The sequence below is a fragment of the Lampetra planeri genome, chromosome 4, assembly GCF_965212315.1.
Source record: "Lampetra planeri chromosome 4, kcLamPlan1.2.h2, whole genome shotgun sequence".
NCBI classification, from domain to species: domain Eukaryota; kingdom Metazoa; phylum Chordata; class Hyperoartia; order Petromyzontiformes; family Petromyzontidae; genus Lampetra; species Lampetra planeri.
Window position 1 is genome coordinate 19,169,989 of NC_136110.1, and position 55,971 is coordinate 19,225,959.

Sequence of the window (55,971 nt, forward strand, 5' to 3'; positions counted from 1 at the left end):
GAAACAAGAGTCTAGTTCGTGCATGACCCCGTGCAGAGTCTTCGAGATTGGAATGGTAAGTGCGGTGTAGTAAATGCAGTGACTTTTTACAGTAGGATATTTCTTTTTGTCTATTTTTATGTTTATTTATGACAATTTCGCATAGTAAACACATTTAAAACACAAAACAAACATATCACAACACCTAAAACGTAATGTTACGCAAGAATGTGCAAAAAATATATTTTAAGTCATAATTTCGTGATTATCATGATCGACTGCAGTGGTCCTTAACCTGGAGTGCACGCACCCACTGGGGTGCGTGATGCCCTTTCTGGGGGTGGCGAGACATGGGCAGATTTTTTTTTAAAGGTAAATCATCGAAACACAAATTACTTTGTTTCATCAAACCTACGTATTTATTCACTTTTTTTACGATGGAGAACCAGAGGGGTGCAAGGCTGCAGTAAAGGTGAAGAACCACTCCTCTACTGTATTGTACATCTTGCTGTCACTGCCGTCTGCTGCCCGCACCTTAACCCCGCACCATGCCAATAAATAAATCAATAAATATCCCACATTGTCATTCTGACATGTCAAAGAATGGGCCCTAAATATATATAAAGTTATAGAACCACTTCTAAATTCCCGTTACTCGCACCCCTTTGTTGGGTGTGCCCAGCAAAGAGTGTTTGTCGCATGGTACTGTATTTTAAACGAAATGCTTAAATCCTCAGGGTTGGAATCTTGGCAAAAGAATAAGTGAAAAACCAAATTTAATATTTAATAAGTTAGTTTTGTGCAGGCACCATGGTGGCCGGGCCGAGCACTGCAGAACCCGGTTTAACCACGGGCGGTTGAAGCCTGGATTCAAACCCCAAGTTGTTAACGGTACCAGCTCAATGCCGTGACGCACTCACCGTCCAGGTTTTGAAGGAATCCCTCGTTTCTCTCCGCCGGACGAAGACCGCTTGTGTTGCGATCGAAATGTCGTGGGTTTTTGCTTTGATTATTTTCAATTAATTCTTTTTATTAAAAAAATTAATTTAATTGTCTTTTTTTTTCTATCTACGTTACTTTACCGAAAGAACCAAGAATATGAAACCCATTGGGTTTCTAGATTTGAAGTTTTCGTGACTGTTATTTTTTGTAAAGTCACGTAGGTAATAAAATGAATTAAATCACGACGTTTCGGGCACAACACAAGCGTCCTTCTTCAGATGGGGACACTTGTGTTGCGCCCGAAACGTCGTGATTTAATTTATTTAATTTTTTTACCTACGTGACTTTACCGAAAAAACCAAAGAGTATGAACCCATTGGGTTTGGATAGCTGCCAGCTCCGCCAATTTGACGAAGCATTCTCCGCTGTTTTTCTTTCAAAACCCCACAATGGAGTAAAGTGACCAGAATTCATTGTAACGCAGCATCATCATTAAGCGTCTTTGTGGAGAACATAAGCAACAAAATAGATCGACAGACAATACTCCTCCACATGACCGTCTCTACTTACCAAAAAAAAAGATGTACTGTGTTTTTATTACACAACCCAGTGGGCCCACAGTCTCATGGGAGTGCATAATTTCAGTAGCATTAACCCAATACAAGCAGAGTCTGAACCAGTTTCAACATACGGTGTTTCATCAGCACAGTCAGGCTTTCTTGAATCGATGTTGGTGAACGGCCAAATGTAATAGACAAGGACCCTCTCTTTACGACGCAATGCAAAATAAAAAACACGTGGCTTAATATTATCATTAGCATTATTGTGTAATATAAAAACAATATCAATAAGCAGAAAATATATCTCTCCTTAATATCTGTCTCTGCACATGAAAATAATGTATAAACACAACCTATCGATTGTGTAGTGGGTTCCAGGGAGACCTGAGACCAAGTGCTTGAGGCACACGTTTATTCAATACAACTGCGGAATACGCAGATCCCTAACACAGAGGGGTAGCGGTCCCTCTACCGGATACCCAAGGAAGTGTAGCCTCCGGGCTAGCGTGTCCTAACCACTTGGACTACACCCACGTTCCTCTGGCTAAGGGGACCTAGGTCCTCTGGTCCCGACCACTGGCCACTCAGTCCCGGCCCTTAGAAAGACGGCGGGTCTGGGGGTTCCCAGGGTCCTAGGCTAGCTGGTCTTCTTTCTTCAGCTTGACGAAGACTGCCGGACTCGTCCAAAGGTCCGGCTTTTATACCCGTGGCCGGGTCTCTTCGCCCCTGGCCACGCCCCCCTTCTGGAACTCTCTAGGGGGCTCTGGAATATCTCCCCCAACCCCTCTCTTAGGGTTGGGAGAGGCTAGTGTCCCAACGTCCCGACTCATCCTGTCTATCCCGGGTTACCACCCCTATGGACACGTGTGCTACTACAGGTAAGTGTGCATAACAATGCTATATACAATGCCTGACACCGACGCTACATCACCCCCCCCCCCCCCCCCCCCCCATGTAGCATCCAGCCGTTCCGGCTGTCAAATCAACAATAAAGACCGTGAATAAACCAGAACAGAGTACGTGTGCCTCATTACACGAGAACGGTAACAATATTTACATATATACATAAAACCGCACGCACATCCGCACCCCTGCAAAGCAGCCGACGCGAACCAAATCGATGATGGGCAAGACGCGGCCAGGACAAGCACCGGTCGATGACCAACTGGCAGAAGGTAAGTGAGCGGTGCGGAGGCCGAGTGAATGTTGGTTGGATTTAAGGGAAAGGTTTTTATATGGAGCGAGTTCTCGTGGCTGGCCCGTCCGGAGCGGCGGGGGGAAGTCGTGGCCGCGGGTCAGCAGGGACAGAAGTGTCTTGGCCACTCTGTGGTTGGGCAGACGGGTGAACGTCATCAGGAGCAGCCGGCGGGGTCCGCCGTAGCGACGTTATTCCAGCAGTGTCTGAGGGCATAACAACATGTCTGGGCTAAGGGTTAGGCTCCGTAATTGGACGACTCGGTTTGTCGGACACGTCACGCTCTCGGCCCCCGTGCAGCGTAGGAGGAGTGTGAGGGAAGAAGGGTTTGAGACACAACGGGTGCACATACCAGCACAGCTTGCCATGCTGGAATTTCACACACTGAGGCCGGACGACCCGGACAATGTCCACCGGACCCCTCCAGGGTTTCAGCAATTTGGGCGATGTTGCTAAGTGCACCTGGGGGCAATGGAGCCAAGCCCATTCATGGCTGGACACGCAGAGGCCTCGCAGTCGCTTGTTAGCCAACTGGCGAGCTTCAGAGTTGTGTTTAGCAGCCTCTCGCGCCTCGACCAACCTCCGAACATTAGATCGAATATGTTCGGCGATCTTGGACTTAGGGGAGGGCTACTTAGTGTGCAATTGAATGGCCATGAGGGGGTTGACCTCCTGCCATAGATCAGGTAGAATGGATAAAACCCCATGGCTGCATGGGGTGCCATTCTGTAGGCGGCCAATACACCGGGAATATAGAGGTCCCAATCGACCTGCGACTCGCACACTTGGTGGCTCAAAATAGAGGTAAGTGTTCTGTGGAGCCGCTCGACCATACCATCAGTCTGTGGGTGGTATCGTGATGTCCGAATTTTATACGTGCCTAGCAGGTTGCACACATCCCGTAGCAAAGTGGATGAAAAAAATGTCCCTTGATCGGTCAGCAGCCGTTCCGGAACACTCTTATCCAGGACATAGCCCTGGAAAAAAGCCTCCGTGATGGCTGCTGCCAATTGGTTGTGGAGCGGCCAGGCCATAGGCCAATGGGTGAAATATTCAACCCCAACCAACAGGTACTTATTACCCCGGAGAGTGGCAGGGAAGGGCCCCAAGATGTCAAGCGCAAAAAGTGCATTCACGCGAGACACGTGAATGGATTGTAGGGGCGGACACGACGGTTTAGAGGGAGGTTTCCGTCGAGCGCACTGGGTACAACCTTTGAGCAATTCGGCGACGTCCCTTGCCATGCCCGACCAGAAGAAATCAAGCTGGAGCATGGCAAGAGTCTTTTGTGTCCCCAGATGCAGGAGGCGCACATGAACAGCCCACACAGCCTTCCCCCAAAGGGGAGTGGGTACCACCAGCTTGTACCTCAATGCACAGCTGTCCCATTTCATGAGGAGGCCGTCCCACATGACAAAGGAAATCGGGCTCCCGTGGTCTGTACCCTCGTGTGCCTCATTGGCACGATAAGTAGGGAAGAGTCTTCCACCTGGAGACGTCCCCAATCGTCCAGGTAGAGGCGCAACAGTGCATCCCGTGCAGTGGGCACATCTGACGCTTTAGGTGAATCCACCCCGGAATTGGCTGCCGCAGTGAAGGAAGGGGACGGGCTGTCAGCGGGTTGCTTGCAGTGGCCCAATCCCATGAAGCACGCACATCTATTAGAGTTAGGCAGTCATTACAATGCGTCAGCGTTGCTATGTCGGACACCCTTACAATAGATGACTGTGAAAGAATAGTCCTGGAAGACCTCGAGCCAGCAGGACAATTGGCCTGATGGTTGGTCAACTCTCAGGGCAAATTGGAGTGCTGCATTGTCGGAACGTATGGTAAAGTGTCTACCGTACAGGTAGGGCCTGTACTGCTGAACAAAGAAGACAATGGCCAGCAGTTCGTGACGGGTAACACAATAGAGTTGCTCCGAGGGGGACAACACCTGACTGCTATATGCGACCACGTGTTCCACACCGTCAACAACCTGTGACAATACTCTCCCTATGCCGGTGTTGCTGGCATCTGTACCCAAGAGGAATGGCACGGAGAAATTTGAGCCGTGCCGCCCGCATTTTACCATAAACGGCCCTTAATCAATTGAGGTTCTCATAGAAAGTCTGGCTAAAGATGATAATATCGTTTAGAAAGATCAGGCAAGCATCCCACTGGAGCCCAGCGAGGACCAGCTCCATCAGGCGCTGGAACATCGCTGGGGCCGAGTGAAGACCCATAGGCAGCCAGTTAAATTCGAAGAGACCCTGCGGTATGCGGAAGGTCGTCTTAGGCTTGGACGCTTTGTCAAGAGGAAATTGTCAGAATCCTGACAAAAGGTCCAGCATTGAAACATAACACGCACGTGCCAGGGCATCGAGCAACTCGTCCATCGTGGGGAGCAGATATGCGTCAGCGACGGAGATTTTATTTAGCCGCCGAAAATCCACGCAAAATCGGAGGCTGCCATCGTGTTCATTAACGAGGACAATCGGTGCTCCCCATGGGCTGGTGGATGGAGAAATGATATCCGCCGCCAGCATGTTATTAATGCCAATTCTGACATGCTCTTTTTCAGCAGGGCTGAGGCGAATGGGTTTTGTCGAATAGGGGTGACGTCACCTGTATTGATGTGGTGACTTAGCAAATCGGTACAACCGATGTCAAATTATCTTTTACTTAAAACATCTGAAAATTCGCTGGGACTCAGTCAGTTCAGCACTGTCCGAACAAACAGAGTCGATCCAACGTTCGTCGAGGACTGAATGCAGTTGGGGTGTGGGAGCGTCCCCTACGTGGCCCACCACCAAGTTCCCCAGGGGTGCTGGTGTCACATGAGCAAGCACAGTACCCTGGGGGATGACGGTGATACGCAACCCTGCATTCAGGACCTGGATGAACAGATCTTTGTAACCAGGAACGAGCATCTGTGCAGCAACCAGATCCAACCCGCGTACCACCGTGTTCGAGAATCCTAACAAAACTCGTGCAGCTATCACGTCAGAGTCAAGGGGTTTCTGAAGGCGAAGGGAAACCAACACTTGAGACCCGGGCAGAATACGAACAGTGCGTGACGCCAACGCCTGGACTGTACAGCAGGCCATACGCAACCGAGAGGGTGAGGACAAGATGGACATGCGTCAGCTAGAGGGGAGCTCGATGCAACCCTGATTGATTACAATTTTGATGGACATCTTCCCCAAGAAGTCCGTGCCAAGCAGACAAGAAACGGCTAGGGTTGAAGAAACCAGAATGGGACCATTCAATTTGACATCGTCAATACGGATCAGGGCGTCGATCCGGCCAATTATGCCCAACAAACCGCCGTTAGCGGCGAAACACTATACATCAACTGGCCTCAATGAACGACAGTTTCTGGGTAGAATGTAAAAAATGAGGTCCGAGATTATGGTTGCCGATGCGCCGGTGTCGACCAGCATCCGAATCTCGACCCCTTCTATGAATCCCATGATTGCGGAAGAACCTGCAGCCGCGTGGGCCAACTCGGACCACTGATCCGGCAGTCACTGACAGACGGGCGGTGAGCGTCCCCCGGGCAGCCTCGTAGTTTTGATATTGGTTGGAACGGTAGCAGGGAAGATGTCCTCTTCCTGGGTCCGTCGCGCTGGCGATGATGTTGCGCCCTCTGGTTGGCTCCCGCTGTGGCGGGAAGTCCAAAAATGCTGGCGGGAGTTGAAGGTGTGATGGCGGTGGAGTCCGTTGCTCGCTGCGCCGCATACTCCACCCCCGCTGCAACCTCCTCGCGGTGAATTTTGCCGAGTTTGGAGGCAGCGGCGTGGAGCAGCTCAGCGAGGCGGCAATGTGCCTCCAGCAGTGAGCTGCGCATCGGCGGAGAGACAACGGGCGGCGGGGCAGGCAGCTGCCCGGCCGGCAACACTTCCCCGTCCGCAGCCTGGGTTGCCGGTCCCACGGGTGCCTGGCCATCTTTGTTCCAGTCCGGGCTCTGGGTACGTGGTTTTCGGCGTGTTTCCATGGCCACTTCTGGCACCAAATGTAGTGAGTTCCAGGGAGACCTGAGACGAAGCGCTTGTGGCACATGTTTATTCAATACAACTGCAGAATACACGGGTCCCTAACACAGAGGAGTAGCGGCCTCTCTACCTGATACCCAAGGAGGTATAGCCTCCGGGCTAGCGTGTCCTAACCACTCGGACTACACTCACGTTCCTTTGGCTAAGGGGACCTAGGGGGAGGTTATCTGACCCAACCCAGCCAAGTTCCTCGGGTCCCGACCACTGGCCTACTCAGTCCCAGCCCTTAGAAAGACGTCGGGTCCCGGGGGTTCCCAGGGTCGACCACTGACCCACTACAGCCCAGGCGCTTACAAGGACGGCGGGTCTGGGGGTTCCCAGGGTCCTAGCCTAGTTGGTCTTCATTTTTTAGCTTGATGAAGACTTCCGGACTCGTCCAGAGGTCCAGCTTTTATACCCGTGGCCTGGTCTCTCCGCCCCTGGCCACGCCCCCCTTCTGTAACTCTCTAGGGGGCTCTGGAATATCTCCCCTAACCCCTCTCTTGGGGTTGGGAGAGCCTGGTGTCCCAACTGCTCGGCTCATCCTGTCTATCCCGGGTTACCACCCCCTATGGACAGATGTGTGCTATTACAGGTAAGTGTGCATAACAATGCTATATACAATGCCTGACACAGACGCTACACTTACACAGCCTGCTGAGAGTGCTTAATTTTAGCAGCATTGAACCATTACAGTATCGTGTTTTTTTCTGAGACACACACTTGTTCTTGGAGGCAATACGTTCATTTCACAACCACAACAGGGCTAACTAGTTACCATACAACGTAGCTAACTCTGTACTCTGGTCCACTACCTAACCCTACAACTGGATACTATCTGGTGGCAACCACGGGTAACTATATAACCGGACCAGGTCCGTTAACATGCTGCTTGGGTTCACGACTAACAAGCTCCGAAGCCCGGAGACCGAAGAGACGTAGACGGCGAGTTTATTCCCAGAAGACAGCCCCCCTCGACTCTCCGGATCCCCTTTATATCCCTTGAGCGGGGCCTTCCTTCCTCCTCGGCCCCGCCCCCTTCGATATCTTCTGAGAAAGCTCTGAGACCTCACTCCACCTGTCCTTCTCGTCACGTCCTCCATACTGTCACATCCTAGACTGTCTCTCCCTGACAGCCACCTGGGACCCTGCCCCCCAGAGTCCCCTTCCATGCCATAAAATACACTCGTGTCTGAGAGAGGCTCTCACACACACAATTCCACTCTCTGTCAGTGACTCGCGCTAGACGCTCTTGTGACCAAATACACGTCACTACACAAGCAAGCTGTGTGATTACATAATCCCACCTCATATCAATGTCCAGCATGAATGGTTAAAGTGTCAGCCTACCCAAAGAAGCATTGGGCAGGTGAGCATTTCCACTGACATTCCAGATTCAATCGTGGAAATTCCAAATTGCTATGCTGGGAGGCCAGTATATAATTATAACAGCTTCTTCAGTTCGCCACAACGCGGTGCTCATTTGATCATCCCTGAACGATTTGGTGTGATGAGTCGTCAACCGATATAATTGTACTCGAAACCTCCCAACTCTCCACTGAGCCCTCTCTTACCAAAGAGTCTCAAGCGTCCTATTGGGGAAGTTTGGGTTATTTACTTTCGTGAGCTTTTGTTTTCATTTGGAAGGAAATCAGAGGGCGTGGACAAATCCCGCGCAAACAAGGTGATAACAGCGGCGGCACCTTTTTCACGATTAAAATAAAAATTTCAAGCTCGATGTAGATCCCAAGCCAAGTGTTGGGACGATCGGCCCTGCAGTCTCAGGGTATCGCTCTTGTCATGACAATCGCCCATTGGCATCTCAATTTAATACGATTCGAGCGCTTCCACCAGTGACGTGGACTCACACCTAATGAAGATGAACAATTGTGAGGATATGACCTTAATGCCTGTGCTATATCCCTCCTCCCCACAAAATACCTCGTGCTAAAGTGAGGCGAATTAGTAGGCTTTGCGTGGGCCAAAAACAGAAGCATGACTTTTCAAAGTTGCCACCTGCGAATGTAAATATGAAAGCGCAAACGCTAAACTTACGATATTTTTGTTTTTGCACCATTTAATAAAAAAAAAACATCCGTGTTCACACAGACCAATCGGTCATTTGGAACAGAGACAATGAAAGTCTCCACAGATGCAACCTATCTCTGTAAAAGTTAGGAGTCGCACGTCGAAGACGCATCGGGTTATTACACTTGCAAACGCCTCTGGGATATGGCAGAGGCGTTTGCATTGAAAATTCACAGTGCAAGACATTCCCAGAATGGCCTCACGCCCTGACAGACTGTAAATGCGGCTTAGTGAAAGAGACCCTTTAGTGGCGTTACAGCAAGAGAGGGTGAGTATGTGTGCTTCAGTGTCTGTGTGTGTGTGTGCGTTTGAATGTATGTGTATGTCAGCGTATTTATGTGTAGGGAGTGGTGGCGCGGTGGTTAGCATGCTGCGCTACGCACACGCCGACCTAGGTTTGATTCCCGCTCACGACCAACACCGGTGATAATTTTATCTGAACCGGCTCTGGGCCTCCCCTAGGTCGACTCGGCATCAAATGTTACACATCAGCAGGAGGAAGACAATGGCGGCCGGGTGTGTTGCCGGCCACCTAATCGCCTCGTGTGCCGTGCCGCCCTTCACAGGTGCTGCTCGCTGACAGCACTTGCCCCATCAGCCTGTTAAGGGTACACGGGGGATCTTTGGCTTGCGTGCGGGTGTGAGAAGAGTCTCCACATGGCGACTGCTGAGGAATCTCGCGTGGATGTGATGGCTCCTGGGTGTGACGCGTCACACTCACAACCCTCTCGCAACGCGCACAGCCACACATGGCTCCACAAGCCCGTGCCCAGGACAAGTAAACGCACGGTGACGTGGCCTTGCGGTTGCAGAGGTTTCGCGGTTCGAATCCAAGGGGCCTCCCTGGTTATTTCCGCCGGTGCAAATAACCCTAAAATAATTACGAGTCCACTCAGAGTGGGACGTTAACGATCCCCGTGGCGTCATTCGCAAGAGAGTGGACCATTCTCTGCCGGCATCAGGCTCTACATTTTGCCAAAAAGTAGAAAATTACCACCCCTCCGCAAGTTATTCTATTAGGATGCATAATCACAGACGCGGGGAGGGGGTCTCTCATGAGACTTATCCCTGGTCTCTGGAGTTTAAATAAAATTTAAGAAAACACGAGACGACGCCGTGGGTTGTGCTGAACGCAAGCCCCACAAGCCAGTCCGGCGCACGGTGCCTTCTCTCAATTGTTGGGACGTGGCGGCACGGCGGTTCCATGCGACCACGGTAGCCCGGCTCGAGTCAACGGCAGGGAAATATCATAACAAAGATGACGACGCGACCCCATTCAACCTCCGCTCATCGTCAGCATAAACATTGCCGGCCGTGGTTAATCCACCGCGGGATGAAGTCCTCCGCCAGCTGTAACCCCAGAGTTGAATGAGCATTAATATTAGCAATACGCTCCATGCTATTATCAAACGTGCCTTTCAAACAGGCACGCAGGTTAATCAATGTATAGATCGCCCCGTTGGTTTTTACATCGACCCTCTGACTTGTTTTGCACAAGTTAAAAGAGCGGCAGCTTGACGTCTCCACGAGAGAAGCGTGTTAACAGATGTACTACGGAGATTGGAATTAGTGGGAGAGGCGTAGCGGCATCGAAATCAAACGTTCTTTCATCTGTACAGTCTCCAATTATTCGTTTAATGGGGCATCTATAAACGGATCGTTCCCGTGTACACATTCGTAAAGTGTTCCCATCGAGGAGGACGTGCTGAACGCAATGGCGTCGTCGTGATGCTGTGATGTCCTCAACGTGGTGATGCTAGAATGGGAGAGTTTTTGGAACACTGGATGTGTGGTGGTCCAGGCTTATGGAATCGGTTGGGGGTTGGTGGATCACTCAGAGATAATCGTGGGCTGTGCGAGGTGGCCAGGAGGTGGCGGTACTGCGAGTTGGGCAATTTTCAGCGTTTGCTCCCTCATCCGTGCAAGTCGGGATTTTCTCCGCGCGCCTCTGGTCCGCTGGCCGACGCAATGCAGATAAGTCGCGCGTGGACGTTGCAGCTCCGAGTGTCTCCTCGCTTCAAACGAGCCGCGGCGGATGTCCCACAGCAGTCGAGAGGTGGCCGGTCGGCTTCCCACAACGCGCGGCTTACTCATTGAACGGACCACTGAAGGATGCTCACCGCCGAGTAGACGGTGGCCACGGCGCGACTCAGTTGCAAGCGGAGTATTTAAGGGACCTGGCCAAACACCTGGATGCAAGACCTTCCTCAACAAGGGGCCTCGAGTCTCGCCGAGGCGTTCCCGGGTAAATATATTCGTAAAAACGCTGGCCCTGTTAGTGTACGCGCGTAATTGCCAAAAGGAACACTTTGCAGGAATGTGTCACGCACGCTTCCTCTAACCTCCCCACCCACCCCCACCTCTAGCCTCCCCCCCCTCGAGTGCCCAGGGATTCTCTGTCCCCCCCCCCCCCACACCGTCGGTGGCAGACGATTTGCGTTTGTTAAACGCCTTTAGTTGTATTGTATTCACTCTCATCATCGCCCCGCTTGGCAGCTGGGCGATGCCGTGGTCTCGGAGGGATCCAACTAAGCCAATTATGGTGAAGCGTCCCTCCACCTCCGGGCTTAATGCCATGAGCCATCGCTTTGTCGGTACAAGTCAACAGTTGGTTGTCCTATGAAGAGATTGGCCCGCAGCATAAGAATGTGGAATTTCCACGACTGGTCGAGGCCCGCCGCACCCGGAGAAACACTTCGCTTTGACTCTCCAACTCTGTCGGATGATTGGCTGTGATTACTGGCCCTGTGAGAGTGCGAGTTGAAGTCTCCATGTAGGAATACAGTGTGTAAGCGCGTGCTATGCTGGGATTTATTAAACTATTAACAAAAACTAAACACATTTTTTTTCCGGGGTAAGGCCTACTGAGCTGTGTAAGTTCTGCTTCAGAAGCGAGCTGGCCACGAATGACAGTTCAACGAAGTGGCTTATAATAGTGGAAATTTACAGCAGCCAATTGCTCTAAACGCGTGATGCTGATTCTAACCGTGGAGGGAAAACCCGGAGAACCCGGAAACAAGTCCACGTGACAACGGGGAGAGTGACACGCAAACTCCAACTATAAAACAGGCGTCAGGGTCCGGATCGAACCCACGACCTCTTGTATACCGGACGAGGTAGTTGACATCTCGCCAAAGTGGCGTGCGTGACACATTCAGCCGTGTCATCTGCACGATCGCCAGTTTACCAACGACCCAGGACATATTACAGCGGGAAATTGAGCCCAGGTTATATGCAGTAGTCAGTAGTGAATAGATAACTGAAAAATGAATAATGCAATACCATGGTACATGAATTATACAGTGTCATTTTGCATACACGCTAACACAAAGACGAATATTATCACGTTTTGCTTTGACAGACTGTTGGGGCAAGTGCCGTTAGCGCTTGCCCCAACAGTCTGTTAAATGAAGGCTGGGTGGGCAGCACCACGCGCAGCCGCCTTTGTCTTCCTAGTGGCGATGTTTTTACACAACCGCACCAGATGACACTTTTAATTCTGAGTCGACCTAGCGGACACCCAGGACCTGTTCAAATATTTGCCCCTGTTTATTGATCGTGGGCGATAAATCGAACTCACGTTGTCGGGTTCGTAGCGCAGCGCGCTAACTGCTGCGCCACCACTCCCCCACACACGACTCCCCACACACTAACACACTGACGCTAACACGCACATACAAAGGCAAAGATCCCAGTATAACCTTAACAGACTGTTGGAGCAAGTGCTGTTAGCGATCACCTATCAAGGCCGGTACCGTGGCACACGATGGGGTGGGTGGCCAGCACCACACCCGGCCGCCTTTGTCCACCCAGTGGCGATGTTCACACACCGCACCAGGTACGCATTTGAGGCTGAGTCGACCTAGAAGAGGCCCAAGACGAGTTCAGATAATGAACCCGTCCTGGGCGGGAATCGAACTCGGGTCACCAGGTTCGTAGCGTAACGCGCAAACCACTCCAATACTGCTCCCCACATGCACGTACACACACACACACTCTTCACTGATGTGAACACGCACATACGTACACACCCAGGCGCATACATGTGAACACATGTCATGCACACACACACCCTCCCACACATCACAAGCGCACAGGAAGCCAAGACACATTGCCTCTCCCTCCCCTCACTCCACCCTCACTCCTCCACCCAGCAACCCTCCCACACCCAGCCAACTGCCTCCTCACTCGCTGCTTCCCACTCAGCTTCTCCTTCTCCTCCGCATCATCTTTATAGAGGAGAAAGGCGTTCAACTTATCGGGAAACAACTTCATCAGCGGAGACACACATAAATACAACATCCCTAGAACTAACTTCTAACGTACTTGTGTACGCGCGCATCCGTGCACGGTACACAGAGTAAAAACACGCGCGCGCGCGCGCGCATATTCACACCTGCACCGACCATTCGTCCATTCATTGACGATGATGGCATTCGCCGTCGAGTTTCACGCTCACGCGTTTCTCGTCAGCGCCGTTCTCTTGCTCAGCCTCGCCGCCGTGGAGGTGCAGCTGGAGGCGCCGGGCTGGAGGCAAGGCTACGGCTCTCGCTACGCCGGGTGAGTTCGCTGCAGATCGCTGATCCGCTGCTCGCACTGCCACACAGACGCCACCCGCGCCAAGCAGGGTGGACGCTTCTTCTTCTTCTTAATTGTCGTCGTCGTCATCACGATCCGTGGGCAGATAGCCCCGTAGGAGCTGTCCACCGCACATTTCGGCATTCGTTTCCACTCTCCTCTGTGTCTTAGTTGTAGCGCCAATATGCTCAAGTAGTGCGCACGTCTTTCTGGCACCGGCGTCAAGTCATTCTCCGTGAGGTCTTCTTTTCTTTCCGGTTCTTTCCAATTTTTCCGAACAACAACAAACTTTTAATGTGCCTGCTGCCGTCCATCCTACATGTGTGTCCAAATAGTGCCAGGTTCCTTCTGCATCATCATCATCGTCGTCGTCGGGTCGTCTTCTTCTACGCGCAACCTTGTTCTCGCGTCTACGTTGGTCGCTCTTTGAGTCCGGCTTACATTCAGCAAGCATCCCTCTGTAGCAACACATTATCGTGTCTCCGTCCGTGTTCGTTCCTTTGTAACGTCCACGTCTCGCAGGGCTTCTTCGCTCGATCGTTGCAGACTTATCGGTGTCTCACCGCTCAAACACGCGCCGAGCTGCGTTCATCTCATCCCATCTCTCCCGCCCTCCCCTTCCTCTCTCTCTCTCGGACGGCAACTGAGCCAGCGGTGGAAATTACACATTCCTCAAACGGGAGCCAGTCTCTTCCCCCATCTGTAACGCCCGTAGGAACGGATGTTAAATAAGTTAAAATCAACGCAGACGTTAAATGTGTCCCGGCCGTCCGCAAACACGCGCGCTTGTCCGTGGTTGGAGGAGACGCATTCCCTCGCGGGAGACGGAGCCGCTGCAGCCCCTCCCGACATCGCTGCGGGGCCATGTCCCGGGCTAAAGGGGCCATGTATGTACGTCCCGTATGTTGAACTTCTTGAGCACCGTACGTAGGCCAACCGTGGTCATCGGAGGTGCGGGGGAAGGACAACAAAACTAACACACAAAAAGTAGGATACCACCGCTGGCTATCCATGCCGACGATGATGGTGATGATGATGATGGGCCGAGTTAACCCCGACAACGATTTGAACTCACGACCTTTTTTATTTGTAAGTCGGATCGCCACGGATCCACCAGTCGGATTTAAATCGAGTGCCGTACACCCGCAACAACGCACTGGATCCGTGATGCGGCTGCGGCTGCTGCTGCTGCGTTAGGGCTTTTACCATTGCTGTTGTTTTGCTCGCCGATCGGGTTTCGGGTTGTACCGCGTGTTCCGGCACGTGGAGCGAAACGTCGTACATCGTGCAAACCACAACGGGGTACGACCCTGCTGCGAGTTTACGGGCGAGCAGGCAGAATCATCATCATCTCGGGTCATCGACTCGGCTCATCGTCCCGCTGGAGTGTCCGCGGTATGGGCGGTCGACGGAGAGACTGGTCACTGCCGCAGGAATGTCCAAAACTGGCCAAAGGCCACCGAAGGAGATGTGCAAATACTCCACGCAGGATTGAGTAGGGATGCACCATACCTGTCAACCCCTTATCGGTGCCCTACCTTATTACAGACCAATTCAGACCTCATTGGTCACCCCGTGCCCCTTATAAATATCAACGTTCATCCGACACAGTCTCATCACGAACGAAAAACACAAACAAATAGACCAAAAATTGCCCTATTGAAACGGCTGTACGCCGTATGGACCTGAAAACTCAATTTCCCTGCACACAAATACGAGGTAAACCGTACGGGTTGACAGCTATGGATGCACTCTTTCACCGTTTACTTTTATTTAAGTAAAATATTCTTAAGAAGCATTGACTCATGAGCATATCCCTTTCCGCGTCATTATTTGTATGTGTTTATCCGATGTGTTGTCGGGTCGTACCACGTGAGGTTCAGCAAGACGTTCGACGTTTCGCTGCACGTGCTGGGGAGCGGGGGTGGTTGGGTGTTTGGGGGTGCGGGGGGAGCTATCCTATTCAGTTCATGAAGAAGCCCTGAGCACGTGGAGCGAAACGTCGGACATCATCACCACCATCATCATCAGTACAACCCGGAAATTCCTGGGAGGGCTGTACAGCACAGCTGGCACGACCTACGCAGCAGTGAGATCAATCAGCTGTGTGACCAGCGGTTTTGTAACCCTTTGTCTCCGTATATATTATTTATTTATGACCTCCAGTGGGGGGGGGTGTGGTCAGGGGTGGCGGACCTGTTGCCCATGTTGGAGGCTTCCGCCTGCAACAATGATCAATGAAGGTGATTGACCGGCTCGGGCTTTTGTGGACGGCCCAGGCAAGGTGATCCGCGCGACGTAAATGATTGCGGCTCTGTGCGCGTCCTTTCGCCTGGCTGCGCGCGCGCTATTGAATGGGGGGGGGATGACCTCCGTGGACGCGACGGCGATGATGATGCCGACGACGACGATGATGACGATGTAGGCCTCGTGAGCTGGAATGACGCGTCGTGTCTGTCACAGGCAGCAGGTTATCCGCGTTATTCCGGCCAACTCGAGGCAAGCGGAGATGTTGCGCACACTTGCACGCGATGCCAAGGTAATCATCAACGTAATTTTCATCATCCATTCTCAGTCAACTGCTGGATGAACATTGCACCGTGTTTGGGTGTGTGTGTGAGATTGCTGCTCATCTATATGTTACCGTATATGTGTGTGTCCATGTTTCACGGCCAACCAGGCTTTCCACGTAAATCGTAGGATGATGGAATATCCATCACTGGCTCATTACGGGAGATATCATCATCATCGGTCATGGTCTATCCACTGCTTGATTAAGGCCTCCCCCCATGACGTCGGGGTTCCATTCGCCTCACTCCAGCACGTGGGCCGATCTCATTGCTCCATCTCATCACCATCCTCATTACAGATTGCACATTAAATCGGTCAGTACAGTATTGTGTTGCACAGTGCTTTTTGGTGTCTCTGTAATTAAATGGCTTATTGAGTGGCGTTTATCTCCATCGGAGCTCCGGTGACAACGGAGATTCCTCATCCCTCCACTGAGGACAATTCGATTCTCTCTACAACGCCGGCCCAGCTCCAACTTCTCTCAGATGGGGGGAGGGGCGGGTAGAGCTTTTGTGTGTGTCGGAGGCCTACTCTTTTTCAGAAGTGACCTGGTCACAAATGATAGCTAAACAACAACGTGGCTTATCACGTGGATATATATAGCAGCCAAATACTCTAAATGCACGTTTTCATATGTGGAGATAAAAACCGGAGGACCCGAGAAAAATTCCATGCACCCACGGGGAAAACATGCAAACTCCCAATATACAGGTGTCGGGATCGAACCAACGACCTTCTGTATACTAGGCGAGGTGGTTAACATCTTGCAAGTTAGGGAGTCAAAGGCACTTTTGGCCAGGCAGGTCCCAGCCCAGTTCCCCCACCTCGTGCCGGCCCTGCTACAAAGTGGTTCTATATATTTTTTTATGAACCCTGGAGGGATGACAGGCCAAATCGACCCTGCTTTGGAATTGAACTCACGGCTTTTGACAGAGTTGCTCAGTCCACGGGCAAGCGCTTTCCACCTTGGGATTGCGGCTCGACGTTTTCTCTTGACTCACAGCCAAAAGGGCGCATGTCAGAAAAAAATTCGGCTTGTAAATCGTGTAAAGTGTCAGCCCTCCCATCACGCGGAGTTGTACTGCACGCGTCCTGCACCGGCGACCTGCACACCACACCTCTCGCTTCCATCTAATTCGCAGCCCTGGTGCGTGACTTTGTCTTAAGGGTGGGGGGTGGAGGAGGGGGATGCACGATACAGGCGTCGTTAAATAAACTTATAACAAATGCTCAACGCTGGAGCGGGAATGAGTAACGGCCTCTCGCGTCTATGGCGCGCTCTGTTGCAACCCGTTATGAGAGTCGATACGATTTTAGAACTCATCGTTCGCAGTCCATTCCTCCAACATGGAACCACAGCTCAGCCAGAATGGATTTGCCACAGAGTGTTTCTGAATTGATCAACGCCGGTAGGATGATGGTGGTGGTGGCGATTATGATGATGTTTTTGGGTTGAAATCCTCACCATCCTCGATTTAAATGCAGGAGCTATTTGTGAGCCGAGTGCAACTCATCTGAACGGCATGTGGCCAGCCAATTAGTGAGCGGGTACGAGTTAACGGAGGCGCGGTGTTCGTTTCGGAGCCCCTAATGCTTGAAGCCGGAGAGCGAGCGGTTTTCAGGAATGACATTTAACGGCAGTGACCGTAAGCTATTGCTCGCACCTGGTCCCTAGGCAATCACCATTGCGGTGGGGGTGTGGGGGGGGAGCACATGTGTGGGAAATTATCTGCAGGGCATATAATTGGTCATGGGTCACTTTTCAAACCTTCCTGCCCTCTGTCATGCTGCGCATGTTATACCCGAACACATGCACTGCATCCGCACGCAAAGCTCTCTCTCACTCTCTGTTGTTTGAACTTGGAGAAGCTTATGCGGGCAGGTTCTCTTTGCGAGCACCTATTCGGGCTGGCGAGATGCCGGTTTTGTTTCGCCCGGCTGGCGTGTTAATTGCACGCCCAACGAATTAACTCTCAAAAAATTTAATGAGCTGAATAATGCTTAAAGCCAGATTCAATGTGCTGGGTTTTTTTATGTTTGTGCAGCCATTGGCGGCCAGGCTGAGGACATCAAATCGCTACGCTTAGAACCCCGGCTTACCCTCCGATTACAACGATTGGCTACGTACGGTGCGAAAGAAGTTCAACGAATGGCAGCCGAAACCTTGAGTCAAAACGCCAGGATGTCAGCTGTGCCGCCAGAGTGCTCGAGCGCCACTCGACCACCGACCCAGGACCGTACTAACGGTCCAGGTCACGAGGTTGATGTTCAACTTCAGGATTCAGATACGAATTGCCACAGGCATGCATGGCTGGGAATGAAACCCAGGCCTCTAGCCGTGTTGGCCGTGTGTTCATTGCCACGCGACCAGCCTGTGGATGAGGTAGCTGAGGGCCACCAAGACACCTTTACTTGAGTCAATAATCTGATGAATTAGGGAGAGGCGTAGCCCTGCTATTAGTTGCTGACTCCACTGCTGGCGCAACGACCTCCGACTAGAGGGTGCTCGAGACTGCAGTGGTTCTCAGCCGGGGTTACACGCGGACCCCTGGGGGTAACGTGGCAATGTCCCAGGGGGTACGCGAGGTGATTTACAAACGTGTGAAATTATATCGTACGTGAGAGCCATTGGTGAATAATGATGTATGAATCTGCTAATATCATATAACTACGATACAATTTAAGTCTAGATGGTAACCTAGAAGACCTTTCTAAACACCTTGATCATCAACAATGCGGGTTTCCAAGAGTAACCAGCGAGCGAGAACACATCACGTCACACGCGTGCAGAGCGTCCGTTGATTTTTTTTTGGTATTCGCTTGCAGTTACTAGCAGCTAGTTAGGATTCCTCACAAAATGGACAATTGATTATAATATTGACGTTCATTATTCATACATTTATTTCTCAGAACCACGCTGGGTCAGACAAGCGGAGGGGGGGCGTAGACTCGGTTGAAACAAGATTCAGCAAGGGGGGGGGGTACAGCAGTAGCCATTAAAGGTTTATAATCTCTGCCCTAGAGAGCCCCCCCCCACCCCGAAGGGTACTTGGCCTACTCTTCTATACTCGTCAGGCATGGAATAGGTGGCAGTGCACACAGTTTAAACCACCACACACGTGACCTGCCAATCAACTGTGATGCACACAGTTATGCTACTGGGTAGACAGAGGTGGGTCAAATTGATGAAACGCCCAAAGCATCAGGGCGGCAATGTGAACGCCAGGCAATATAGCAGTACAGCACGTGGTCTAGTGAACACCTCTGTGCGCGGTCCATCAAGCGTTATCTCCCCCGCACGCACGTGGGCTTCCACCGGGTTACTAACATTCCCTGTCACGCAACGCCCGCACGAATGGAGTTCGCCAAAACATCCCAATTTCAGTGCCCTCTTGACGGCGGTTCCTTGCGACTCGCAACATTTGACTGAGTCAACATCGTTCGCAGCTGGACCTGTGGCACCCAAGCAGCGGCGACCTCATCCACCCGGGCGCCCCCACCGACTTCCGCGTCCCCCGCTCCGTCGTGGCCGGATCGGGCCGCCGCGGCGGCGAGGGCGGCGCACGGGGACGCAGGGCCACGCTGAGCCCCGAGGAGGTCAAGGCCTTCCTGTCGCGCGCCAACGTCTCGCACACGTGGGTGCCGCTTGCGACCTCGCGAATACACGTGGTGGCCACGGGGAGATATATATATATATTTTGTCAAAATACATCCGTCTAATTATTTTTCTTCAAACGTTGTCTAAAATGTGCTCTCTCAGGTATTCATGTTACGAGAGGAAATATCTTATTTGTTAAAGAATGATTCATGGAAGTGGGTATTACAGAACTACTCCTGATTGCCATTAAAATGACCTCTGGTCCACTCGACAGAGGGCGGTACAAGTCTCTTCAGTAGAAACCTCCTGCTGTAGCAGGCTATATATTTATAACTATCTACATGAGAGTGTTATATATATATAGCCTACTACGAGTTTTCATTGCATGTCAATCACAATCAAATTCTGTGCAACCGTCCCCCGTAACGGCCCCCCAACAACATCGGCATTCTTTACTCCCCCACACACTGACGTAAATCCCTGGCACCGAGTTGACCGGGAGTAACCCCGAGGTGTGGAGAGAGGGGGGCTTGGTGTCCGGAGATGAGGAGACACACGGTCCGAGGTGTGAAGGAAAGGAGATTGGTGGCTCGGAATAAGAAGATCGGGATAAGGGGAGGGAATTGGAGTGGGGCCGTAGTGAAAGGAGACAAGAGAGAGAGATAAAGAGCTGTGGATGAAGGTGGGAGAGCTTCATCGTATGAAGGAGAGAGAGAGAGAGAGCTGTGGATAAAGGAAAGATAGAGCGAGCTGTGAATGACGAAGGGAGAGCTTAATGTGAAGGAGAGCTGTGGATGAAGGTGAGAGATTGCTGTGGATGAAGGAAGGAGAGCTTCACATGAAGGAGAGAACGCTGTGGATGAAGGAGGGAGAGAGCTGTGGATGAAGGAGAGAGAGTGCTGTGGATGAACGAGGGAGCTGTATGTGATAGGCAAGGTAGAATAAAAGTGCTGGAACCCTTACCTGTCTTCTGTGTGTTGGTGAGGAGAGTACACGCTACACTTGTAACATGAGTCGCAGATGAGAGGAGGGTTGCAGCATTTGACATTTTGTTGATCGAATGAATAACAACAATAATGCCTGGCCCTCTGTCCATCCACTGCTGGATGAACGCCCCCCCCCCCCCCCCGAGGCCGGTATATCCACACCATTTGTTGATCTCCCACAACGTGGTATGCATTTTACTCCCTCGAAGTGGGATGATGGGCTGAGTCAGCCCCTGATCAAAATTGAACTCGCAGCACTTCCTTTAGGGCCAAGCGCTCGATCCGCAACACCACCCGACAACATGCCAATGAAGTACCGATGATCTGTGATATCGATGAGACCAGCACACATATTCGACGGTGCATAGAAGAACATTGATGACGATGATGCTTCTGCTGATGACAAAGATGCCGGCCCTGCTGATGTTGGTGGTGATGTCGATGGCAGGGTTCTGATGGACGATGTCCAGAAGGTGATCGATGCCCAGCTCAAGACCTCCACCAGAGACAAGAGGAATGCCCGGGGGTACAACTACAATGTGTACCACCCCCTGGACGAGGTGCGCCGCTCACCTCGTCACGGCTCTGGTCTCACGCGTTCATGGACCATTAGCAGTGCTGGATTAAGGCAGCGGCTAAACGGGTGGAAGGATGTGACCTACATTTTTTAATAGCCCAAATTACTCTCACGCACACGCACACACACAGATGCACCAGGGGACCCCCAGTGGCAGCTGTCCCTGTGCGGTGCAAGTTGTTCACTGACAGCACTTTCCCCAACAGTCTGTTAAGGCTATACGGGGGATCTTTGTCTTGGTTTCTGTGTGCATGTGCAGATTGTGGCGTGGATGTCAAACGTCGCGGAACAGAATCCTGCACTGGTCTCGCGCATACTCATCGGAAAGTCTTACGAGGGGAGGCCTCTATACATTCTTCAGGTAAACCGGCCAAGTCACGTGCCTGAGTTGCAGGCTCAATATCTCTTGCGGCTGGCTCGCTGTGGAGCACCACGGTGGCGAGGAGATGTTGACTACCTCACCTGGTATGCAGGAGGTCGTCGGTTCGATCCCGACCCTGATGCCTGCTGCATATTTGGCGTTTTCGTGTATCTCTCCCCGTGGTCGAGTTTACTCTTCTCTGGGTCCTCCATTTTTCCCCGCTGCACATTTAGAATCGACACGCGTTCAGATTATTTGGCATGAGAGACACGTGAAAAGCCACTTCGTTGAACTATATTTTGTCATAGCCAGGTCGTTTTTTTAAAAAGAGCGATATAGAGTAACTCAGTAGGCCTTACCTGGTTAAAATATACGTTAGTTTATACATAATAGAGTTGTTTGGGGTTGGATCGCGTAAATATATAAATGTGTCGTTAAAAACCGCCACCACCCGACACAGCCAACTAGTAAGGGTGCTCACGTAAACAGAACATGCCAATTACAATCTGAGTACGACGTTTCACCAGGAATTACAACTAGCGTCATCAGGCGATAACCAGATTTGTGGAGAAGTCCACCTGTTTCGTTCCTTATATAGAGGCGTAGATATGATCACTCACACTTCTCTTGCGCAGAAGTGTGAGTCAACATACATTACCCATGCGCATTATGCAAAGCGTTAAACTGACTTTAGTTCATAGTTTAAATACCGAGTTACTCCATCGCCAACTGCACTGTCATGGGGTAGCACCGTTTGGTCTTCATTCCAGACCGCTTCTGAAAATGAGCTACGACGTAGCTCGGTATATAAACTACGTAGCTCAGTGGGCCTTACCTGGTAAAATAAACATAGTAATAAACATAGTAATAAACAATAGAAGAGTGGGCTCCTCGTGGCCGTGGACCTTGCGAGATCAAGTCGGGGGCAGTGCAACCCTCGGCGGGATCGTGGAACTCCCCACTCCTCCATCTCCCCCTTAACCCATCTCACTCTCTCTGTGTCCCTCTGTCTCTTATCCCATCTCACTCTCATCCCATCTCACTCTCTCTGTATCCCTCTCTGTGTCTCATCCCATCTCACTCTCTCATCCCATCTCACTCTCTCTGTATCCCTCTCTGTGTCTCATCCCATCTCACTCTCTCATCCCATCTCACTCTCTCTGTATCCCTCTCTGTGTCTCATCCCATCTCACTCTCTCATCCCATCTCACTCTCTCTGTATCCCTCTCTGTGTCTCATCCCATCTCACTCTCTCTGTATCCCTCTGTGTCTTATCCCATCTCACTCTCATCCCATCTCACTCTCTCTGTGTCCCTCTCTGTGTCTCATCCCATCTCACTCTCTCATCCCATCTCACTCTCTCTGTATCCCTCTCTGTGTCTCATCCCATCTCACTCTCTCTGTATCCCTCTGGGTCTTATCCCATCTCACTCTCATCCCATCTCACTCTCTCTGTGTCCCTCTCTGTGTCTCATCCCATCTCACTCTCTCATCCCATCTCACTCTACACGTGCCGGTGATGTGCGCGTCTTCCTCGAAAGCTGGGGGCCGGAAAATCCCTCTGTATCAGCGTGGACGGCACCCTCATGTTCACCTTCTGAAGTGCTCGCTCGTCGCCGTGGCGTGCGCGATGACCATCACCACGTGACTTTTATTTCGGCGCATTTAGCGCCACAGCACGTGTATTTATAGCGTTTTTTATTTGTTTTCTGGTGACTGTGTATTTCGTATCGGAATCGCCTCCAGTGCTGTTACTGCTGGCGGAAATAAAAGTTGTTTAAAAGTCAAAAGTTTCTCTGTCCCTCTGAGTGTCCCATCCCATCTCATTCTCTCTGTGTCTCTAAGTTGTTTTCGTTCTCCTCTATCTAGGTGGGAAAAAAGAAAGGTGGGACGAAGCCCTCGATGTGGCTCGACTGCGGGATGCATGCGCGCGAGTGGATCAGTCCAGCCTTTTGCCAGTGGTTCGTGAAGGAGGTGCAGCTTTAGTGTGATTGGGTCTGTTTGTTTCGCAGATCGCCTCTCCTACCTCTCCCATCTCGTCTCACTCTACTCCCCTCCACGCACTCTCCCACCTCTCCCCTCTCATCTCACTCTACTCCCCTCCACGCACTCTCCCACCTCTCCCCTCTCATCTCACTCTACTCCCCTCCACGCACTCTCCTACCTCTCCCCTCTCAGCGCACTTTACTTCCCTCCACGCACTCTCCCTCTTGTAATGATATGAGTGCATCTGCTGTGCTAATGTGTGGTCGCGGGTTAATGTATGGTTGTGTGTTAATGTGTGGTTGTGTCCTTTGGTTCTTTTCGGTTAAGTCACGTCTAAAAATAAAATAATAAATTAAAATAACATATTACGACGTTTCGATTGCAACACAAGCAATCATCATCAGGTATAAAAGAAATAGCAACAAAAATCTAACTAGAAAACTATAGACAGACATACAAGCAGACAGACATCACAACGGCACACAGAGAGAGGACACAAATCGGCACAAAGAGAGGGGTCGTTTCTGTGACGGTCCCTTAAATATAGAGAGGGGGGGCGGGGAAGGAGAGAGGGAGGGGGCAGAGAGAACTAGCATATCAATGAGTGTACGGCAACGTACTGCTGTTGCAAGTAAGATGACAATGTGGAACGGGCACGCAAAATTGAAAACGGGCACGCAAAATTGAAAATTAGGAGACAGGCACACGAAAATTAAATAACCTAGCAAAATATCGAAATGTGATGTAATACAACACAGAGAGTCGGTTAACACACAATTAACGCATAGCCTGGTTGATTACGTGTTTCAAAATGTGCTAAGTTAGAATTTTAAGTGTGAAAATTCCAAAGAGAGGACACAGGCAGAGAGAACAAATAGCCAGAAAGAAAAAGGATAAGCTTAAAACTTCCCCGTAGAAGTGGTTCAATCTTAATTTAGGAGCTTTCGTGACTGCAGGAATTATTCTTTGAAATAAAATATTTTTTTTTTAGACGTGACTTAACCGAAAAGAACCAAAGAATAATTCCTGCAGTCACGAAAGCTCCTAAATTAAGATTGAACCACTTCTACGGGGAAGTTTTAAGCTTATCCTTTTTCTTTCTGGCTATTTGTTCTCTCTGCCTGTGTCCTCTCTTTGGAATTTTCACACTTAAAATTCTAACTTAGCACATTTTGAAACACGTAATCAACCAGGCTATGCGTTAATTGTGTGTTAACCGACTCTCTGTGTTGTATTACATCACATTTCGATATTTTGCTAGGTTATTTAATTTTCGTGTGCCTGTCTCCTAATTTTCAATTTTGCGTGCCCGTTTTCAATTTTGCGTGCCCGTTCCACATTGTCATCTTACTTGCAACAGCAGTACGTTGCCGTACACTCATTGATATGCTAGTTCTCTCTGCCCCCTCCCTCTCTCCTTCCCCGCCCCCCCTCTCTATATTTAAGGGACCGTCACAGAAACGACCCCTCTCTTTGTGCCGATTTGTGTCCTCTCTCTGTGTGCCGTTGTGATGTCTGTCTGCTTGTATGTCTGTCTATAGTTTTCTAGTTAGATTTTTGTTGCTATTTCTTTTATACCTGATGATGATTGCTTGTGTTGCAATCGAAACGTCGTAATATGTTATTTTAATTTATTATTTTATTTTTAGACGTGACTTAACCGAAAAGAACCAAAGAATAATTCCTGCAGTCACGAAAGCTCCTAAATTAAGAGTGTGGTTGTGTGTTAATGTATGATTGTGTGTTAATCTGTGGTCGTGTGTTAATGTGTGGTCGTGTGTTAATCTGTGGTTGTTTGTTCATGTGTGGTTGTGTGTTAATGTGTGGTCGTGTGTTAATCTGTGGTTGTTTGTTAATGTGTTGTTGTGTGTTAATCTGTGGTTATGTGTTAATGTGTTGTTGTGTGTTAATCTGTGGCTGACCACCCCCGTGCCCTCCCTCCTTCACCCCCCCACCGCCCATCCCACCCCCTGCCCCCCCTCGCCCCCAGGCTGTGCGCACCCAGCGCAGTGACCCGGCCATGCGTCGTTTACTCAACCGCCTCGACTTCTACGTCATGCCCGTGCTCAATGTGGATGGCTACGCCTACAGCTGGAACAAGGTCAGTCGCTCAGTATCAGGGCACCACGGTGGCGAGATGTTAACTACCTCGCCTGGTATACTGGAGGTTGTGGGTTTGAACCCGACCCTGACACCTGCTTTATATTTGGAGTTGTAGTGCCTCTCTCTCTCCCCGCGGAGATGTTAACTACCTCGCCTGGTATGCAGGAGGTCGTGGGTTCGAACCCGACCCTGACACCTGCTGTATATTTGGAGTTTGCGTGTCTCTCTGTCCCCGTGGTCACGTGGATTTTCTCCGGGTCCTCTGGTTTTCCCCTCCACGTTTAGAAACAATGTCATGCGTTTAGAGTCCTTGGCGCCTATACATTTTCACGCAATGATAAGCCACTTCGTTGCCCCCACGATCGTCTGCACTATGGATTCCTTTCAACTGGGTCCAGGTTCAAGGCCACACCAGACCGGCGCTAGCGTGGCGCCGGGCCATGCGCCGCCAAATGTCGCTTTGACCCAACTCGCGTTCACTCTCCTCCTAGAGCGGTCATTCACTTGCCTGCTATGGTGGCCCTGGCTTCAGCCTACATAGGCTGTTGGGACAAGTGCTGTTAGCAAGCACCTATGAAGGATGGCATGGCACCGAGGGAGGTCGGCAAGCCAGCACCACGCTCTAGTGTGCCGTGCCAGCCTTCATGGGTGCTCGCTAACAGCACTTGCCCCAACAGTCTGTTAAGGCTATACAGGGGATCTTTGTTTCATGTGCAGCTGGTCACCAAACAACGTGTGCGAACAGTGAATGATGCTTTGGTGGACCACCGGATGTCCTTCAGGACAGCATCGGAGTATAACTCGTGTTTCCGTGCCACGAGGTAAACCGTTTTGAGTCACGACACGCGGATGACAAACGACGCGAGGCACGCGCAACACCAGCGTCGTTTCGGAGGCGAGGCCCAACGAGTTTCTGCGTTTCCTTCGTCCCCCGGGCGAAGCGGAGGCCTCGTGAGCCGCACGCGTCACCGCGATGCGCCGTGTGTCACCTCTGCCTCCTCGCCCCCTCGGCAGGATCGCCTGTGGCGGAAGACGCGATCCAAAACGTCGCGCAAAGGCTGCCTGGGAGCGGATGCCAACCGCAACTGGAACGTCGGCTGGAGCGGTACGCGGAACGCGGCGCACGCGGTCACAGCTTCCGCTCCGAATAGCTTCGTGAAAACCCCTCTACAGGGTCGGTGTGGAGTCTCCACCACCGTTGGCCGGAAGTCACTCGGTGGAGGTGGCCATGTCACACTCGCCTTGACCAACGGCTTGCACAAGCTGTGGGTTCAGTTCTCAAAGAAAAACCCAAACGTTGGAAGCGTTCCATAATCACGCGGTTTCCGCGAAATGTAATTGGCGAAAAATATCAACGACGCAACGTGCTGGAGCCTTTAAGTTTACACTGGGCCGAGTATTTTTAGGCTAAATATTGGTAACACATTTCATGTTTCCATGAATTGTGTCCAACCGCCGGCTATGTATACACACGTGAAACTCGGCGGCGTGATTCTAGGATGGTTTACAATATAATATTCATTAGAACAGTTTTTTTACTTCACGTGAATTCCCTACACCCAGCTTTCAGGAACACACTTTAACCGCCGCACTGTACTTGTGAAATTTTTCTCAAATCGTGGTGTTTTTTTCTGCGCTGATATTTCCACGTTTTTGTTTTTACGATTGAGAAAGGGAGACAACACGATTTGAATGCTCACGAAAAACAAGAATTTGAGAAAAAACAACAGTCAGCGTGCCTCCCTGCTCAAACAAGTGCTCTGAATTCCACATTCCCATGGCAAGAAAGCACAACTTGTCCATAGGCAATGAGCTGAGTCCTCATCAAGATGCGTGTGTGCGTGCGTGCGTATCCTGAGTGGTTCACCCACTGAGTGAAGGTGTTTGATTCCTGGCCACGGTACAACCTCAGTGGCATTCACCCGAACCTGTGCTGGCGGGGTGGGAGCGGGGGCGTGGTGGTCTCCCCTAGTTCGACTCAGCCTTAAATGAGTGCGGCGTGCTAACATCGGCAGTGGGGAGACCAGGCGGCCGGACGTGGTGTTGGCTACCCTACACGGTGGGAGAGGGGGAGTGAGAGGTGGAGAGGGGGAGGAATGGGGGAGTGGAGGGTGGGGGGGGTTGGGGGGGGTGGAGGGCGAGGGGGAGTAGGGGGTGGGGAGGTGGAGGGGAGTAAAGAGTGTGGGGGGGAGGGGGGGATGGGGGGAGGGTGGGTGGTGGGAGGGGAGGGAAGTGGGTGGAAGAGGGGGGGTATGGGGGGGTGGAGTGGAGTGGAGGCCGGAATAGAGGGTGGGGGGGATGGTGCGAGGGGGGGGAGTGGATAGTGAGGGGGGAGAGTGGGGGAAGTGGAGGGTGGGGGGGGTAATCAGCGTCTGCGGCGCTCGTCCCAGGGGCGGGCGCCTCCGTGCACCCGTGCGATGAGACGTACTGCGGGGGCCGCCCCGAGTCGGAGCCCGAGGTGAAGGCGGCAGCGCGCTTCCTGAAGCGCCAGCGGCGGCTCCTCCGCGCCTACGTGACGGTGCACGCCTACGCCCAGCTGCTCCTCTACCCATACGCGCACCGCCGCAGCGCCATCCCCAACCGTCACTGCGTGGTGAGAGAGCGCGACGCCGCCACTGCCACCGCTGCCACCATCGCCATCGCCACCACCATCGCCACCACCACCGCCGCCATCGCCACCACCACCGCCACCATCGTCACCACCAGCACCGCCGCCGCCACTTCCACCGCCATCGCCACCATCGTGCACCGCACCGACAGGGCCCCGAAAACCTCGCCGCCAGGGCCAGGACTTCGTTGTAGCCAAGGCTTGCCTGGGTTGGTGACCCGGGATGTATTTATCCATCATCATCATGATTTCATATCTGCCCCACCCCTCCCATGCAATGTAATGTCAATAGTTATTTAAGGAACGCTAAATCATCTCGCATGCGCAGTGCTGTCCGGTCACACTGCTCTTTGAGGTCTCTCTTGAAGGGGTTGAACTCGGGGCTCATGAACCACAAGCAGCATTTGAGATCATCTCTGAGTGCCATAGTAACTGCAGGCCGAATGGTCACGAACGATGCGGACAGTGCACGAAACCAAACGAGAGAATGACATTGAAAATATTGGACGTGATTTGGCCTTATCCACGTTTGTGTCCACTTCATTAAAATTATAAATACAATTGCACCCGGAACACCGCATCCAGTACGTTCTCTCGCTATGGCTGCTACTCGGTGCCACCCGTGGCTGCCAGTCTGTGAAGGGTGAAATTAATCTCTGGTTCTGACCCATCATGCGCTGCACTAACAAGACCCATCACGCATTTGCGTGTGTCGCTATGCTCACACGTGTGTATGTGTGCATGTGTGTGCGCGGCGGGGATAGCTCGTTGTAGCGGTTAGCGCTACGCTGCATTACGAACCTGGCGTAACGAGTTCGATTCCCACTCACGGTCAACACCAGTGACGATTATTTGAACCGGTTCTCGGCCTCCCCTAGGTCGACTCATCTTCAAATGAGTATCAGGTGCGGTGTGCAAACATTATCAACACTGGGGAGACAAAGGCAGACGGGTCTGGTTCTGGTTACCCACCCCCTTGTGTGCCATGCCGGCCTTCATAGGTGCTCGCCAACAGCACTTTCCCCCAAATTCTGTGAAGGCTACACGGGGGATCTTTATCTTTGTGTCTGTATATTTACGAGTGATGACACAACGTACCCAGGCTGTAGGTGATGGAGTGACGGAGCAATACAATCGTGAACATTTGTTCACATTTGTATTGCAATCTCTGGCCAGTGAGCTCGTGACCTACTCCGGTTCGGCAGTGGGAGGTCGCCGTGCCCTCTTATCACCATCGGCTGTGGAAGTGACGCTCTGTGTGGAAGCCGCCTGGCCTGTCGCTCCACACGAAGGTGCCGTGTATTGTCAGCCACGGCTATTGCCTCTCTTTACGCCTGTGGAAGAAAATGTAGATGCCCTTCAAGGGATACCCCGTGCCAGATTAAAACAATTCAGACCGACCTGCCGACGATCCATCCTGGGTTCCGTCCAGTTGAGATTATGTAAGGTCACGGATCCTTGAAAGATCTCGGGCACTGTTCCATTATAATCGAGCTCCTCCATCGGGTACGGATGCACTGGCAGGGTGATGCAGCCCATATGCCCAGGCACCTCATGCCAAAGCAGTTTATATCGGTGTTTGTGTGTGGAGTGTGTGTGTGTATACGAGTATGAACGAGTGTATGTCTGTATATATTCGGATGTGCCCAATTCCCACCGACGACTAACGTCAGTGACAAGTGTCTACACCAGTCCTGGGCCTCTCACTTGAGTACCTAGCAGCGATGTTTGCACACCGCACCATGTATCTGGCGCAGTGTGCAAACATCGGCACGAGAGAGACAAAGGCGGCCGGGCGTGGTGCTGCCCACCCACCCCCTCGTGCGCCGTTCCGGTCTTCATCGGTTGCTCCTCGCGAACAGCACTTGCCCCAACAGTGTGACAAGGCTACACGGGGGACCTTTGTCTGTCCTACGTTGTGGGTACTAGGAGCTGGTGGCCAATGAAGCGGTGTCGGCGCTGCACGCAGTGAACGGCAGCAAATATGACTACGGGCCTGCCTCCTCCACCATGTGTGAGCCACACACTCGCAGTGACACACTCGCACCGAAACATTCGCAGTGACACACTCGCGGTGGAATTCTCACGGGGACACATTCGCAGTGGACACAACAGAGACACGCTGGAGCCCACATAAACACCCTGTACACAACATAGACACCCTGGACACAACAGGCACGGTCTGCACACTGCAGACACACACACACCCGGGCCGCAGCAGTGCGCGCCCTTCGTGACGCAGCCACACGGATCGATGTCCGCACGTCAGCACCGCGTGCGCACGGAGGGAAGCCGTCACTCGCGAGAAACACGACGAGTTTCCCCCTCAAGTTAACGTAAACTTGACCCCTGCCGGACCGACGCCTGGTCCATTACTCACTGAGAGGCGCTGTAAACTCATGTATTTGCCTACCTCGACGGCATTGTTTATGTGCGTGTGTGCGCGTATTGTAGGGGGCAGTGGGGTTAGCAGTTAGCGCTTCGCTGCGCTACGAACCCGGCGACCCGAGTTCAATTCCCGCTCACGGCCGACATGGGTGACAATTATCTGACCCAGTCCTGGGCTTCCTCCCATAGGTCGACTCAGCCACAAATAAGTTACCTGGTGCGGTGTGTAAACATCGCCGCTAGAAGAGACACAGGCGGTCTGGCGTGGTTCTGGCCACCAGCCCCCTCGTGTGCCGTCCCGGCTTCACAGGTGCTCGCTAACAGCGCTTCCCCCGACAGTCTGTCAAGGCTACACAGGGGAGGATATTTTTCTTCAATTCGCATCTTTGTTTCTTTTGGCTTTGAACGAGCGCTGCCAAACAGCAGCTAATCATCTCTGATTGGTTCCTTCTGGGGATTTGTTTTTTAAATCGCCAGCGCCGATGTTTTTTAGGAAATAGACAGACGACTAAAATATCCCCACACGTGATGTTCTGCACAACATCTGGGGGGGGCGGGGAGAGGGGGTGGTGTAACAACAAGCAGCGTGCTCACGACCACGCGGCTGCGTGCCTGCACCCACGACCACGTGCCTGCACCCACGACCACGTGGCCACGTGCCTTGCACCCACGACCACGTGTCTTGCACCCACGACCACAAGGCTTTGCACCGCGGCCGCGCTAGAGCAGAGCATGCATTGGTCGGTTTTTTATACGAAAGAGAAACCAGGTTGATCGTCCCGATACACGGGTGGCCCAAAAGTTAGAACGCATTAGGGTTATTATTTTTTTATGGATTGCAACTGAACGCGAGTCCAGTACAATATACCGATCGCAAAATAAGACATTTATTTCAACAAATCACATATTAGATTGATCTAATTTACTTCAACAAATGTTAGAACATTAACATGAATGCGTTATGCACGAACTGTCTTTTTAAATTTATTTCGGACTCTTTTTTTAAGATTATAGCTGCCTTTAGCATCCATAAAATTAATTCGTCTTTAGTCAATTTTCTTTCCATGTTTAAATGTCATCTGAAAAGGAAGATGAAAAAGAAATATTAATAATGATAATAGATCAAATATTAACTTCAAGAATGAACGATTATTTTAATGTTAGTGTAATGCGAGCGTAAATGTGGTTGTTGCTGGGCTCTGGTCCAATCATACGGCCCGGGGTATTGGGCGGCGGGGCCTGGTCTGCGGGGCGTGTGGGAGGGGCCACCGTTCACCTCGGCTCCAATGGGAGGCGAGGTGAATGGGGGCGGAGCCAGCGGGGTAGTATGGGAAACCCGGATCTGACGATCCGGAAGGGGAGGAGTCAGGGTCACGTGGGGGGAATGTATATACGTGGGAGCCCGGAAGAGATTGGGGCAGTCGGGGAAGTTAAGAGTCTGAGCCACGTTGGGTGGTGAGAGAGAGATCCGCGCCATCGGCCACGTGGCCGAAGAACCTCAGCACGCCGTTGGCCAGCAGTGTGCGGAGTGCAGGAGTAAAGGAGCTAACGGAGGAGCGTGCATGGCAAGCGAGAGAGAGCGTGCGCAGGGCGCGTGCGAGACAACGCTGAAAGGGGCGTTCGACGAAATGGTGGAAGCGTACGAGCCTCCGGACGACGCACACCGCAGATTCATCCAGAGGCAACGGGCAACAGAGGAATCGCCTGTGGCTTTCCGGGGCGCTGTGCTTGAGCTGGCCATTGCCGTGTATCCAGAGACGGAGCCCGACTTGTTGGAGCCCTTGATACTGGGTAAGATGTTGGAGCTGTCCAAGGACTTGGGCATTCCGCTGCCGGTGTGCGGCCATGAGCAGCTGACCTCCCGGATGGCAGCCAAGTGCCTCAACGTGCAGTTCAACTTGCGCTGTTGGGCGCAGATGACCGCCTGGACGGGGAGCCCGACCATGGAGGGAGACGCCGTCGGGTGGACTCCGTCGAAGGCCGTCTTCGTGCCGGACGAGAGGGGGCCTGGCGATCTCACTGCGGCGGCGGGCCAGTGGGTTCCTCGAGGGGGAGCGGAGTTGCACTCCGGGCCACCGCTGAGGGATCGCCGAGACGGGGGGGGAAGCCGGGCGGCGGGCCGACTCGTCGTGTTACCGCTGCGGGAGTCTTGGACACTTCGCGTGGGACTGTCGGAGTCGCCCTCGCCCGCCTCTTCAGCCGGAGTCTCCGGCCAGGGACACGATGTCAACGCCGGAGAGTCAACCGTGTCAGACGGGCCGGCTGTGATCCTGCCGGACACAGGGATTCCTGCACCGGTTGGGCCTACCACGGCGACGGGGACACTTGGCCCCGCTGCCCCTCCAACCCCGCCACGGTTGCAGTTGCACGGGGCCCCGACTACGGACCTCTCTGGGAAACGGGGTGCTGGGACGGACAGGCCTCCACCAGTGGCGGATGGTTCCGGTTTCGCCGCTCCTAAAACTCGGTCGGGACTGCGACCTTTGAGGGCGCCGCCTCTCGTGAAGGACGGGCCGGCGACCCGCACTCGTTCCAAATCCCTTCCCTTTCGTTAATTGTGTTGTTGTTATACTCTCCGTTGTGTCTGGTGATTCTTGATTGTGATGCTGTCGCTCACATTATTTTGTCCTATTGCAGCCGGGACGGCTGGCTTTTTCATCGGGCGGGGGGGTCATGTAATGCGATCATAAATGGGGTTGTTGCTGGGCTCTGGTCCAATCACACGGCCCGGGGTATTGGGGGGCGGAGCCTGGTCTGCGGGGCATGTGGGAGGGGCCACCGTTCACCTCGGCTCCAATGGGAGGCGAGGTGAATGGGGGCAGAGCCAGCGGGGTAGTATGGGAAGGCCGGATCTGATGATCCGGAAGGGGAGGAGTCAGGGTCACGTGGGGGGAATGGATTTAAGTGGGAGCCCAGAAGATCGGGACAGTCGGGGAAGTTAAGAGTCTGAGCCACGTTGGGTGGTGAGAGAGAGATCCATGCCATCGGCCACGTGGCCAAAGGACCTCAGCACGTCGTCTGCCAGCGGTGTGCGGAGTGCGGGAGTAGAGAAGCTAACGGAGGAGCGTGCGTGGCACGCGAGAGGGAGCGTGCGCGGGGCGCGTGCGAGACAACGCTGGTCCGTGGAGGAGACCAGCGGGGTGCGGAAAAGAACCTGAATAAAAGACAAGTGGAGACCAGCAGTGCCTAACGGAGTCTTTTATTACACTAGTGTAATGCGGGCGTAAGCGACCTTCCGGATGTGACGTCACGGGGGGTGGAGTCATGTGACGTGGGGGGAAGGTTCGGGTCCTTAAGCGGGTAAACCGGAAGGGGAAGGGGTCGGGGTGTGAGCGGAAAAGAGTGAGGCCACGCGGGCGAGTGTGGAGAGGGGGGGGCGCCGACGGCCATCGGGAGCCAACCCCGAAGATAAGAGGAAGCTGCGGAGTGGTGTGCAGCTGCAGAGGAGACAGCCAGAAGGGCTGCGTGTTAGAGGCAGCGGTGTGGCTGCCAGGAGGAGCTGCGGAGAGAGAGAGAGAGAGGGCTGCATGTTAGAGGCAGCGGTGTGGCTGCCAGGAGGAGCTGCGGAGAGAGAGAGAGACAGCAAGAGGCTGTCAGAGCTGCGGAGGGAGAGGAGTTGCAGCGAGTACAGCCAAGGGGGGCTGTGTGAGAGAAACAGCAGCGGAGCTGCTGTTGTGGATCGGGCCGACATTGGAGTCAGCACCGTGGAGAAGCTACAGAGTAAAGACAGCCGTGTGGGTGTACAGCACGAACCGAATAAAGGACACTGAGCCAGACATTGTGGTCCAGTCGTTTATTACACTGGTGTCGGAAGTGCAACGGCATGTCGAAACAAGTGAGGAAGAAAGTTAATCCGGCGCCTGCATCGGCTTCTTCGTCCGACGACGACGAACTCCCTCCAACCACGGATCCTGTTGGGGTGGTGGAGGAGAGCCCGGCTGAGGCGACCACGGGAACGGGAGTGGAGGATGTTGGCGCGGTGGCGGGTCCGTCGACATCATCAGACGCGGATCAACGATGGCAAGCGATGGCGGTACAACTGGAGGCACTTAAGGACGTCCTGGCGCATCTATGCCATCTCGTCGCGCCAGGGACGATGGATGATGCAAGTGGTGCTCCGCGGGCCGCCACGTTGCCTGTCCTGCCGCCGCCATTGCCCACGCGGCAAGAGGCCGCCATTTTGCGCGCTCCGTGGCGCCAAACCGCCATCTTGGCCACGCCGCGGGCCGACGCCATTTTGAATTTGCCATCACAACCACCACCATTGGAAGACGGCGGGAAGAGGAGTCGGAGTCGCCACCTTACAACGGTTAAAGAATTTTCCGTCGGTGGGGACTGGAGCGCGTTCACCTGCCGCTTCTTGGCGGCGGTACGCACAGCAAGATGGACCGATGCGGAGGCTTTGGAGGTGTTGCCGACTCTCCTGGACGACGAATCTGTCCGATTCTTCCGTTCCATAACGACCGATAAGAAGGCAACTTTAAGTGGTGTTTTTCAAGAAATGGCCGATGCTTATGAGCCACCAGATGATGCGCATCGGCGATTCGCTCAACGACAACGAGCACCAGAGGAGTCGCCCGTGGCGTTCAGGGGTGCGGTGCTGGAGCTGGCCATGGCAGCTTATCCTGAGACGCCACAGGACCTGCTCGAGCCTCTCATATTAGGGAAAATGTTGGAGCTGTCTCGGGATCTAGGGATCCCCATGCCTGTGTGTGGGCATGAGAAGCTAACTTCCCGGACGGCTGCTAAGTGTCTCGATGCGCAATTCAACCTCCGTCGCTGGAAACAAGTGACGGCGTGGACGGGGGGGCCCGTCAAAGAAGGGGATGCGCTGGGGTGGAACCCTGCGCAGGCTGTCTATGTTCCGGATGACCGGGGCCCTCAACAACTGACGGCCGCCTCCGCTCCATGGACGGGACGCGGCGGGCCGAGACCGCGCGCGGCGCTACCAGAACGGGGCCGTCAGGAGGCGAGGCCTGCGCTTCGGCGCAACGAGGCCGAGTGTTTCCGCTGCGGGCGTAGGGGCCACTACGCCAGAGACTGCTGGGCCCGCTTCCCGGCTCCGCCGCAGCAGGAGGCCTCGGCACCGGTCAAGTCGGCTAAAGATCCTCCGAAACAGGCATGTCGGCACGCACCAGACACTCGGCAAGGCTTTACACCTCACCCATCACCGTCGTTGCGCCATCCTAACGTTGTGGTTAAAGCATGCCCTTCGACGGGGCCTTGTCGCTCGGTCACGCAATGGCGCAAGTTGGCACGGAGAGTCGTCGCGGCCGCTACGGGCTCGTCCACTGTACCGGGGTCTATACAAGGGGTGGACGTACGCATTTTGGTCGACTCCGGCGCGTCTGCGACTAATATTTCGGATGTCATTTTTCATCTGTTGGGCATCCCGCCGGGGGCTGTGCGTCCGGTTTATGGGTCGTGCGTCGCTGCCAACGGGGGTAGCATGGGTATCGTGGGTCAGGTGGATGCTAAGATATCTATTGGGGATGTGTCGGCCTCGGGTGTTGTGTTGATATCGAGATCTTTGGCGGTTCCTTGTTTGTTAGGCACCGATTTTTTGGCTAAGATGCCCATTTTGATCAAAATCAATGAGAATTGTATTGAACTGCCGGGGGGCCGTCAAATCTCGTTTCTGCCGTCGCCCTGGGGGCGACCTGCTTCGGCCGTACAGGTGCAGGCGCTGTCCGTCGCATCTGTGGACATCCCACCTGGTACACAGATGCTTATACCCTTGCGGTATCGGAAGCCCCTGCCTGATCGGCTAGGAGCAGTAGGGGTCTTGTTGTCACCGTCCGCCGCGATAACAGCCGGGTTGGCGTTAGTGGGGGCACAGACCATCGTCCGGCCGGATCAATTACCGTTTTTACAGGTGCTTAATGCGGGGGGAGAAAACGTCCGTGTCCCGGCCGGTACGGTTGTGGCACATGCCACTACGGCGTTTGCGACCCATGATTGTCCACATAGCCGGGGAGTTGTTGCTGGGGTTTCCGAGCCAAGGAGTTCGGATGATCGTTGGGTTGCTCATTTATGTGACGAAAATTCTTCCCTGTCCATGGAGCAACGTGGTGCGCTGCGTAAATTGTTGTTGACATATTCCGATGTGTTCAGCTCCGATGATTTGGATTTGGGCCGCACTTCGTTGCTTTACCATGACATTGAGACGGGCGATGCTGCCCCTATTCGATTAAATTCACATCGGATGAGTCCTGCGGAGCGAGAACACGTACGGGGGGCAGTGGAAGACATGTTGGCTGCGGACATTATATCGCCATCTAACAGCCCATGGGGCGCTCCAGTCGTCTTGGTTAAGAAGAAGGATGGCAAATTGCGATTTTGTGTTGATTTCCGCAAATTGAATAAGATATCGGTGGCAAATGCGTACCCCCTGCCGCGTATGGATGACTCCCTCGACGCATTGTCGGGGGCTAAGTTCTTTTCCACACTGGACCTCTCTTCGGGATTTTGGCAGCTTCCCCTTGACGAGTCCTCACGGGAGAAAACCGCATTCCGTACGCCGCAGGGGTTATTTCAATTCAACTGTCTCCCGATGGGATTGAATGCGGCCCCTGCTACATTTCAAAGATTGATGGAGCTCGTTTTGACGGGGTTGCAGTGGGAGACATGTCTTATATATTTGGACGATATCATTGTCTTCAGCCGCACATTTGATGAACATTTGACGCGGCTGGAGACAGTGTTCACGAGGATGCGTTCTGCCAAATTGAAATTCAAACCAAAGAAATGTCACCTACTGCAACGGTCCGTCCGCTATTTGGGGCACATTGTGAGTGCTGAGGGAGTGTCCACGGATCCGGAAAAGACGGCGTGCGTCCGGGATTGGCCGACTCCGGCCACCGTGGGGGATGTTCGGCGGTTTTTGGGATTTGCCTCGTATTACCGAAGATTTGTGACGGGTTTTGCGACGATTGCGAGGCCCTTGCATCTCCTTACGGGTAAAGGACGGAAGTTTGTTTGGGGACAGCCGGAGGAGGCGGCCTTTCGGAGTCTGCGTGATCTATTGGCCACGGCCCCAACATTGGATTATCCCGATTTCGATCACCCATTCATTCTTGATACGGACGCGAGTGACACAGGTATTGGGGCGGTGTTATCACAGTCTAAAGGGGGTGTAGAGCGTGTCGTGGCGTATGGTAGCCGAGTCTTGTCTCCTGCGGAAACCCGCTACTGTGTCACTCGCAGAGAACTATTGGCGGTTGTTTTTTTCCTATGGCAATTTCGACCATACCTCTACGGTCGTTCTTTTATTGTGCGTACGGATCATGCGGCCTTGCAATATGCCCTTAAAATTGACCAGCCATCCGGACAGTTGGCACGTTGGTTGGACACGCTACAGGAATTTTCCTTCCAAATTCAACATCGGAAGGGAGTGCGCCATGCGAACGCTGACGCACTTTCCAGATTACCGCGGCGCGCCCCTTGTAAATGTGAGTCGGGGACGCATAGGTGTTCGCCGATTCCAAACCCCCCTCAGCCGCTTACGTTGGCCGTCGAGAAGTCGGACACTCCGATGGAACCGGGACCGGCTGACGGGGTTTTGAATCTGCCGCGGTCTGTCTGGATCCGGGAACAGATGATGGATGAGTCATTGGTGTCCTTGCGGAAGCGGTCTGCTAAGGACAATGGGAGTCCGAGTACGGCTGTGGGGCCGCAAACCGCTCTCCGAGATGGTCTGCTTATGTGGCGGGAGGGGTTCCAGGAACGTTGGCGCCTGGTGGTACCAACGTCCTTGCGATTCGAGTTGATTAGAACCCTCCATTGTGACACTCTCTTACATTTAGGGGTGCAGAAGACCTTGTTGACGTTGCAACGTCATTATTTTTGGCACGGCATGGCGACAGATGTCGTAGGGCACGTGCGCGCGTGCCCTGCGTGTGCACGACGTAAGCCGCCGAAACATCCTTACGTGCCGCCTCTCCAGTCGATTCAGGTGTCTCGAGTCAATGAATTGGTGGCACTGGACATATTGGGACCTTTTCCACCATCGGCGAGGGGTAATAAATATTTGCTGGTAGGGGTTGAGTACCTCTCCCGTTGGCCGATGGCCTGGCCGTTGCCCGATCAGTCGGCCGCGGCCATTACCGACGCCTTTTTGTTTGGGTATATTATGGATAAGGGGGCGCCTGAGAGACTCCTCACGGACCAGGGCAGGAATTTCTCTTCTAAATTATTGGCGGAAGTGTGCGCGGGCCTTGGGACTAAGAAAGTACGGACATCCCCATACCATCCGCAGACGGATGGTATGGTTGAACGGCTGAACAGGACATTGTCTGCCATGCTTTGCCATACCGTGAGTGAACAACAATCAGATTGGGATCTGCACATCCCCGGGGTGCTTTCGGCGTACAGGATGACGCCTCATGCGGCTACAGGATATTCGCCGTTTTACCTTATGTATGGTCGGGGAAACGTGCCGCCGGTGGATGTGCAATTGGGAACTGGGGTGAAGGGACCTCGTAAACCACTTCCTGAATACATTCAGGACACGGTTCGCCGAGTCACGGAGGCGCGGGAGAATGCCCGCGTGGCTACGGCCAAAGCCCAGGCCCGGAACGAGCGATATGCGCGACGGTCTGAGGGGGAGTGCCCTTGGAAGGTTGGGGACCTAGCCTGGCTTCATTGTCCACAGGTACGTCCGGGGACCTCGCCGAAATTGCACAAACCCTGGCATGGTCCCGTACGCCTCATTGCGGTTCCCAACCCACAGTCAGCACGCGTCCAGATTGGGTCTCGTCGCTGGGTTGTGCATACGTCGCGCTTGAAACCATATGTTGCTCCCTTACATGATGCGTCATCCCCCAATGTTGCCTTGCCGGGGTCTGTTGCTGCTGACTCTCCCCTGCCTGCGTCCATTGATCTTGCTAGAGCGCCTGTCGTACCTGTTCCAGACAGGCCGGCCGTGACATTGCGGGGGACGAGGGGCCCTGCTCGGAGGACGCCTGCCAGGTCTGCGGGACCTTCGAGCCCTGCAGCCCTTCCGACCCAGCTGCGGGCACGGTCACAGGACAAGCCCAAGACTAACTCTTTAGAGACACGGGACGGCGGTGGACTTCCAGCTGCGACAGGGGGATTACCCCCTGTCATTCCTCGACTTTCATCGCGTTCCCGTTCTGCGAGTGGGCCGCCGACCGTCCGGGACGGGCCGGCGACCCGCACACGTTCCAAATCGCTTACGTTTCGTTGATTGTTGTTGTCTTGTTATTTTTTTCTTACAGTTGTATTTATTGCATGCTTTTTGTACGTTCGTTGATGTTAATTGCGTTGTTGTTGTTGTTCTTGCTGTTACATTGTATGCTTAGTGTCCTTTAGGGGGGGAAGCTCGGTTCGCCGCATTACGATTTGCTATTGGTCAGCCGAGGTCGGCTGGGATTTTTCTACGGGGGAGGGTGGTGTAATGCGGGCGTAAGCGACCTTCCGGATGTGACGTCACGGGGGGTGGAGTCATGTGACGTGGGGGGAAGGTTCGGGTCCTTAAGCGGGTAAACCGGAAGGGGAAGGGGTCGGGGTGTGAGCGGAAAAGAGTGAGGCCACGCGGGCGAGTGTGGAGAGGGGGGGGCGCCGACGGCCATCGGGAGCCAACCCCGAAGATAAGAGGAAGCTGCGGAGTGGTGTGCAGCTGCAGAGGAGACAGCCAGAAGGGCTGCGTGTTAGAGGCAGCGGTGTGGCTGCCAGGAGGAGCTGCGGAGAGAGAGAGAGAGAGGGCTGCATGTTAGAGGCAGCGGTGTGGCTGCCAGGAGGAGCTGCGGAGAGAGAGAGAGACAGCAAGAGGCTGTCAGAGCTGCGGAGGGAGAGGAGTTGCAGCGAGTACAGCCAAGGGGGGCTGTGTGAGAGAAACAGCAGCGGAGCTGCTGTTGTGGATCGGGCCGACATTGGAGTCAGCACCGTGGAGAAGCTACAGAGTAAAGACAGCCGTGTGGGTGTACAGCACGAACCGAATAAAGGACACTGAGCCAGACATCGTGGTCCAGTCGTTTATTACACTAGTATTAAAATTAATTAAATAACCCAATGTGTCCTGACTTTTGGCCCACCCTTAAGAGCCAGTCAGTGTTCGCCAAGCTTCAAAAAGCAAACAGAATGCAAACTGATGCCCAGTTAGGACTCTCATAGCCCAGGTGACCCTCATAGCCCAGGTGACCCTCATAGCCCAGATGACTCTCATAGCCCAGGTGACCCTCATAGCCCAGGTGACCCTCATAGCCCAGGTGACCATCATAGCCCAGGTGACTCTCATAGCCCAGGTGACTCATAGCCCAGGGGACCCTCATAGCCCAAGTGGAGTCTCTGGGCCCAGTTAGGACGTTCAGGGCAGAGATGAGGGTGTCTGCCACTCATAAAGCGACCTTGACACATCATGGGACCTTCTTTGCCAATACCAAAATATGATAATAGGGTGTTCCCCTCTTTCATCTGGCAACAAAACAGCTGTGTTAAAGATGTTGAAACAGAAAACTGAAACCCTTTTTACAAGGAGTCGTGTCTACATTAACCACAATGTTTGTGGTCAGACACGTTGAAGATTCTTAGGGCTCGTTATAAACATCTGAGCCTCAGCGCCAACCAAAGGCCCAGTTAGGGTATCGTTAGGGAGCAGGAGAGAGACATTGCGGACAATTCGGTTCATCAGTTTAAAATAAATTATTATGCTCACGGTTCGCGAATCAACACGTGCCTGTGAAGATTAGTTTGCGTTTTACAGCGGTCGTGTAATGATGAAATTAATCATGATGCTGCACTTCTATGCTCCCAGATTCATGCATCCCGACCTTTACCGACCCGCACTGACCAGCGTGGTGAAGTATGGTCAAATTGCCCCCACGACCCGCACGGTGTGGGGAGGCCTTCATCCAGCAGTGGATTGACAAAAGGGCTGCACTGTACTCATACAGTATAATAATAATAATAAAGAGTAAGAACTCGGATTTAGTTTTGACCAAAGAGAACCTCGCTGACTCTCTCCCGGGAGGGTATTGTGTCTGAATATTTGGCTCAACCTATGACCACGCCGCATGGGGGAGGGAGACTGGAGTACCTGGCACTAAACTAAACTTTTTATTTTACCAGGAAATGCCCCACTGAGCTATGTAGCAGAAGCGACCTGGCTATCACAAATGGTAGCTCAACGAAGTGGCTTATCATCGCGTGGAATTGAATAGCGGCCACACGATCTAAACGTGTGATTTGATTCTAAATGAGGAGGGAAAAACCGGAGGACCCAGAGAAAAATCCGCTCTAGCACCGGGAGAGAGACACCACAAACTCCCAATTAACAGGCGTCAGGGTCGGGATAGAACCCACGACTTTCGTGTATACCAGACGAGTTAGTTAACATCTCGCCACCGCTAGGAGGGGTCTGCACAGATGCGCTCACAAAACCCACTTGCTGCACTGCCAACATCTGGCCAACTCCGCAGCTCAATGCGTTTGAGAGATTGTTCAAGTCGGTGCCATTGACCGGCTCTCGGAGTACAGGCGTGTGCGTCACCCATTCTGGGCTGATGCTTCAGGTGGGTGATCTCAAAATTATCAACTCAACCCAAAAGGAGACACAAGCTGAGCTGGCCATTCGTGGCTGCCTCGTTTGTCCCCCCCCCCCCACACACTTTCTCTGTAACGGGCTGTTTGAAACAAAGGCAGATGACAAATACATTTGTTCGAGACATATGTAGTGGTGGTGTTGACGTGCGCCGACTGTGACAGTGATGGATCACGGGGCGGCGCGGGGTGCGGGGTTGGGCACGCGTTGTGGGCGTGGTGTGGACGCGCGCGCCGGGAGTGACAGATGACGGGGCGGCGCGGCGTGGGTGCTGAGGCACGCTGAGATGTGGGAAAACAGGATCGTAGCCAGCGCCCAGTGATTGGTCGAATAGGATGGGTGCTCGCAGCGACGTCCGCAGGTGGGGTATAAAGGGGGACGCGCGAGAGCACTCGGGGAGAGTTACCCAGTTGAAGACCAGAAGACGGAGCTGAAGACCTAGTGCCCCGAGACCCCTAGTCCCGCCGTCCTTGTGGGGACCGGGGCCCTGTGTGGCTCGGAGGCGAGACTGTGGGACCCGGGGTCCGACGCCCACGTGGGTCGGGCTGGGGACCCACAGTCAAGACGGACACCCCGGGCAGGGAGTGTCCCGAGTAGCTCAGTGGGCGTTAGTCGCCAGGGTAGCTAAGTGGGTGTTTGTCACCCGAGTAGCTCAGTGGGCGTTAGTCGCCAGAATAGCTCAGTGGGCGTTAGTCGCCAGGGTAGCTAAGAGGGCGTTAGTCGCCAGGGTAGCTAAGTGGGTGTTTGTCACCCGAGATACTAAGTGGGTGTTTGTCACCCGAGATACTAAGTGGGTGTTTGTCACCCAAGTAGCTCAGTGGGCGTTAGTCGCCAGAATAGCTCAGTGGGCGTTAGTCGCCAGGGTAGCTAAGAGGGCGTTAGTCGCCAGGGTAGCTAAGAGGGTGTTAGTCACCCGAGTAGCTCAGTGGGCGTTAGTCGCCAGAATAGCTCAGTGGGCGTTAGTCGCCAGGGTAGCTAAGAGGGCGTTAGTCGCCAGGGTAGCTAAGAGGGTGTTAGTCACCCGAGTAGCTCAGTGGGCGTTAGTCGCCAGAATAGCTCAGTGGGCGTTAGTCGCCAGGGTAGCTAAGAGGGCGTTAGTCGCCAGGGTAGCTAAGTGGGTGTTTGTCACCCGAGATACTAAGTGGGTGTTAGTCACCTGTGAACGAGTTTGGTAAAATAAAGAGTGTGCTCCCCGTGAAGTCGTCTCCCGCCGAGTTACTACATTACACATACATCATGGAGCCGTGTTTACACAATCAAAGGATACTTGCCACTTATTTATTCTTTTTTTTGCTGGGTTTGTTATTTTTAAAAGAGAGAGAAGAAAAAAAAAGCTGCGTGTTTACGGCCGGCATAACGGAAGGCCATTAATATGAGACAAGAATTGCTTTCGCGTCCAATTTCGCAGCCGCATGTCACAAACCAGCCGTACCAGGATTAATTTCAAAACAAGATTTGTGAAAAAAATACCTTACTTTTTTTTTCTCCTGTAAAATCGCACGCGTGGTGGATAAATACGCCACGGCGTCACATCCCATACCACTGACATCAGGGACGCTGAATCAAATTTTATATATATTATTTTGTTGTGGGCCATATTGCTGGAATGTTATCACATTTGGGGTTAATGTCCATATTTTGCTTGTTTGAACCAATGCTGCTGAAAAAAATCACTGACAGAAAGACCATGTGGCTGATGCGATGTGTGTATCTTTAGTCATTTTTTTTTTATATATGTGGAGGAACATAAATGTCAAGGAGGCGTATCGTCTGCTGATTTACATCGCAACTCCTGAGGTTCGTCTGGAGACTTTCTGCATTTAAAGAGCTGGTTGTTATATATTTCCACACGATAAGCCACTTCATTGGGATATCGTTTGTGGCAAGGTCGCTCCTGAAAAAGAGCTGTTTAGCTCAGTGAGCCTTACCTGGTAAAAAAAAAAAATGTTAGATTCCTCTCCTTGCCTCCCCCCACAGACGTGACGTCAGGCAGCTCGCTGGACTGGGCCTACTCGCAGGGGGCACGCTACTCGTTTGCGCTGGAGCTGCGCGACACGGGCCGCTACGGCTTCCTGCTGCCCGAGCGCCAGATCGGCCCCACGTGCGCCGAGGCCATGAGGGCCGTGTCCATGATCGCCGCGGCCGCCCTGCGCAACTGCCGATAGTGAGCGTGGCGCAGCCCAGGGGGTGTGATTGGTGGACTTTGCTTCGACTGGACTGGACCAGACTGAACCAAACCAGACTGGACCGGACTGAACTAAACCACACTCTAGTGCACTACACTGGACTAGACCAAAACAGATTGGAGCATACTGGACTGGACCGGACTGAACTAAACCACGTTCTAGTGTACTACACCTGACTGAACTAGACCAAAACAGATTGGAGCATACTGGACTGGACTTTGTCGGCCTGAAATGAACTGGACATGACTGGACTTGATAGGGTGGGGATGGACTGTACTGGCAGCCTTGGCAGAATGGCCGGGCTCGCCAACTCAGGAGGAGCTCAGAGTGACGTCGCGTCCATGCTGCTCTTCCAGATTCTCCCAGCGCGGCCCGTGCGTCCTTCAAGTTGGGGGAGACCCGAGTTCGGAGGCCGTGCCGTTACACTAGAATGGACTAGACTGGATTGAACTGAACTGGACTGGACTGAACTGGACTGGACTGAACTAGACTAGGTTGGACTAAACTGGACTGGACCAAGCAGGACTGGAACACATTGAACTGGACTGGACTTGAGCAGTCCGAGTGGACATATCATTTGAGCAGCAGGCGGAAATGACCAGGGCTTAATTTCAGTCGGGTCAGTTCGCATCGCCAACCCAGCAAACATTTCCGCAAAAATGCTCACCACACTTAGTGTACCTTTGGCTGCGGCTCCTAGTCATGCGCCACCTGATCCAGTTACCGGTGATGCCGAACATATTCAGTGAGAAATTAAGCCCTGGTAATGGCCAATTGACATTGCTACTTGGATGTGAGGTTCACAGTGGCCGTGTCTAAACACTGAGCTGACGTCACTGCGGTGTGAGACTTGAATTCGTGTTTCGGCCGCCCATGGTAAGTCCGCGTTTTTTTTCCAGTGCCATAAGGGCTGATGGTCTCAGTCTGGTCGTCAGTGATTTCACACAAAAATCCACCGATGAAATTAGCTTTTTATTTAATTTGACGAAGCTAAGCTTTTGGCGCTGAATAAAAAAAGTCACGGGCCACTTGAGTTGCGGCATAAACCAGAGGGTGTAGCAGTGCCACCCAGAGTTGGAGCAAGAGGGAACTGTGGCCGGCAGGAGTTCTGTGATGTCCACATCTCGAGGGCCGATCCCTGGATTGCCGTGAGGCACTACTGCCTGTGGGAGGCCCACACAGACACTCGTTCGACGCACGGCATCGCTCACTCTCAGAACTCACCCAGAAGGTCATCGGGGATACAAATGTCTAAATATTCCCTCTTGAAATTGGAACGACTTCAAAAGAATAATATGATAGTGACAATGCCATTTGTGGGGCTTGTGTATGAACATGTTTTCACCTGTTGGCAAATAAAAACAAGTCTCTTGTCCAGTATAAGGATTTAAGCAGAGATGCATTGTGTGTGCTGTGTATGTGTGTACACATCAGTAATTGTGTATGGGTTTGTCTTTGTAGTGTTGTCTATATGTTGTGTGTGGGTGTATATACAGTGAGGGAAAAAAGTATTTGATCCCCTGCTGATTTTGTACGTTTGCCCACTGACAAAGAAATGATCAGTCTATAATTTTAATGGTAGGTTTATTAGAACAGTGAGAGATAGAATAACAACAAAGACATCCAGAAAAACGCATGTCAAAAATGTAAAAAATTGAATTGCATTTTAATGAGGGAAATAAGTATTTGACCCCCTCTCAATCAGAAAGATGTATGGCTTCCAGGTGTCTTTTATACAGGTAACGAGCTGAGATTAGGAGCACACTCTTAAAGGGAGTGCTCCTAATCTCAGCTTTGTTACCTTTATAAAAGGCACCTGTTCACAGAAGCAATCAATCAGATTCCAAACTTTCCACCATGGCCAAGAACAAAGACCTCTCCAAGGATGTCAAGGACAAGATTTTAGACCTACACAAGGCTGGAATGGGCTACAAGACCATCGCCAAGCACCCTGGTGAGAAGGTGACAACAGTTGGTGCGATTATTCGCAAATGGAAGAAACACAAAAGAACTGTCAATCTCCCTCGGCCTGGGGCTCCATGCAAGATCTCACCTCGTGGAGTTGCAATGATCATGAGCACGGTGAGGAATCAGCCCAGAACTACACGGGAGGTTCTTGTCAATGATCTCAAGACAGCTGGGACCATAGTCACCAAGAAAACAGTTGGAAACACACTACGCCGTGAAGGACTGAAATCCTGCAGCGCCCGCAAGGTCCCCCTGCTCAAGAAAGCACATATATGCCCGTCTGAAGTTTGCCAATGCACATCTGAATGATTCAGAGGACAACTGGGTGAAAGTGTTGTGGTCAAATGAGACCAAAATGGAGCTCTTTGGCATCAACTCAACTCGCCGTGTTTGGAGGAGGAGGAATGCTGCCTATGACCTCAAGAACACGATCCCCACCGTCAAACATGGAGGTGGAAACATTATGCTTTGGGGGTGTTTTTCTGCTAAGGGGACAGGACAACTTCACCGCATCAAAGGGACGATGGACGGGGCCATGTACCATCACATCTTGGGTGAGAACCTCCTTCCCTCAGCCAGGGCATTGAAAATGGGCCGTGGATGGGTATTCCAGCATGACAATGACCCAAAACACACGGCCAAGGCAACAAAGGAGTGGCTCAAGAAGAAGCACATTAAGGTCCTGGAGTGGCCTAGCCAGTCTCCAGACCTTAATCCCATAAAAAAAATCTGTGGAGGGAGCTGAAGGTTCGAGTTGCCAAACGTCAGCCTCGAAACCTTAATGACTTGGAGAAGATCTGCAAAGAGGAGTGGGACAAAATCCCTCCTGAGATGTGTGGAAACCTGGTGGCCAACTACAAGAAACGTCTGACCTCTGTGATTGCCAACAAGGGTTTTGCCACCAAGTACTAAGTCATGTTTTGCAGAGGGGTCAAATACTCATTTCCCTCATTAAAATGCAAATCAATTTATAACATTTTTGACATGCGTTTTTCTGGATTTTGTTGTTAATCTGTCTCTCACTGTTTAAATAAACCTACCATTAAAATTATAGACTGATCATTTCTTTGTCAGTGGGCAAACATACAAAATCAGCAGGGGATTAAATACTTTTTTCCCTCACTGTCTATGAACTAGTTGTTTGGGGGTGCCTGTGGCGCCCCCTCACAAAAGCATCTCGCCGTGCGGATACAGAATCGCGTACGTCATGGGATCCATGTTGGGACTCAAGATATTGAGGTTGATGAACTGCTGATTGAGATTCTGTGGATTCCTCGGGTAGATGCGAATGTCACGCTCGAACGGCGGCTTGCCATCCTCGTTGACGAAAACCATTGCAACTTCGTTTGATGTTGGTGCATTGTATCGTCGTTGATCCGACTGACGATCACGGCTCAGCACCATGCTGACCAACGGAATTTCTTCTCCCGCTTGAAGTGCACGGTCAACTTCTCGTGCTTTGACTTTGCGCATCAACTGGTAACTGTTGGCGAATCTGTTGTGCCGGCGGAAAAAGCGATCAATTTCGTCCAGGATAGGTTGAAGACACTGAGCATTCGCGGTATGCTGTTGACGGATCTCCATTGCTTGCGTGCTGTCAAGCACGTACAGCTGCGCGTACTGTGGTGCTTGATTCTAGATTTGAAGCTTTCGTGACTGCAAGGCATCATATTCTTAGGTTTTTTCGGTAAAGTCACGTAGGTAAAACATCAAAATTAATGAAAATAAAATAAAATAAAAAGAAAAATCACGACGTTTCGGAGGCAACACAAGTCTCCGTCATCAGGTGGGACCATCACAGCCGAATTAGCTGCATCAAGTGAGGCAACGATTCAAGAAGTAATCCCTTATAAGTAAGTTGAAGGGGGGAGGAGAGGGGGGGGGGGGAGCTCATCAGAATGTGGTAGCCAATGAATGGAACGTATCGGGAGGGAGGGGGGCGGGGCTCAAAGACAGCACGGAGTGCTAAGCACAACGCATCGGGAGGGGGGGGGGGGCAAAACAATGGACGACGACCTGGACGCGGCTGCTGCTACACACGCCAACACAATGGACAGAGAGGGGGGAGGGGAGGTCTGATACACATGATAGACAAAAGAACGAAAATGCCCATGTTTATACCAATGCTGGCAGAACAATGAAAAGAGCACTGCCAAAAAATAACTGGGGATGTTAACACTCGGTGAAGTAAAGTAAAATAGTGCCTGTCAGATAAGATGGTCCAAAAAAGTGTAATTAAGTCTTTTTTGCGTGGTTGATAACATCTTTCCAATGATTACTACGTTTGTACCCATCATCACGGTTGAAATTATGTCTGTGTTTGTATATTTGTATGGCTTCGTGTACAAACCTTTGATGGTAGCCGGGAGGTTTGCAGAGAACCTTGGTCTCGGAAAAGACAATTTCATGAGAGCCCACCGAGTTGTAGCAATGATCGGCAACTGATTCTTCTGCCGTTGCCGATCATTGCTACAACTCGGTGGGCTCTCATGAAATTGTCTTTTCCGAGACCAAGGTTCTCTGCAAACCTCCCGGCTACCATCAAAGGTTTGTACACGAAGCCATACAAATATACAAACACAGACATAATTTCAACCGTGATGATGGGTACAAACTTAGTAATCATTGGAAAGATGTTATCAACCACGCAAAAAAGACTTAATTACACTTTTTTGGACCATCTTATCTGACAGGCACTATTTTACTTTACTTCACCGAGTGTTAACATCCCCAGTTATTTTTTGGCAGTGCTCTTTTCATTGTTCAGCCAGCATTGGTATAAACATGGGCATTTTCGTTCTTTTGTCTATCATGTGTATCAGACCTCCCCTCCCCCCTCTCTGTCCATTGTGTTTGGCGTGTGTAGCAGCAGCCGCGTCCAGGTCGTCGTCCATTGTTTTGGCCCCGCTCCCCCCCCCCTCCCCCTCCCGATGCGTTGTGCTTAGCACTCCGTGCTGTCTTTGAGCCCCGCCCCCCTCCCTCCCGATACGTTCCATTCATTGGCTACCACATTCTGATGAGCTCCCCCCCCCTCTCCTCCCCCCTTCAACTTACTTATAAGGGATTACTTCTTGAATTGTTGCCTCACTTGATGCAGCTAATTCGGCTGTGACGGTCCCACCTGATGACGGAGACTTGTGTTGCCTCCGAAACGTCGTGATTTTTCTTTTTCTTTTATTTTCATTAATTTTGATGTTTTACCTACGTGACTTTACCGAAAAAACCTAAGAATATGGTGCTTGATTGTCAAGCGGCTGCAGGTGAGATGTGCGGTGATGTCTGGCCGTGGACCTTGAAGACATAAGGGCCTCGTCCTAGCAATTCGATGATCTTGCTCCCATCGACGCGAAGGAAACTGCGCTGTTGTAGGATGGTATGTGATCGCGGAAGTGAGCGTGATTCGGATGAGTTGGGTCAGTCAGCAATGCGTGGAGAAAATAAGGATATTCCAGCTCAACTCCGTTGATGTAACTTTTGCTTTGGCAACTTTAATTTGCCCTTACGGCAGCACGAAATGAATTTCCGATCAATAGGACGTTCTGAGATGAAGTTCCTCGAGCCGCAGAACTGGCAGATGATGTTAATTGGACTGCAATTGTGCACCTCTACTCGAGTGTCGTTGAAATTTATGGCTTCATTGACAATGAACGACCGCTGCACGCCGCGACTGGGATTGCTCAGCAGTTTGTCGATTGATGTAACATTGTTGAAATTGACAATGTGCTGCACAAATTGTCTCGATCGACTCCTGACTTTGCTTGCCCAACCATCTTTGCTTTCGTTCGTTAGCCTTTCGATGCTTTTTGCGAGGGGATCTTCGTCCTCGTCCATAATTTGTTACTGGAAGTGAAAAAATCTTTAAGGAACATTGTGAAGACAAATAGAGAGAGAAGAGTGGGCCGCCTCTCCTTGGCCTCTCCTCGCTCTTCTCTCTCTCTCGCAAGCGTTCATCATATGCATCATACAAAGATAGATAAAGTAGTGCGTTTCCAACGTAATCGAACGTTTGTCCCTGCAACTTGTTGATTGTGTTAGCGTATGCGGGGAGAATGGGAAATTGTCGCCAAACAAATGGCAAAGTCTGTCGGTGGAGGGCAAGTCGATTCTGGCCATCGATTCCTCGAATCAACACAGAATCGCACCCTTCTGCAGATCGATTCCGATGTAATCAAACGTCTGTCTGTGCGCCTCTGTCGTTCAAACCTACGCGCTCCCTGCATGACAACGACGGGAAGTGCAGCGTTCATCACAGATAAAGCTAGGCGTTTATATATAAGATGTGCATGTGTATGAGCAGCAGTAGTCTAGCTGTTAGAGACCCGAGTTCGATTCCCGTTCATGGCTAATACCAGTGACGATAATCTGAGCCAGCCGTGGGCCTTCCCCTAGATAAACTCAGCCTCGAATGAGTAGCTGGTGAGATGTGTAAAGACTACCACTATGTAGACAAACGTGGCCGGGCGTGGTGCTAGCCACCCACCACCCCGAGTGCCATGCCAGCCTATAACAGTTTAGGCTATATGGAGAAACTTTGTACGTGTGTATAATGTCATAGTGGTACCTACACAATCCCGGCGACGCGGATTCAAGGTGATTCTGTGTGACCACGGTGAGAACTCGAGATACCATGATAGAGGCAAGGGGCCTGGCTTGTCACCAACATTACAAAAGCATAGGTAAACAAAGTACAACAACGACGTAAATAGAAATCGCCACGAAAAGCAACTGTGTGACTTGAGAAATCTAAAACATTGCACAACACACAAATTCATGTTAATATGTAATATGTCAATTAAATTCCTGACCATATAAAACTGTACGAGGCCTCCCCTATGTCGAATCAGTCTTACATGGGTACCTAGATATTGTGACACGAAGGTGGATCGGTTGGCATAGATTAAACAGTTTTTTATTTTATTTTACCAGGTAATGCCCACTGAGCTACGTAGCTCTTTTTCAGAAGAACCTGGCCACAAATGATCGCTCAACGAAGTGGCTTATCACGTGGAAATGTATTATGGCAGCAGACAAATAATATAAACGCATGTTGATTGTAAACGTGGAGACAAAAACAGGAGGACCCGGAGAAAAATCCACGGGACCAAAGCGAGAGAGACACGCAAACTCCAAATATACAGACATCAGGGTCGGGATCGAACCGACGACCTCCGTATATACGATGTGAGGTAATTAGTTTTATTACCCTTCTATCTGGCAACAAAACTGACACCTTTTTACAAGGAGTCATGTATACATAGACCACAATACATGAAGTCATAATGAAAAAAAAAATGGCAAATGAGGTTCCAATGGTGCGAGGTGAGGTAGTTAACATCTCGCCACCGTGGTCCTGACCACACGACCCTGTCGTTCTCTACGCCGGCGTTAATAGGTGCTCGCTAAGAGCACTCGCCTGTGTGATGTGTAAGTCTGCACAGTGGATCTGTGTGTGTGGGCATGGTAATAGTGCTGTGGATATGCATCATTACATCCATACATCGCAGGGAATTCTCTTTTTAAAAAAAACACACAAGAAAGCAAACAAACTACAAAGGCGACCTTTACAATTCGCCGGGCAGAAAAATAAACACAATTACAGTCATTAGGCCGCGGCGCGCAGATAAGGTCGGCTGAGATCTGCCATAGGGAGAGACCCTGTGGAGTGTATGGGCATGGGGAGCCGCAGAGGACCGGGGACCAAGGTGTAAAGGAGAGCCGACACAAGGTTGCAGGGGCTTCGTCTTTTATTCCTTTCCTCCCATCCACAACCAACCCCTCTTCCCGCCCGCTCTCTCCCTTATATCTCCTCACCTGCTCCTCCCCCTTCTCCTGTCACCGTCCCACTCCGCCTCCTATTGGTGGGAATCCTTCCCTTGACACCCCTACAAAGGCAAGAAACACCGGGGCGGGCACCAACGGCCCAGGGAATGGAGAGCTGGCGACGATTTACGGCACCGCCAAGTCGGGGGACCGGTCTCACGAAGGACAGACAGCTTCTATTGGCTTCCGCGAAGCAGCGCTGCACACAGTTTGTCCACCCCTGATGAGAGAGGATGGGGCCGAGTCGACCCGCGAGCGTGATTTGAGCTCGCTGATGTGAGCTGTTGTGTGCGATGCACACCTTCAACAAAGTGGAGCTCACCGGAGGCATTACAGACAGTCAGGTTTGACAGGTCGTTTGTAAATGTTGTTTGATAATGGTCAGATTTTCAGTTTCGGATACAGGCTGTTCTCCTATATTGCTGCGTGTTGTTTTCATAACGCGAATTGGGTATTTTATGCGACGAATGTATTAGGGAACACATTTTTTTTTATAATGCTGGATGCGAATTGGATATAAGGCGATCGAGTGAATAACGTCGCGCGAGTAGGATCACACAAGGCATTGGGATGCTGCTGGATGCTTCTAGATGCTACCCACGCACCTCAGTTTTTGTTTGGCCTGCGTATACATCTCACGTGTTATTGCGGACTGTGCTTTACCCTACATGATTTATTATAACGCAATTTTCCCATAACGCGGTGTTCTCCATGAATGTAACTACCGGCGCGTTCTCGAGCAGACCGTATGTATCATTTCATTGTCAGCAATGTATTATCGTTTTTCAGATTTCCTACCCCATCCGCATGGGATTTCTCTGGGCACTGTCAAAAGTACAAACTAAGGCCTGGGCCCACACGCCACCAGCAGGTATCTCCTAAAAACGAGTCTTGAGACTCTTGAATAAGACATGACAAATTCAATTAGATTTTCACTGCTATTATAATTCTATATTGAAACGTATAGTATTTCCTGCATGCGTGGTCTCTGAGTCAGCAGAGTGTTATTTTTATATTCAACATCGAGACTCAACAAAAAAAACTAATTTCTTTAGAAAAATTTATGTTGTGTTTAGTTTGTTGTCCTTTTCCCGCACCTCCCGATTAGCGCGGTTGGCTACGTATGGTGCAAACGAACTTCAACATAATACACACATGCAACTCGTATATTGTACACCCACTGCCACCGGTCCCGCGGTGAACAGCGGAGAGTTTACCGTGCCAAGTAAACCGCTGTTGTCATGAACATGGGCACGAAAAACGCCACTGACAGAAGATCAACCCAGCACCTGGCAGTGGGCGCCTCATACACGTGCAGTGACATCCGACACAGCAGTCGTCAAGAGTCGAGAGTCTTTATTTCCTCAGGCACGAGACACCATCTTCAAAGATTCTCTTCACTCCAAGCGTCCCGAGCTCTCACTCCGCTTTCCTCCTTACTGTATATCCCTCAAGCCCCTTTTCTCGAAGTTTCCTGGACCCACTTTCCCTCCAGCCAATCACCTTCCACTAAACCAACCGATCCCAACCGACCTGCCTGCCAATCATTCTCCTTTTCCCGCTCTTTCCATTTTTTTATTTCTACCTCCAATCCCCTTCAATTTCCCTGCCTCTAACCAATCCCGTTTCAGGCACCGTTAAGTAACCAATCAGAGGGCTTTGTTTTTACTTGCCGACTGTCTGTGAGTATCGTCGGTAGCGATACAATCGATACACGCGTGCAGGCAGGCCGCACGGCTCGCCGGGTTATCCTGGACTTTCTCTTTTGCTTGTGTAGTGACAAACTAGAGATACACTATTTCAGGAGGCACTCTTTTTATTTATAGCCTTTGCAGGCACAGAGAATACCACAATAAGGTCAGGACAGCAACAGGCTGCTGACCCACAACGCTGAAGACGAGAATAAGATGATGTTGTCGATGATGACGAAGGCTTGACGGGACTTGACGGGCTCCAGGGGTCCACTCCAACAACGGCCCTGAGTCCTCTCCGGGGTCCCCCTTTTATCCCCCCAGCGCAGCCTCGCTTCCCCCTTGGCTACGCCCCCCTTCTAGAACCTCCGAGAAGGTTCCCGGGATTCTCCCGTACCCCCTCCATCACCTTCTCCCCACATCCCTTTCTTCCGCCTACCTCCTCACCTGCTGGCCGACAGGGTTGCCATGGCAGCCAAGCTCCTTTTTGCCAGCAGCCAGCGCTACATGCCGTAGTGACCCATCCCGTATCACTACACTTGCATGTTTATATATATGCCCAAATCGCCACGACTTTGCAGTGTACGGCGAAAGACGGCGTGACCAACTGCTGCTGAACGCATGCGCAGTCGAGCGGTGAACAGGTTTGGATTGCCTGCTAGCATGTTCGGCCGCTTTATTTCTCAATGTTTCTGTGCATGTGTAGTGGTGATATGCGCTGGCAGGAGGGATCGTGAGGCAGCGCGTGGTGGTTGGTTACATCAAGTGGGTGCTCACATCGTGGTCCGCATAGGCTCCGCCCCCTCGGGAGTGGAGGGCTATGTAAGGCGATGCGCGCGGGCACTCGGGGAGTTGGTAACCGGTGAAGACAGAAGACGGAGGAAGAGATAGGCCCTGGGACCCCTAGCCCCGCTGACCTTGTAAGGGCCGGGGTTCTGTGAGGCTGAGAGGCGAGGCCTTGGGATTCACGGTCCGACGCCCATGTAAGGGCTCGGGCTGTGTAGCCCAGTGGTCGAGACCCGTGGCCTGACAAGGCGGGTCTGATAGCTCCCCGTGGGGAGAGCGTAGCCGGAGAGCCTGAGTCGAGGCAGAGATAGGCACGCATACCCTACGGGAGAGACTGAGTGCGGCCCGAGACGAGTGCGCGTAGGGGTCTGATAGCTCCCCGTGGGGAGAGCGTAGCCGGAGAGCCTGAGTCGAGGCAGAGTTAGGTACGCGTACCCCACGAGGGAGACGGAGTGCGTGGCCGAGTCAGGCACGCGTGACATAGGTGTTATCTCGGTTGGGACAGTTACGTGTGCAACCGTTGTGAATAAACAGTGCTGCCCTGTCAACTCGTCTCCCGCCATTATTGAAGATATTACACATGGAAGGAAACCGGAGTAACCCCCAGCGAACCCCGCGCGTATGAGGTGTTAACGCACTCCACCATTGAACAGATACCATTTCACCAACCTACTTGCCGTACTGCCCCATAACAAGTATTGCCTGCAAGGTGTGTGTTTCACACACATCACCATTGTTCCATCTCTTGGGGACCCACCGACCCTTCGTCAAAGTCAATATAATATATTTCAAACATTCTAACCAATCGCTGCCACCATTTCCAATTAATTAACATCAGACGACGAGCATTAAGATATATTCACTATCCGTTTGGTGGCTTCAGACCTGGGTTCGAATCCAGGTTTCGGCCGCCCGTGACTATTCCAGGGTTCTCGAGTGTAGTGCGTTGAGTTTCTCAGCCCGGTCGCCACTGACTGCATACAAAAAACCCCATCGCATTACATTTGGTTATGCGCTTAGTAACGCCAGCTCCCACAATTAAACGTATCGGTTTGGCCGGCATGAGATGAACGTTACCCTGCAGTACGGTGTGGAGAAGTAACTGGAAGATTAAAAACATTAAAACTTTATTTTTTATTTTACCAGGTAAGACCACTGAGCTGTATAGCTCTTTTTTAGAAGCGACCTGGCTATCACATGGACATTTAATACAACCAACTACTCTAAACGCGTGATGTTGATTCTAAATGTGGAGGGGGAATCCCAGAGAAACTGGAGAATATTTCACGCGACCATGGGGAGAGAAACGCAAACTCCAAATGCGTCAGGGTCAGGATCGAACCCACGACCTCCTGTATACTAATATATATCTCATTCATTCTGCGATATCTGCTTCCACGGGATGTTCCTTAACACGTGGGTGG

At 52.0% G+C, this 55,971-nt stretch overlaps 1 protein-coding gene across 1 annotated transcript; it reads left to right on the top strand.

Moving 5' to 3' along the window:
- Positions 1–12,945: 12,945 nt before the first annotated feature.
- LOC144717773 (carboxypeptidase A6-like) lies at positions 12,946–45,676 on the top strand. Its single transcript, XM_078593409.1, has 11 exons — positions 12,946–13,340; positions 15,822–15,897; positions 19,377–19,564; positions 20,962–21,073; positions 21,350–21,451; positions 23,321–23,425; positions 25,428–25,538; positions 26,555–26,645; positions 27,931–28,133; positions 30,078–30,162; positions 44,074–45,676. Exons 1-11 carry the CDS (start codon positions 13,207–13,209, stop codon positions 44,259–44,261), a joined length of 1,395 nt encoding a protein of 464 aa, XP_078449535.1. The 5' UTR covers positions 12,946–13,206; the 3' UTR covers positions 44,262–45,676.
- The last annotated feature ends 10,295 nt before the right edge of the window (positions 45,677–55,971 follow it).

Coding starts and splice junctions, on each gene's coding strand:
- LOC144717773 (XM_078593409.1), top strand. CDS start 13,207: ATGATGGCATTCGCCGTCGAGTTTCACGCTCACGCGTTTCTCGTCAGC. Junction 13,341..15,821: donor TACGGCTCTCGCTACGCCGG/GTGAGTTCGCTG, acceptor TGTCTGTCACAG/GCAGCAGGTTATCCGCGTTA. Junction 23,426..25,427: donor GCCAGTGGTTCGTGAAGGAG/GTGCAGCTTTAG, acceptor CCTCGCCCCCAG/GCTGTGCGCACCCAGCGCAG.